General features: G+C 47.7%; 1 long non-coding RNA gene across 1 annotated transcript; it reads left to right on the forward strand.

The window, feature by feature from the left end:
• Positions 1–53868: 53868 nt before the first annotated feature.
• Positions 53869–59449, forward strand: LOC119443993 (uncharacterized). The gene is made up of 3 exons (XR_005190398.2): positions 53869–55176; positions 56327–56430; positions 58553–59449. It is a non-coding gene; the product is annotated as an uncharacterized LOC119443993 (long non-coding RNA).
• The last annotated feature ends 1839 nt before the right edge of the window (positions 59450–61288 follow it).

Consider the following 61288-nt stretch of genomic DNA (forward strand, 5'->3'; position numbering starts at 1 on the left):
AAAGTGAGATAGAAAGACGAACGTTGGAGGGAGAGAGAGACAGGAAAAGGCAACTACCGATTTCCCTCGGGTGGGTCAGTCCGGGGGTGCCGTTTATGTGAAGCCGAGGCCAAAGGGACGTGTTGCCTCCGCCGAGGGGCCGTGAAGGTCCACATACCCGGCATCGGCTCAACCCTCAGGATCCCCTTTTCCCCGGACACGGCTAAGCCACGCACTTTAAACGTGGGAGGGTCCAACCCTCGTGTGCTCGGGTCCGTGGTGTCGTAACACACCAAACGCCTGCTGACGCAGACACCCCTGCGGGGTCCAGTGGACAAGTCAGCCCACACAGACATCGGTAATCCCAACCCTACACTAGACGCCGATTTCAGCGTATCTGAAATACATGCTGCTCTTCGCAAGCTTAACCGTCGTTCTGCTCCAGGCCCAGACGGGGTCACTAACAAAACCCTTCGCAATCTCGATGACGAGTCCGTGTGCCATCTGACTGACTGCATCAACAAATGCTGGCGAAATGGCACCATCCCAGCTGCCTAGAAGACTGCCAACGTTCTCCTAATTCCAAAGCCTGGCAAACCATCTAGCCTCAACAACCTAAGGCCCATCTGTCTCACTTCATGCGTAGGCAAGCTGGTGGAACACGCCTTCATAGCACGCATCAACACACACCTCGAAGACAACTCTATCTTTCCCCACACCATCATTGAATTTCGCCCTCACCTTTCTACTCAAGACGCTATATTGCAGCTCAAACATCAAGTAATGAACGACCGTTCCCGTAACACGAAAGCCATCCCCGGACTCGACCTCACTCAAGCCTTTGATAGCATTTCCCATGCAGCTATCCTTGACCAGGTCTCCCACCTTCACCTGGGAGAGCGATCCTACAATTACATCCGTGACTTCCTTTGCAATCGCACGGCCACCCTCTCGGTCGGGGATTTACGATCAGACCAGCTTCCCCTTGGCAGCAAAGGCACCCCGCTAGGTTCAGCTATCTCTCCCATGCTTTTTAACTTAGGCATGATTGTCTTGCCCAGCAACTACGAGTCGGACAATATCAACCATATCATCTACGCCGACGACATCACCATCTGTGCGTACTGAGGCAGTGATGGGAAGTGGAGTCAGCCCTCCAAATGGCGATTGACACGGTTGAAGCCTATCTCTAAGAAACCAGACTGCACTGTTCGCCGGCTAAATTGGAGCTTCTCTGCAAGCCTATGCAGCGGGGACGCCCTCCCAAGCACCAATCTGATCATCGACCCTGTGCCGCTATCACCCTACGCCTTCAAGATGGCAGTCCTATACCACACGTCCCTAGTATCCGGGTCCTCGGTCTCGTCATCTCTACCAACGGCTCCAATGCCTTGGCTCTCAACAAGATCTGCGCCCAATCTCAAAACACCCTACGCCTTCTTAAACGTATATTCAACCGACGAGGGGGACTCAAAGAAGAAAGCCTTCTCCGCCTCCTGCAGTCCTTTGTCATATGCCACATTACCTACGTTGCTGCGTACCTCAACTGGTAACGGGCTGAGCAAAACAAGCTCGACACCCGCATACGAGGGGTCTACAAGTAAGCACTTGGTCTCCCGCATTAGACCACCACTGAAATCTTCAATCAACTAGGAGTTCACAACGTCTTTGCCGAACTCATTGAAGCACAACAACACTCTCAGCTTGAACGAATCACCCTTACTGAAACGGGACGCTTTATTCTGTCCATGCTTTGCTTCACTTAGCATCAGCAACAGCGCCCCAGACCATCGATCCCGACTGACATCCGTAGCTGGATCCACACAGACCCTATCCCTAGAAACACGCGCCCTGAATATAACAGGGCCCGGCGCCAAGCTCGAGCCGGAGCTATCATAAAAGCCCTTGCTCATGTACCTGGCGTCACATTTGTTGATGCACCCCAATATTCCCATGGCAGGCGATTTGTGGCCGTCGCCACACGCGATGGAGTCCTACACCACGCCTCCAGCGTCACTACCCCCTATGCCAGGACGGCTGAGGAATTGGCCATCGCGCTGGCCACTGTAAATCCCACCTGTCACACCATCGTGTGCGACTCTCGCTCAGCCGTTACTAACTTCAGCAAAGGCCGTATTTCTCCTCAAGCTTTCGGATCCTCCGCCAGGCGCCACACTCTAAAGACAGCATGATCTCCCTGACCTGGATCCCGGCCCATGTGGGCCCTGTCCCCCCACACCTCCCCAACCTCAACGAGGTCACCCACTCCATTGCGCGAGGCCTAGTCAACCGCGCCGGAGAAAGAGGAGACGAGTTGGACACCATCTGACCACTTATAACGATCTCGTTAAGGAATTTTACCTCAGTCGCCGAACCTTCCCTCCACCTCACCCCCAGTTCAGCCGCGCGCAGGCTACCACCCTGCGTCTGCTAAAATCAAATACGTATCCTTAACCCGCCCGCCTCCACCTTATATTTCCTGAAGTTTACAGTACCCCCAACTGCCAGTGCTGTGGCACTCACCCGGCTACGCTTCCGCATATGCTGTGGGAGTGCCCAGCACAGTACACACACATTAACACCACGACCCTCTCGTCGAGGTTGCGTGAGGCTCTGCGGAGCTCCGCCCTCGACGACCAAACCTGGGCGACCCAGCATGCCCGTGAGGCGGCAGGCGAGGCAAGCCCTCGACGTCCCCTCATGGGAGGGGACGTCGAGGGTACATCTGTAGCTGGATTCACACAGACCCTATCCCTAGAAACATGCACCCTGAATATAACAGGGCCCGGCGCCAAGCTCGGGACGGAGCTATCATAAACCTGAGCCAAACCTGGGTGACCCAGCACGCCCGTGAGGCGGCGGCGAGGCAAGCCCTCGACGTTCCCTCATGGGAGGCTTAGGCCCGCCCATCATATAGTGCTGGTTCTACAATAAAAGTTTATTCCTCCTCCTCCTCCTCCTAGACACGCTTGCTGCCCTGGAGAGGTATGTCCAGATATTTGGACTGATGCTCCATTTTGTCGTAGTGGATACGTACCCTGGATTATGCTGGAACTTATAATGCTTTGAAGACAGATGCAGTGACTTCATGACAAAGACTTGCCCACATACCACCACTGGCATATACATCCTGTCCCAGCTAATTTTAGCCAGAGTTTAAAAGTATGCTGATGCAGTCTAAGACGACGCAACAAAATGCATGTTGCTGACTATTGTATGTAGTAAGTCACACTATTTTTTGTATTCTGCTGAATTGCATTATTAATTAATAATAAATAACCAACTTCTCAAGCAACGAATAGGGCAAAAGATTCACTAGAAAATTGTAGAACGGTTTGAAAAACGTTTGATTAAACAGTTTCTAACTTACGATCTATTAAGGTATTATTTGTTTGTTTTTTTCACTTACTGCAGATGCCGGCGAAATAAAAAAAGATGCCGTGTGACATGCCCGCTTGCACGTCGTGACTACAGTGCTCCCAAACTTTCTGTGTACAAACGACCATAACATTTAGCCGGGTGTGCTACCGCTTAAAAGGCGACCGGGCAATCTTTATCGCAGCTCAAGCGCCAACGGTTTGGCGTAAATCGCACAGCCAATGCCTGCGTCGCCGCCCTGTCGGTCCTTTAAAACAGATGAGTGAAGGTGCCCCAATGTATATGCACGTGTTCTCCCGCACCTTCACCAGTGGCCGCTGCGTTGATGCCAGTGGACTGAATGAGAACGATCAGTTGGCACATTGCAAGGGAGCAAAAAGAATTTAAGCCAATATGTGCTTTAAGCATTATCCCGTTTTATGCCACCTGTCACATGCTGACTACCATTCAAGACACCACGCTAAGTTACCATGGATTAGTCCGATACTGCTGCAGATATTGGCACACTGTCGCTTTGAAATCACGTTTTCTGCCGAGAACTCCACGCAGGGACCAATCTATGCCACCAATCATGCATGAATCAGTTCCGCAATGCCATGGCAAAAATGTCTATGTAAAACATCCATATTGCATGGATTCTACGCAGCAAATATTAAGTACGTTTACCTTTAATCTTACTTAGTGCACCGACATGTTTAATAGAGGTTCCTCTATCTGACGTACGCTAGGAAAAGCTATTGCACGAGGAACAAGAACCGCGGTATGCCCTGTTTCGCGAAATGCAAGAATAGCGCCCAAATCGAAAAAAAAAACACGCGAAAACTTCTCAAACTCCGTGCGTACACATGGCACACGCACGAACTCGGCAGGCGACCAACTAAATGCTGCGAAGGCCGCGCAGCGTAGAGTCTTACACTAGTCAGAGAGAGAGAGACAGAGAGAGAGGAAAATTTGTTTACAGAAAGGCAGAGGGGTCGGCCTGAGCTGTAACTTGCTCTGATCGGCTACTCTACATATACCGGTCAGAAACTTCAAATAACCGTGGCTACTTTGAGTAACAGTGACTATCTTGAGTAAATATAGAAATCTGCGGTGTACAATCAACCTCTCTACATGGCTTTAATAGAATATAAAAAAAGAATTTCATGCAGTAGAGCCTACCAGCAGTCATAGACACATTGCGCAATCAAGGAGTACATGAGGCAGTATGCACTGAAAGATAAGCATGGTAATATCATCAGAAATTTCGATGACATAGTAAAAGCAGCAGAAGAATTCTTTACTGACCTGTACAGTAGCCAAAACAGCCAAGCTTCTTCCATTCGAAATAGTGATGAACCGGATACAGAAGCTCCTTCTATAACTAGCGATGAAGTTAGAAGGGCCTTGAAAGATATGACCAGGGGAAAAGCGCCTGGAGAAGATGGAATAACAGTAGATTTAATCAAAGATGGAGGAGATATCATGCTTGAAAAGCTTGCGGCCCTTTATACGCAATGCCTCACCACTTCAAGTGTACCAGAGAGCTGGAAGAACGCCAACATTATACTTATCCATAAGAAGGGAGACGTTAAAGAATTGAAGAATTACAGACCCATTAGCTTGCTTTCAGTATTGTATAAAATATTCACCAAGATAATTTCCAATAGAATCAGGACAACACTTGACTTTAGTCAACCAAGAGAACAGGCTGGCTTCAGGAAGGGGAATGTAATGAGCATACGTGACTATCTTGGCAAATATCTACAAGTATTGCACAGCAACCTTGGTTCTCCGCGAAAAAAGCAGAAAGATACCTATCAAGAAAGGGGTCAGGCGAGGAGACACAATCTCTTCAATGCTATTCACTACATGCTTAGAAGAAGTATTCAAGCTCTTAAACTGGGAAGACTTAGGAGTGAGGATCAACGGCGAATATCTTAGCAACCTTCGGTTTGCAGATGACATTTTCTTATGCAGCAACAATGGGGACGAATTACAGCAAATGACTGAAGACCTTAACCGAGAAAGTGTAAGAGTGGGGTTGAAGATTATTATGCAGAAGACAAAGATGATGTTAAACGGCCTAGCAAGGAAACAAGAATTCGGGATCAGCCAGTCAGCCTCTAGAGTCTGTAAAGGAGTACGTTTATCTAGGTCAATTACTCACAGGGGACCCGGATCATGAGAAAGAAATTTACAGAAGAATAAAATTGGGTTAGAGTGCATACGGTAGGCATCGCCAAATCATTACTGGGGCTTACCACTGTCGTTGAAAAGAAAAGTGTAAAATCATTGCATTGTATGAGTGCTAACATATGAGGCAGAAACTTGGAGGTTAACAAAACGGTTTAACAGGTTAACAAAAATGTTAGGCTTAACGTTAAGAGACAGCAAGAGAGCGGTGTGGATCAGAGAACATACGGGGATAGCCGATATTCTAGTTGACATTAAGGGGAAAAAATGGAGCTGGGCAGGCCATGTAATGCGTAGGATGGATAACCGGTGTACCATTAGAGTTACGGAATGGATACCAACCGAAGGAAAGCGCAGCCGAGGACGGCCGAAAACTAGGTGGGGTGATGAAGTTAAGAAATTTGCAGGCGCAATTTGGAATCAGCTAGCGCAAGACATGAGTAATTGGAGATGACGAGTAACAGCATATTTTACGCCAAGGGGATTCCACAATAACGTATGCTATATCCACTAGCGAGTTATGCAGCGAATATTCGGTATTCATTTGCCAACTAGAAATCTACATAAGAAAAAGAAGGCTACAAGCAGCGCAAACAATTGATACCATTCCGAGGAGCAAAAGAAAATCGAATTTTGGCTATCTCATATTGGACACAAAGTTGTTCTAAAGACCATGAAATACCAATCATGTGGAATAAAAGGTGCCAAAACACCGTGAACCTGGATCACAAGAAATAACAGCTTGGTGTGATGAACGCAGTATTCTATTGGTGCGCAGTAGCACAGGGCAAGGAAATGGAACGATTTAGAAGAACTTCTTGCTGGGCGAGTTGGTGCATAGCTTTATCGGGAAGCGTTGCGCGTACAAACGGACAAACACAGGAAAAAAGACTTGAACCGTTCACGTCTTTTTTCCTGTGTTTGTCCGATTGTACGCGCAACGCTTCCCGATACAGAAATGGAACGAGCACTTGGCGTCATCTCGGGCACCTCCCTACCCGTAATGAATTATTACCAAAGAGCCCGTTTGTCAGTTCTCTTTTCTGCAACATTCTTGCTAAACTGGGGACTGAAATACCACGATGTCGGCTGTCTAGAGGATATAGAGGCAAATGGCATATGGAGACCAATTCCCGCCTTTCATCGCATCCTACAAAACTTGCTAGTTTCACGCATGACAGCCGATCCCAATGCCAGGCACACAAACGCCACATTTCGTGAATCTGACTTCCATCCTAATACTGCTCTAAACTCCTTAATTGCAATGCCACTGAGAAGGCGCTTCACATAGTGACCTGAGAATGAGGTTGTAGAACATATTAATGCTCTCCACTCGGTGCTCTCCAATGAAAAACTCAGCTGTTCTCCAAAATAAAACCATACAAACAAATCGCTGCACACACAGTGCCAAGTAAGACAACAAATCACTGCAATACTTTCATGACAAAGGACAGTGCAACCGGAAACAGGCCGAAAGGCACAATAGTACAAAGCAAGCACAATTGCGGAACAATGCATAGCCCGGTTTCACGTGGCAGACACATGGCAGCCTGGCCACATACTTGATCATGGGACCAATGTGACGACGGTAATACCACCTTGCGTAAGGTTCGATCGTGTTGACCGAAGTGTTGCCAGGTCCGACGAGGTGGCGTAGACAAAAGCTAGAGAACTTGTAGCCCAAATGTAGCCAAACAGAAAAAAAAGTGCAAAATATTTCGTAGCCAAATATAGCCATTTTTATTTGCGATTTTATTTGTGTATACATTTTCACATTCGACTACGCCAATCCTTTTTTGCACAACCCGTTGTAACAAAATGTCCGTGCCGCCGTGACGGTCGGCACTTTACGTCAACAACAGCGACATCATGCTTGCACAGAACACTTTTTGGTTACCCCAGGAAGCTCTTAAGTTCCAGCGAATCACTGCAGAGAGCGAATCAGTGCTTTTATTTTATGAGCGATAGTACTAAGTTATTATTTTTAGTTATTTACAGTAATATTAACTACCAACTCTGCTTTTTAGCTGTCGTGGACACAAAATAATGTTCAGCGTCATCGATCTCTCACGTTATCTTTGCCTATGGCGTAGAAGTTCAGCTGTCCAGCGATCGGCAACGGCGACGTGTTCACGGCTTCTTTTTTGATGACCTAAAACAAGTCTTTCGCGCTATGATATCTCGCGTTATTTGTCTCATCGTCCTATCTTGTTTTCTGCTATTTTTCTGTTCTTGTTTTTCAATTAGCTTGGCCCGGATTAGCTGGGACACACACTACCTATATAGTGTCAATTTACATCAACCTGGCAGCCATCTTAGGTCTCTAGCACGCCAAGAACAATCGTTAAGAAAAGGGACAGGCAACAGATGCCACTCACTGTCTGAATCAGTGTAAGTGGAGCTTTAAAAGATTACTGCGCAAACCGGCGCACTAGTGCAAGAAGCGCGCAGTCGTTTTCGGCGATGAGCACGTCCCGAACTAACTCGCTCGAAATGGTAAAAGCCGCGACGGCTTTTAATTGATAGCAGTGGTAGTGCTGTGAAAACCGGTTACTGTCAAAAAGCAAACTATGTTGATGGCTAATAACGTTTTAAAATAGGGGCCCCTAAAATTTGGGGCCACAAAGAGCTTTGCAGGTGTTAGCGTTGGGGCATGCAGGAATGAAAAGTTTTGGAATAGGCGTTTTGCGTTTGCGGATAGCGTGTAGCGTTTGCAGCGTCACTATGGCGTCAAAGAAAAGCTGTAATAAATATGAAAATAAAATATACCAATCTATGATAATAAAAGTAATTTAGACTTTCGTATTCTCGCCTTTATTTACAATTTAGAACTTATTCTATAAGCAGCATGCAACTTATTGCGCTTAGTTTTGAGTAACCAACTTTACGCACCTTCACCCATCCAAGTCAATCCGTGATAGGCCTACGAGCCATGAAATCTACAATTGAATTCGGAATCATCGATGTATAATGAATAAATCTTCATTACACATGTTAGCTGAGAGAAAGCGATAACCGCAATCACTTCTAGCTTACGAACTTCACGCGTTACCACGAATCGAGCACAGTTTTGTTCTAGGTTGTAGCCGTCGCTTCGATGGGCGCCGCCATGTTTGTTGACGAAAGCTTTTGGGGTAGCTTTTGGGGCTCCCGCTAAATCGATGAAATAGCGTGCCCGATGCAAAACCCAAACACAGGTTTCTGTCGTGCGCATGCGCAGTGGCTTCTACGCCATTTCTTTGGGGCTCCAATACGTTTCAGGCCCCTGTTCTAAAACTCTAATAATTGCTGTGGTTTTAGATGCCAAAACCACGATATGATTGGGAGGCATGACGCGGTGGGGGGACTCCAGATTAATTCTGGCCCCCTCGGGTTCTTTAACGCACACCTAAATCTAAGTACACGGGTGTTCCTGCAATTCGCTTTGATCGAAATGCGGCCGCCGTGGTTAGGAATCAAACTCGCGTCATCGAGCCAGCAGCACGACACCTCACAAGCTAAGCTAACACCGTAGGTGAAGTTTATGTATCGTGGTGCAGCTGATGTCATCGTGGCAAACATGTTACAATATTGTCAAAATGAGTACCTGCATCCATGACGTTACGGGCAAACCATCTTGAAGTAAAAGCAACAAAGCCCACCTTTGGCTCGGGGTCTTGCTCCCATTCTTTTTTATACGTTCTCGCATACTTGGCCCACTTCCCCATGTTTCGATTCTTCTCTTGAGGAGGATCCAATCTTACGTCCAACCTATCGAAATGAATCTCGAATCTAAGCAGGAAGAAAAATTCATCTAGCAGGAAAAAGAAAATGGCAGTAAAGCTTCGCGCCAGAAACGTGGAGTAGGTCGAAAGCTGTGCCCGGCGCGATACTTCATCCGGAAGACATGGCCACGAACACACTGAAGCGTGTCATACACCCGTGCTTCCCTTCTTTCATGTCGGTGCCACGATCGCCCGACGGCCCCGACCCTATCTTATTGCTCTCCCTTCCTGAGCATAGCCAAGTTAGTACAATGTACTGTGAGAACTCACTACTCCCAGGTTCATCCCGATGTCCGGGGATTGGGTGCCTAACGCTCAAGGAGGGTGTAAGTTAAAGTGCATCAAAGATCAAAACCACCGGCTCAGACAACAGCGCAGAGAGGGAAGGAAAGGTGGGGGGAGGGGGTCATCTCGCGCACGCACACACCGACAGCCACGCACCCGGCTCAGCCAGCTAAAATACAGCCTTCGAGATTTGCTTCTACCCGATCAGAGCCACCTCTGGAGCGTGGATTAGGGCGCCACTTACAGCCCAAACACAGTGAAGTCGCACATTTTCAGTAGCCCAAATATAGCCACATAGCCAACTCGTCCAAGTTGACGCCAAAAACATTTTCCCATAGCCCAATTTGGCTATATATACCCAAACCTGGCAACACTGGTTGACCGGTTGTTCAAGCCGTTATTGAAGGGCCGCGGTGTGAGGACTTGGTGTGCGCGTCGTGCGTGTCGTGCGTGTTTCTATTAATCGATTGTTAATCATGTCCCGGCGAGCCAGATGCCGCCCTGTCTGTCGCTGTTCTTTCGCGAGCTGGCTCGCTTGGTCGATTTCACTCCGTCTTAAGTACAAGTGTTGAGATGGAAGTTGCCACTGTGCATTTCGCAGGCCTTTCATTTCCGTCGCTCATTCGGACGCGGCAAGTACCGTATCATTGTGATTACAGCGCATTAAGAGATGATCGGCGCTTCCGAGCGGTGCGATCACACCACGCTATGCACCCAAGCGTGGCGAGCCCATACCGTTGAGTTCCAGGAATATTAATGCGAATAGCTTCTGTGTCCGGCTGTTCTTATGGTTGATGAGATGTCATCGGAATGTCGTCGGACTGTTGATTTGCAAGGAAAACGTTCGTTCGCTGTCTAACTATATTTCCCTCGCATCTCTCGCGTTCTTTCGTTCACTCACTCGTTCGGGGCTATTCACATGTACTGGTAATCATCGACGATGGTTTCTGCACATTTTTTATTATACAATATGCTCACAGTAAAATTCGCCGCAACACTTTCTGTAGAGCGCCGTTTCTGGGAACGGCTGCACCGATGTATTCCTCCGGTGGCATCGAAAGTGATGTTAGCTCTTTCACTCGATACTGCGTAATTTTGAAAAAGCAGAATAAATACAGCGCATAAAGAATGCTTACAAAATGGAACAGGAGAACAGTTAAAATGTCATCGGTAAAATGCATAAAATGCAGGAACTGAAGATAAAACACGTAAAAAGTGATCACCAATGAATTAGGTGGGACAGCTGTGCGATGAGGCAGTGCGGTCAGTGTGTAGGAGCTGGTCGAATTTTGCTGCGTTTCCTTCATTACCGACACGCGATGGCAAGTGGTTCCGTTCGACAATAATGTGTGGTATAAATGAATTTTCGAAACGTTGAGAGGGATATATTGGTCGGTTAACTTTGCACTGGTGATCGCGGCGAGGAAAAATGACTGCAGGGGATCGTCAACGGAACTGGACGAAGTGCAGGAAGTAGTTGTGTGTGTACGCGAACTTCGCAAGCAGGCGGTAGCAATAAAAGAGCCGATTTCATGCGTTTGGTGCTGTTCTTCACGTCTGCATTACCAACGGGAAGGCCATCTCATAAACATGCATTCTGATCATGGTACATGATCTTTCCGGCGCCGAAATAAAAGTGTGCGATCGCTGCACCACGTAGAACCAGCGTTCGCGATCAGATGTGTTCTCTGTATGCGGTTCAATGCATACCGAATAACCGGTATGTGTCCATTTTTGTTGTTGCATACAGCCAATACTCTACAAGTGTTTGATGATACGATCATGATGATCATACGATCAGTAGCGATAAATTTCCGTGCCTTGTTATCGCTGTCATTCGTCGCTAGAACACAGGTCATGTGCAACGGTCGCAACGATCACTAGAGAAGCTGTATCAAACCGGCCATTGCTCGTTTGTTAAGGTCTGGTTCGCTTCAAATGTTCTCTCTCTCCGCAGTCGAACATTGACCTTTCGGTGAGAGGAAGCTAGGAAGCGATTGAAACGTTATATGGCGTGAACTGTGGACGCACCTGATCAATTTTAGGTCAATTTTGCCACCACTTAAAGTGAAAGTTCAGCAACTTGGTAAGGAGTCAAGGCACTGAAAGGCAGGAATGCCAGTACACACACAAGTAGATAAAAAGGACAGCCCAAACACTGTCACTTGTGAGGGTTATCAAATGCTCCTAAATCTTCTTGATGTCACCTGAAATATTCAAACCTTTGTATTCACAGTATACCAGCACTGAATGTGCATACAATACTTTGTGCACTAATCAGACGAATTGCACCACGCATCATTATGAGGCCTACACTCAGATGTAATCGTCATACATGAAGACTGCGTATTGTGCCGTGGGTTCTAAGGCTCATTTTCAGCTTGGCCCTTTTGATTGAGCCAGCAACCGAAATCCCCTCTTTCTAATGGTCGCTTTAGCAGATAGTGCTAACCACTGAACTGATAGCTACAACACTGATTCATGTGTGCTGTAGACCAATAAGAATGTGCACGGAATCTGCGTATGAATGCATCAGTTCAGCTACACCAATATGTAAAACATGTATGGCTGCTATGCGTATCCTCAGTGCTCCAACAAAGACAGAGGAAAACGTAGCACATTGCTGCCATCATTCTCCCTCGAACTGTAACTCACCAAAAAACATTACAATTAGCTATGTTACGTTCACTCAATCAAATTAAACTTTTTACTGGAATCTTCGCACCCTAAACTAATTCATTGCAGTTACACCGAGGCACTATAAAAGGTAGCGTACCACACAGTCACCACGTGAACGTACAAGCAGAACCTGTACCAAGTATATCTGCGAATACGTGTTTTTCATATATCTATATGAAACCAAACCACAGAGACGGGTTGCAAGCGCAGAATACAAGCTCTTGGATTGCGTCATTTCTGTTCCACTCGGCGGTTTCGCACTGAAAAACCTAATAAAGTGTCATACCAATGAGGCTCAATGTCAACCGTTTTTTTTGAAGACTTATTGAACGACAGACGGTTCTAATATTGTGACAACAAATGTGCACTCTCTTCATCTCAGAGGGATGGAGAGAAATGATTGTGCATAGGCGATAATGTTCTAACATGCGTGCTGGAATACAGAAGTTACTGGTAGCTAATACATGTAATACAGGGAACAAGTAGCGACTAAAGTTCCCGATATTAAGCTGACCAGTGGGTAGGATCTAGCACGACCTATCGAGTGAAAATCACATTTCAGATTAGTGGTGTAGCCAGGGGGGGGGGGGGATCGCAACGTACGCGTGCAGCCTCGAAATTTTGCTGTTAGTATTCGGCCTGTTCAGCGCTCCGTCCCCAGTCAATTGCGTATCCTCCCCACCCCTCCCCCCGTATGCACGAATGACCACAGCTGTGTTGTATCGGGTGACTATTCTCCTCCAAGAACACTGTAATAAGGTTTGTGCAATAGTTAGCAATACGAGCACGAATAGAACGATGTGTGGATTTGCTACGGTACATGTGACTCCATACCCAATCAACTCGTACATATTTTTTTCATGAAGTAATTATACTTTAAATCAGCACACAGGTTGACACGTTGTGGCTTTTTACCTGCAAACTTCTGTGTTCCCTTTCAGAATGCTTACGCGGCTATCCACATTTGTTTGACTACTTATGTAGAGACTAGATAATAATAGTAAACGCCCACTATGCAGATTTACACAGAACATTTTGCGCATTCGTCACAAAGCTCTATGCAAGGGACTACTTCTTAGTTTGTCGGAAAAATAAAGAATACCAACAAATATTGTAACGGTACATGCATGATGGTAATGAACCAATGTCTATAATGTAGGCATTGGGCCCTTTCAATAGAGGATAGTGCAAGTTGCCCAGATGGTACGAACATTCCTTGTTTGCCTTCGAGCTACTGCGGGTTCTAACAATTATGACAGCATGCATGGCTGAATGTACTGTCTTACTTGTGTCTTGGCCATATTAGCTTGGCCTTTATTATATTGTCATGTGGCCATTTAAAAATTACTAAATAAGAAAGGTGCGTCTTTGACACCTGAGATCAAATTACTAATTGCAAAGCGTAGTCATTTTACAATCTTCCTTTGTCATGAGTTCAAATACATGTACAGGCCACCTGTTTATTATTATATGCAACTTCACTTTTAAGAGTGTGGGCCTGTATTAGCTAGCCAGTGTCACGAATTTCAGTGCTCCACAAACCGACAGAGATACAATGGAAGTACGTTAAAGAACATTTATCTAAACAACATTGAAACCAAGACAAAGGAACAGCAAACTACCCTGCCACACCATAAACACTAAACACACACGGGACACTCCAAAAACTAGCTGTATACATAAAAACACGCACTCAACTACATATTGTTCCTCCGCTCGACTAACCATCGAGAAGTCACGAGCAAACGAGCGTTCTGACCGTCGCCAGTCGTATCGCACTTCGGCCCAGCGTGGCAAAGGACGTTGGCCTGCGTGGTTCCGACGCAGCGTGGGCGTCGACCTCTGTCGAGAGCGATGAGGTTGTGCTCTTCCTCAGAGACCTGCGTGGCGCAGGACGCGGTCTGGGACAGTCGGGCGTTGTGCCGCTGAGGTGGCCAGGCGATTGCCTTAGTGGTACGGGACAGCGACCGGTTTCAGCAGCGTGGGGCTCTACCGGGTCGCGGAGCACAGCCACGGCGACTCAGTCGGGGCTCAGGAGCTGGCGTTGTCACTGTCCAACTGACGAACGTCCCCTCTCCTGTCGGTGGTCCCCGAAGCTGCTTCCTCCCGCCTCGAGAGCACAGCTGGAGATGCCAATGTCTTGCTTCTTGTCCACGCCCACAATGCCAGCTGATATCCACCTGCGTCTCATTTTTCTTCATTTCTTCTTTTCTCTCGTGCTTCACGTGTTTCTCGCCTCGCGGATGCCTTCTCAGTTTCGTCGACTGGCGTCTTCGTTTTTTTTTTTCACATTATCACATCTGCCTTGCCGGTGACTCATCACAGCTAGGTTGTTACCGCATGAATTATATCAATCTCATGCCCACATTACTGAAGGAACTTGAATAGAGCTTGCTATAGCTTAGAAACGTCATGTTTTTTGCACAAGCTTATTTATATATAGCAAAAAATACAATAAGAAAACACATGCATGGATGATGCGGGAGACATCAAGTGATCTCAAGACGATTATCCTTGCTAGTCATCATTGCTGAAAGGAAGCACGCTTGTCGTGGCACAGTTAAGCAGTGAAAGGGCTGAGCTTGGCAACGCGGGCCTTTTTGCCTAGCCATTGCTACCTTGTATACAACTGTAAACCTCTGTCATCTCCTAAAACACGAATGAAATATACAATTGCTCTTTGTGGTGATATCTTTGGAACCATCAAGAAGTGTAAGTTTACGCGTTTTTTCTCCTATCAACGTATTATGTCAGCAATATGGCCTAATTTTTGCTTTCTTAGAAGCAGTCATCTCTCGAAAACATTTTATAAGCATGTCTGTATAAGGTGACAATGATGCAAAGATATTCCATTTATGTATCTCATAACGACTTGCATACTTGCGCTGGTTAGCCTTCACTTCCTTCCTGAATCAAGTCATGCGCGTGTACATAACATTGCTACGATACGGAAGAAGCGTAGGTGTATTACAGATGGCGTTTAATGACTCAACTATCATGCGTGGAAAAGCGATCCCAAAAATCTTACTCGTCGCCGTCAAGGCCACCATCCATGTCCTCTACTTCCATCAAACATAGAATATGGGTGCCCTATAGACCGGCTAGGAACCCTATAGGTGCGGCTGACTGGTTCCAGTAAGGTATGGTTTGATGCGACTTCATATATGACATGGGCACTGCAGCATAGGAGAGACTGTGGTAAGGGCCGTACTATCGTGGGAGGAGCTTATCCCAAAGAACAACACGCCGAGATGCGGCCAAACGAGAACAAGGGCACCTGGTTTGTAGTCCACGTCGGTATAGCGCTGGTCGTACAGGCATTTCTGGAGTGTCTGCGAAGCGGAGAGACGAAAGCGGACAATCTGGCGTGCTTGGGTCACTGTAGCTATCTTATCACGAGCGTACGCTCTAGGCAACTCGAGTGTGTGGCAAAGCAGACTCGAAAGGCAAGGACGGTCCGCGGACGAATTTTACATCAAGTAAAAACTTCCTCTATGACTGAGCAAACGCTTTATTTCTCCGTTTAAGTAAAGTTTTTGTTTACAATGTGTACAAATAGCAATCATAAAATTGTTAAAAGGCCTGTTTGATGTTGCGTATCCAGTGTGGCAGCTTTATTCGTGAAGGAAAAGGAACCAACATCCCATGCACCAAAGTACTTTCGGTAAATTTTTCAACTTGTTAAAGTCAGAAAGAAGAACTGCAAAATAAACGAAATCAACAAGGCGTACTCGAAGATTCGCCCGCGTTCTCAGTGATAAAGAGTAGTCACTTGTGGATCTACACAGCTGTATTCCGCGGCAACTAAACAATCTCGAATGTTCATCATCACGGTCGTTTTAGGGGCGAAGCTCCTTATAGCGGCACCCGTTCGTCCCCGTCGTCGTCGTCGTAGTAGTAGTGTGTAACCAGTCTGAGAAAAATGAGAAAAAAGAATTCCGAAGTTGTGTCCGTAGCGCGGAATCGAACCAGGGACCCCTTGCTTCAGAGCGCGCGGCGTTAGCCCACTACGCCACGAAGCGGACATGGTCACACGCACCACGATGGCAATAAATACCCAACATTAACGAATGGCCGCGTTTCTAGCGCGTTTCTAACGCGTTTGTGCTAGCGCGTTACGGCCCGTGTAAGAAGCTGGTGTAAGACGCTGTGGCCTCTCCGCCTTACCTTCAACGCGTTTCGAACGCGCTGCCCAAAGCGGTGGCAAGTCAAGTTCAAGTCGAGGAGCGTTTATGAATACGGGGGGTATACTCTCTCAGCAGTCATGTGATGGCGTCGGCAAACGCGGTGCACGTTCCGGCATGTGTAAATGGCTGCGTAAGACGCTGTGGACGCTCCCCCTTACTAGAGAGTACTGCACGTTTCTAACGCGTTTGTGCTAGCGTCCCCTTAAGCGGGAGATCCGATGATTCCCTCCGGAGCTTCGCCCACTCATCATCATTCACCCCGTGGATATGCTGTGATTTTTTTTTAGATAACGACGATGCGCTAGAGCGTGTCCGCGGCCCTACATTGTGCTTCTGCAGTATACTGCTGCGACGTTTTCACTGCGACAGGCACGCTTGTTCATTGGGATAAAAACGTGCACTTGTGCGTGTGTGCATGAATATGCAAGCGCGTTCTTGCTAGCTGTCGTTAACATAACTACAAAACATTGCCGCGTCGTGTGGAATTTAACCAAATACAGATGGCGATATATGTTGCGAGTCTTGTGACCCCATACTATAGTAATAAAAAATAAAAAATGGGCACAGGTTGTACGTGAAACGACTGAGCAGTGTTTCGAATGCGGATGACCGCGTCAATGCAACACATGCGGGCGCCGCCAGAACAGAATGCTGCAGTTTGTGCAAGAGTTGTGTTTTCGACGCGGAGCTTGAACCCACTTCGACAGAGCTAAGCCAATGTTGTCTGCTATTGGAAATAGTTGCTGACTTGGAACTTTTTTGCCGTTTAATGGTCGCCAGCTTTCAACAGACGTCGAGTCGTCCAATCGCAGAGTACAACCAATCCGACATTTGCAACGTGTTACATCTTTAGCATATTCGCCCCCGTCTGCCCGCGTGTGGAAGCTGAACGGAACAGAGTGCGGACTGAACGTAAGTTAGCCCTTATTTCTCTCAGGGGTTTTGTGCGCTACACATAGTATGAATTGCGGTAGTCACAGAAGATAGGACCGCGTTTATCCGCAGACTAGGGTAGCATTTCACGCACGTTTTCAAATAATCTAGGTCGTTCTAATGGTACTACCTAACTATACGTAGTGCACTTTACGTGGATTTCATGTATTGGAGCCTTCCCCTGGTAATACATCTCCCCAAGTCAGATATCGTCGGTTTAGAGGCCATTTATAGTGAATGAGACATGATCATAAGTTAAGATACGGCTGCGCAGCGAGCCGCACCTTCTGCAGTTCGGCGATCATAGAAATCTCACCAAGCATAGACGCAGCACGCAGTGGGTGTCGGGTACCCATCGTCATGCCACAGAAAGAGCATGTGGCATGTTTTGTTTTTTTTTTTGCTTTCATTTGCACCTGGCTAGCAGACATCAGCAGGCAGCGCTTGTAACGTGTGTTGGATAAGGGTAAGAAATGGGTGGGGTGCTGAAATGTCAATCACAGCTAGGCATGCTTCCGTACAGCTACTAGAAAAAAAATATTTATAATTATTCAGCATAGTCTGCATAAAAATTCCCCATATGCGCTTCAGACAGCTAAGGAGACTCATTTATTGTGCATATAACACAGCATTGTCGGACCGTTGGTGAAAGTTTAGCGCTTGAACCAGTTGAGGCAGGCGCCGTACGAGTGTTTCACGTAACTTGAGCAGAATTTTAAAACAGGATTCTAAAAAAGCGGTTAACCGCAGCTGTGCGAAATCAACTACATATTGTTTGCCATCATGTGGCACTCCTGAGAGTATTTTTTATAGTCGACTAATTAAATAAATGGCTAAGATGAAATGTGAAAAATATTTCTTATTTACGTGAGGGCAAGTGCATTGGTTGTGCTGTAGAGGAAGTTCAGAGAGAACCAGTCCCGTTCTTTGTCGCAACGTGTCTACTGCATGCAGTTTTTTTAACATTCACAGAATGACCCCGAAATATGCAGAAAAAAGCACGTGAATGCGTTAATTCGCTGTCGTATTGCAGCGCCCTCAACCGAGTTTCGAGCAACCGAAGCGAACGCTTCGAAGATGTCGTCTTCATCCCATATAGCCGTTTGTGAATTTTTAGTTGGAGCTCCGCGAGCTCTAACATGGTTCCAAAACCTGTTTGGTGCACCTTTGTCTCGTTTGTGAATGTTATGCCCCCAACGTTCACCTGTGCATTTAATTTTCTCTTGCACAAGCTCACTTCCCACCGTTCTGTTTTCTCGGTGTTTCTTCCATCTAAAGAGCACCTCTTGCTCATGTATTTCTAACTTTTTGGCTTTTTGATCATCCCTAGACGCCTGCTTACGCTCTTCTATAGCTTGCTGTACTTCTTTCTTCCACTGTTTAAGTGGTTTCCTTTTTCCAATCCAACATTTTTATTGCCGTATCTGTCTTATCTCCGGCTGTCAGTCTGCCAGCTCCTTATATTCCGAAACTGTTGTAGGAAACGGCTCCATTTTCTTCTCTGTGTTTTTTGCGATTTCTAGTATTTGCCCTTCATTCATTTTCAGAAATTCTGATGCTATTTTTCGCGTTTAGCATTAGTATTTCTCCGAAATGTTAAGGTTAACTAACGTATGATTGTACCCAGGCTAATTTTAATGTTCGTCTATTATCCATTGGTCTAGCTTTTCGTAGACCATTTATGAGACTAAGGCGTTGTCTATACATGACTGCCCATTTCCGCATTGCCACGCTACTTGTCCATGACACTTATTATCCCTGTTAACTACTAAAACGTTCTGTTCATCACACCGATGCCAGCACTAGAGAACCGATGCAATCAGTACATCCGTTCAAAATCATCCATGTGCACATTCATCACTGCTGGTAATACCACCTCGCCCCATTTATCGAAATGATTGTTATCGCTTGTAGTGCAATCAGTCCATTCTTTATTTCAATATCTGCTATCACTACCTGTCCATAGGTAAGCTACTCCAAACAACGTCTTCTTGCCTTCCCACGCGCCACTAATCCATAAGTGCTCCTTGCAAGTCTCTTTTACCCTTTGCCACTTCAAACCTCGCCTAATTAGCATGCCTAGCCTCCGCCTTTCCTTGACCCAGTCATTCTGTTGCACTCCTCCCATACAAAATTGTCACCAACAGGCGGCCTCTCCAAATCTCGTAGATGCGTTTCGGTCAAGACGTACACGCGAATAGCTTTGCAATTCAGCTGCCGTTTCAATTTCCAGCTATTTTCCTGCTCGCGACCACCCAGTATGTTTATGCAACAAATTTTATCGTCTCTACACTTATCCTCTTTGCGTCTTTTCTTGAATCTTCGTGGTCTAATTCTGCTCCTACATCCTGTGTCGCTACATTCAATACTTCATCTTCCTTGCTGATTGGTTAGGTTACGTTAGGTTGGGTTAGGTTATGTTAGGTTAGGTTCTGGAGGATCGGTTGAGATTGGGTACACACCCATTTAGCACATACTTAATCGATAAGTTAAAGAAAATTAAGTAAATTAATCAAACTGTTGAATGTAGCGCGCTATCCAATTAAGAGGTCGGTGTGCATTAGAGGCACCTATTAGCCAACATTATTTGTTAATAATTCAAGTAGGAGTTTATATTTTTATTAAAGGGGCCCTAAACAACGCTTTACCGAAGTGGAAAAGGGAATTTGAAGTGAAAATAGGCTAATTCAGAGATACTTTGCCACAAAAAGTACTTCAATGCGTCCAGCACCATTTAGTTATTGGAAATCAAACACGGCCTCCGCTGTGCTGCCGTTACTTCTTCAATGCCTTGCCCTGCGAAGTTGAGCCTGGCCACAACGCTCCGCCTTCGAAATGCCACCGTCAAGCGCAGTTCAAATTTTATTTTGGATATTAACGTAGACGCCACGACTTCCGATTTTGGTGCCCACGACGCGCTCAACGTGCGCCAAACGTGACTGTCTTCATGCGCCTAGGAGAGCACCATAATTTACTCAGCAGACCAGTAGGTTTGTCGCACTTCACCATGCATTGAGGGACTGGGGCTGTGTACCGGATTTAGATTGTTCATCTGTTTTGTGTACCTACGGCGGCCACTTGACCAAAAAAATGAGCGAGAAATACCACATAAACAAAATGTTCCACAATCTGTTTACTAAATTCTCCGCAACCTCCAGTAATAACAAATTTATTTGTGGCGACTAGTTTTAGGCACCTTATTTCTTGTCATATCTTTTGCCCGACCTACAGAGCTTTAATGCAATGAACGTTCCAATTTCCATAATTCCTGAGCGTAATTTTTCTTTTGTGTTCTTCACATGCTCTATTGCAAGAAGGACTCTTTTTAAATAAAATTGAATTTTTTAAAATGATTTTGTTTCATTTACGAATACAAATTCTCTGCATTGAGAGCCGGATAGACATTAGTGTACATACACTGATTCTAGATTAGAAATCAGTGATTGTTTCGAGAACTGAAAAGCCATCACCTTATTTATCCACAATATTTCGTGAGAACAACCATAAAAAAGTCTGATTGGTCCCCATGAAATAGATACTTAAATTTATTTTTATCATGATTGCTCACAATCGCAAGCTCCACGTGAGAAATTGAACACTGGCATAATAGGCATAGTACATACCAACTATGGCGACCGGCAGATGTAATAATAATTTTTTCACCCCCTGAACAATAGAATCGACTATACTCGCGGACAACATTCTGTGGCAATGAAGGGAAAGCTACGGAGGCAAAACGCGCACAAGTGAGAGCGCTTCTGAAAAGAGGCGCGCGTTTTAATCCACGTTGGTTTAGGCTGGGGAAGAGAAAACATAAACTGCTCATTAGCAACAGTTAAATAAGGCAGAACACACCACTGAGTGTAAAAGTTCACTTATTCTGCGGCTTTTCCCTTGCGCGTCTGGGCAAACGCGAAACCGTCGCACGTGGAAGCTGCGACGATTCAGCGTCTGTTCCGAGCAACCAAAAGCACTGTCAAAGGCTACCGGACTACTTGGCGCGGTAACACATGTGCAGCATCCACGCGCCCGTAACTTCCTCTTCATTGCCACAGAAAGTTGTCCGCGAGTATAGTTCGTTCTCTTTTTCTTCCAAAAATATTTGCTATGCGTAGTAGTGCGATGTCTATATAGGAGTCTTGGTTCATGCATGTGCCTATTTGCTTACATATTGTTACGGTTAATGTTGAACCGGCTTTATTTAAAGAACGAGGTTGATGGTGAAGTAAAGATGGCGTCCAGAGGCTGTGCGAGCTAACGTCTTCCTCCTCTTCTCCTTGCCCGCTTCATGCCATAGCCATCCCCGGATTAGACGAAGCCCGCTGGGCAACTGCAAATCACTCGGAAAGCGTATAGGGTGAAACCGCTTAAGACGAGCAACATGTACTAACTGGGTCCGGCCAGACCGACGACCAGCTGGCGTCAAGCGTGCCACCACGTTCGTCAAGGTACTCAAGCGATCTACAATGACGAATGGGCCCGTGTACCGGGGTAAAAACTTTTCGCATAAGCCACGTTTACGTTGCGAGATCCACAACCCCACAAAGTCTCCTTTAGCGTTTGAGACAGACTGGTGTCGGCTGTCATAGCGGTCTTTCTATCGGTGTTGCGATGCCAAAGTACGAAGACGAGCAATACGCCGGGCTACTTCGGCAAGACAAAGCGTCTTGGAATCGCCGACGAAAATACGAACACAGGCCCAAGAAACTCCTCAACTCCCGCACTGACTTCGGTACTTCGAAGGAGCTGACTGCCTCAATCTTCCGTAGATCTGGCATCACACCATCGACCAGATGCCCAAGTACTAACGGCTTGGAATTTAGGATCAAGCCGGATTTTTCTACACAATCCAGAACAAGACTGAGACGGCTGTTATGCTCACTCAATGTGCTGCCAAAAATCACCACATCATCGAGGTAGCACAAACAAATTTCCTATTTAAGTCCTCGGAGGATAGTGTCCAAGAATCGTTCGAATGTTTCTGGCGCGTTACAAAGACCGAACAGCATAACGTTAAATTCATAAAGACCGTCTGGTGTCACGAAGGCCATTTTCTCCTTATCGTCTGAGTGCCTGGGTATCTGCCAATATCCTGATCGCAAATCCAGTGATGAAAAGTAGGCAGCGGAATGTAGACAATCGATGGCATAATCAATTCTAGGAAGCGGATACACATACCTTTTGGTGACCGCGTTCAGTTTCCTGTAATCAACGCCAGAACCGCCACGATTCATCTTTCTTCTTCCCTAAGATTACTGGTGCCGCCCAGGGACTACATTACTCTTGAACGACACTTTTCCGTAGCGTGTCTTTCACCTGTACAGCGATAACTGTCCTCTCTGTTGAAGAAACGCGGTAAGGCTATTGCCGAAAAGGGTGCGCAGATCCGGTGTCAATTTTGTGGCGAGCACGAGAATGCGCGAGTGAAGCCTGCTTGCCACCTTGTGTGAAATCGAACACAGAAAGATGTGCCCACAAAACTTGTGCGAGAGCGTGGCGCTCGTTTGAGGGCAGCGCCTTGTTGATCATCCGTAGGATCTGGTCTTCGGAAGTGCTTCGGTGGGGATCACTAGTATGAGACTGCTCCTCCTCGCTTAGAACTGTAATGGAGCTGTACGTAATCTCGTCAAATTCAGCGATCTTCATATTACGCGGGAGAACAGAAGGGACGCAAGAACAATTGAAAGCCCACAAATTTAAGGCGTCATTCACTACTCTCACGAGAGAGCGTGGCACAAGTACATCTTTCTTTGCGCAGCTCGACGTAAGTGGCTGACTTGCGCGTCAAACGATGAAAGGTCGGCAGCCACGAAATTGACGGGGACACCTGACAGCGACCAAGGTGGTAGCAACAAATCGTTCGAAACAACACAATAGTTTTTCTCTGGTAAAGTAGCGTCGGCAAGGGTGGCAAGAAGCACGCTATTCAAGGTAATTTCTTTCGCCTGTGTCACAGTTAACGAAAGCACCACAATCCTGAAGAAAGGCAATCCCGAGAATCACATCATGAGTACACCATGGTAGTACGAGAAATTCTGTTTTAAGATCTCCTCCGAATAAAAAACTAGCAACGCAAATACCAAGGGGATTAAGGCACTCTCCACTGACAACACGAAACGAAACACCTTCATTCCATGGGGACATAACTTTTAGACCCAGCCTCTCTTTGAAAGTCACACTCATGACGGAAACGGTAGCACCAGTATCCACTAATGCTGTTGCAGGTATGCTATCAATTAAAACACGCACTTTGTTCTTCACCATCATAACAGGCAGACGAGTATTTCGCAGAGACGCAGACTGTCGGGAACCTTAGCTCCATCGGATGCGCCGGCTAGTTTCCCCACGGCGATGGTGACGTAGCACCTCGCCGTGGTGACGGTGAACGGCGTTGGCGACTGGTTGGGGGCGTCAGGCTGCGGTCTGAAGCTGGCGAGTAACTCCTTCTACTATATTGACGGAAGGTATTCCGGGGCGGCGCGCCTGTGGTGTTTGCAGTATCAGGGTCTGTCGGCCAGTGGTCGTCATAACTGTCACGTTCAAAATTAGGCCAAGCTTTTTTTAGGCGAGCTTTTTCTGTAAGTTCGTTCGAAATAGAATAAGTTGTTTTTGAATTGTGCAATTTTCAATCATTCTTTATAGCAATTGATGGCCTAAATGTAAATAACAACAATTTTTAATGTAACAAACATCATCAAATTCAGTAACGTGGTTGCCGAGAAAAACGATTTCACTATTCACATGCATAGGAGCTGCTGAGCTAGATCGTTTTCTTAGATATTCTGTGCGTCAGTGTGGTTTGTACTTCTCACTATAGCATATTGGGTCAGATCGCAAAATTTCCCTTATAACAAAATTCAAGCTTTTTAAGCTTCGTACAATCTATGGTGTACTTCTCTACGAGTACCACTATTTGCCGCATTTTTACAAGGAGTGCCAGTGTTCTTTTTACGCTTAAGCATAGGCCACAAGGCTGTGTTTTATAAGTTTAGTGTGGTTTTGAGGAGCTGACGCATAACATTGCAGTGCGCATATATTTGTGCACATTCATATGAATCTACTTTCAGCCTCTAGTATCCAACCATTTTATGTGCGCTGCTAGAACAGCAGGCCCTTCTGCTGTTTTAGTGCGAAGCTTTCTTGAATTAGTCAAGGCAGTTTTTGTCAGGTGTCAACATCAGCTGCCACTGTTTGTTTTCCCTCATGTTTCATGCGTTAGCACCACAGCTTTACCTGAGAAGCGGATTGGCTGCTACAGTTCGTGTGTTGCAAGTTCTAGTCAGAAGCATGTATGCAGACTGTTCTATAGTCTGAAGCGTCTATGTAACATGTATGAAGCAGGTATCTAAAGTACTGAAAGTTGGGCGAGTCTGAAGTACAATGAACATTTAAAACAGATCACTTTGTGCTTGTAGTGCCAGATTTTTTTTTCGCCACTGAATTTACTGTAATCCTTAATGCCTAGAGTACAGTTCTCTAGAACCTCGGTAAAGTACAAGCACTCTACACACATCAACATAGGTTTTATAGAGATTTGTCTTTTGGGTCTGTAAAACAACTGCACAGAAATGTTCTAAAGAAATTGATCTTTAGCATCTTTAAAATAGCTGCGTAAATACGTTCTATAGAAATTTGTCTTTACCATCTTAAAAGGAACTCCGCCGAGGTGTTCTATAGAAATTTGTCTTTACGATCTTAAAAGGAACTCCGTAGAGGTGTACTATAAAAATTTGTCTTTACGATTTTAAAAGGAATGCTGTAGAGTTGTTCTATAGAAATTTGTCTTTATGCTCATAAAAGGAACTCCGTAGGAATGTTCAATAGAATTGTGCGTTCAGAGTTCCTTTAAGAACGCGGTGGCCAAATAACTGTTATAACTCTTTAGGAAAATTCTATCAGCAGTAAAACACAATAGAATTCTATCGAAGAAGTTCAAAAGACTTTCTAAAAAACACAATAAATATTTTGTAGGGGGTTCACATGAAAATTCCAAGCATATCAATATTATAAATTCTAATGACGCGTTTGTCACAAACACAGAAGATATTATCAAGGAATTTCAAATATATTATGCAACGCTGTTCAGCTCAACTCACACGCCCAATCCTGATGTTCTCACACATTTCGTCTCCTTAGTTAACCCTCTCTCAGAGGAGGATGGTTCTGCTACTAGTGAACCATTTATCCACCAAGAAATATAACTTGCCATTGATCAGGTAACGCTTTCCAAAACACCAGGGACTGATGGAATCTCCGGAGAACTTTATAAATTCTTGAAATTTATATTAGGCCCTGTATTATTGAATATATTTACTGCTAGTGTTGATGAAGATTGCCTACCACGATCATTTACCGAAAGTCATATTATCTTAATCCCCAAGAATACTGACAAAGAAAAATTGCGGTCGATGGAATGCTTAGACCTATTACACGACGAATGTAGACTACAAAATTTATGCAAAAGTCCTATCTTATCCACTCCAGTATACAATGGCATTGCTTATTGGACCTCACCTGTGTAACATAGATTCCATGCGGAGAAGTGAATCGCGTGCGCATTTTATAATTTTATTCCGATAGCATCTTACCCACACTCCAAGCGCATTTATGCCACCGCCGCCGCTGTCGTCGCCATAGTCGTCTCCGTCAGGTTCCGTATAGGGTCCAAGGGCGATAAAATTGTCGCCGCACGCCTTATTCTATATGTGGGAGTGAAAGCATGAGATAGTGAGCCGGCGATATCGGCTTAATCTCGCGCACGCAAGAGAGCGAAGCAGGAAGGAAGCGCACGTCTTCCAGTCGTGCGCAATGCTCGGGAGGGAGGGTAGGGAGGAGGGGTGCGTTCTGCGGTGCGGGTGCGTGCCCGCGCGGCTGTATCTTGAAAGCCAACTGCTGCGTGGTCAGAATCCGCCCTCTTTCTGTTTTCGCGGCTAAGATCGCGTTCCTGTGAGTGCCGGCACGAAGCTCAATTCGCTCGTTGCTGCTGGCGCGCTTACTCACTCCAGCGTTTTTACATCGAGTCCCCGCGGTCATCGAGTGAGATGCGTTCCTGTTTGCTTGTGCGCGCGTGACACCATGCTTGTTAATTTTGTTAGCATGACTATGTTTTCAAGTTTATACAGCCCATAACACTACTATCCTTACGTCGTATAGCTGTTTGCTAATTTGCAATCGCAATAGGTGCTTCGCCTTTCGGGCCAAACTGCGACATTTCTTTTTTTTTTCAGATGGTTAGATCATTCGGCTGCTGCAATGCAAGACAGAGATTGAATCCCTCCATCGGCCACGCAATTATTTAGATCAACGTTGGCGGACTTTACGCACTTTGGCAGTATCCAATCGAAAGCTTGAGAAGCATTGAGCTTACGCGAGCACGCCACAGTGTGCTTGCGATCGGATTTTGAAAGAGAGGCAAGGTACAAAAACGTTACTTTGATAAATGAGAGTGCGCAAGGTCGCCCGCTGCCACCGCCAATTTAGAGAGCGGTAGAAAGTTAGGGGCTAGTTTCTAAAGCGACAGCTCTCTTGGCATTTTGCATCCGCATTTTGGTTTGCATGTTTGTAGCCGTTTCTAGCCAACTTGGGAACCCGCCGTGGTTGCTCAGTGGCTATGGTGTTGGGCTGCTGAGCACGAGGTCGCGGGATTGAATCCCGGCCACGGCGGCCGCATTTCGATGGGGGCGAAATGCGAAAACACCCGTGTACTTAGATTTAGGTGCACGTTAAAGAACCCCAGGTGGTCCGAATTTCCGGAGTCCCTCACTACGGCGTGCCTCATAATCAGAACTGGTTTTGGCACGTAAAACCCCATAATAAGCCAACTTGGGACACGAAGGGATTCAAGGTGCTGCCATCTAGGCGCTATACATATATACAGGGTATCCCAGCTATCACGCAGCACGTTACGCGAAGCCAACCTAATGCGTATTGCTTCCAGTACAGTGGAGTAGCCGCGAGTAATTTTGTCGTTATTGAGATTTAATTATTAAATTGTGAATAATTATCTAACTCGAGAAGCACTGTCCTAGCTAATTATCAAAGTGTCAATGAGAAAGTTGTAGAGCAACACGAAAAACTCCCGATATAGCTTTCTCTTGCTCAATACGTCCTACATAAATGTGTTTTTCCAAGTTTGAAAGAAGCCCGCAAATACACGCAGAATTGCCGCACGACTGGCCGCTGGAGGCACTTAGCGCGCATTCGCGGGCCTCTTTCATGCTCGGAAAAACACATTTATGTAGCGCGTATTGAGCAACAGAAAGCTGTATCGGGAGTTTTTCATGTTGCTGTACAACTTTCTCATTGACACTTTGATAATTAGGACAGTACTTCTCGAGTTAGATACCTAATAACAATTAATTAATGAAATCTCAGTAACGACCAAAAAATTACTCCATCTCCCGCTAAAGGGAACCATGTGTGGATGCGAAGCAGCGGGGAGACGGTTAGCTTGAGCGGGAGATGGTCTCCCGTCCCATGTCAAGGTATATGTACTCGCCACAGAGTCAACGAGAGTTCTGCCGCCGCCGTGGTGGCTAGAAGTTTTAGCGGCGGAACTGAACATGCACCTGAGTCTGCATAAAGCGGGAGATCTAAGACTGAGATGAAGATGTGCCTCAGCCAACAATCCGGGAACCCACATTCCTTTCCCACCTAATCCCCAACACTGGCCTAGAGCCGTCCCCTTCCTTAAAATAAAGACTTTTATTAATTATTCATCTCCCCGGTGACGTCACGGCCAAGCTGTGGCTTGTCGAAACCTGCCAAGCCGACGCCAGAGGTGCCTGCTGCATTCACGGACACCGCGAGCGTTCGGCGCGAACGCGGGGACAAGGAGAGAGAGAGAGAGAGAAATGAACTTTATTAAAGCACCGGCGGACGTAGCAGGGTGCCACGCAGGGCCCTCTTGCTACCCGACTATACATGTGCAGTCATCAAGTTGCGTCTCGACGCTTACGCCGGCGGACCCAACGTTCTCCACGAGGTGGTGGTGGTGGTAAAACTTTATCTCCCAAAGAAGGGGTCCTGAAGGACACTTGGCTAGGCGCCAGGTGTAGAGGGCACCTCCCACGTCGGCACAGAGAGCCCGAAGCTCTCCGCCGCCTCGCGGGCCTTCTGGACAGCCCGAAGTTGGTCGTGTAGTGAAGCACTTTTTAGCACTATGTCCCAATGTTCCTTGTTCTTGGCGTAATCGTCACTCGATGCACAACCACACAGCATATGGTTCAAGTCAACACGTTCACTGCAATGTTCACACACATGTTGTCCGTCGTAGTCTGGGTCGATGTGCTTCATGCGCCAGGGGTTGGGGTATGAGTTCGTTTGGAGCAAGCGTAGTGTGACTGATTGGCTGCGCGTTAATTTCTTATCCGGGAGGGGGAACTCTCGTCTGCTTAGATAAAAGTGTTTAGTGAGGTCGTTGTAAGTGAATAATTGATCCCTGTACTCGATATGCGGGGTAGCGGGGGAAACTGGAGGGACGCGGTCGATGAGTCCTCGCGCCGCCTCGTGTGCGATCTCGTTGAGATTCCGCAGGCCGCCCCCTAAGCTGCCCATGTGTGCCGGGTACCAAATGATGGAGTGATCGGTGATATTACTTCCGCCTAAGATTCGTAGCGTCGTCTTGTCTATCCCACCCTTGGCGAAAGCTCGAGTGGCTGCTCTAGAGTCGCTGTATACAGTTGTGAAGCTCGAGTCTTTGAGCGCTAGTGCTATCGCTGCTTGTTCGGCTACATCTGGCTTCTTAGTGTAAAGCGTGAGTGAGGTGCGCGTTCGCCCGTGTCCGTCGATTACTGCTACCGAGTAGGCGTGCTTTCCCGGTATGTACGCAGCATCGACGAAAGCTGTCTGGTCGGGAAACCTTGTCGCGTCTGCCGCGAGTGCTCTGGCGCGGGCGAGTCTTCTTCCTTGATTGTGGATCGGGTGTACTTTTCTTGGGAAGGGGAGCACTTTAATTGCTTCTCGCATGACTTTAGGTAACTGCAAGACGTTGTCCCTTTCCGCTATGGTGTTCAGGCTGAGCTTGACGAGAATCTCTCTGCCCGCTTTGGTGCCTGATAGGCGTGCGATCTGTGCCGTGTGCTGAGCCTCGATGATTTCGGCAAGGGTATTGTGCACTCCTAGCTGTAAGAGTAGATCAGTGGAGGCATTATCGGGGAGCCCCAACGCTGTCTTGAAAGCTCGTCGTATGTGTACTTCGAGCCTTTTCCGGTGTTCTTTTTTCCAGTTGAGCATCGCAGCCACGTATGTGATGTGACAGAGTACAAAAGCGTGGACCATTCTAATGGCGTTGTCCTCGCTCAGTCCCCTGTGCCTATTCATGATGCGCCGAAACATTCGGATCGCGTTCGCAATCTTGATCTTGATGCTGTCCAGCATCACCCAGTTGGAGCCGTTACTTTGGATGATTAGTCCTAGGATTCGTATTTTGTCAACCGTATGTATGCGATTTCCGTCCCTGTCGTGTAACTCAATGCATGGAGTGTGGTGTCTGCGCCAGTCGTTGGACGGGCGCCCTGGTCTTGGGGGATGGTAGATGAGTAGCTCGGATTTTCTGGAAGAGCAGCGAAGTCCCATTGGGGTGAGATGGGCTTCAGTAACCGAGATGGCTTCTTGCATGCGAGATTCTAATTCCGCATCACTGCCACCAGTGCTCCAGATGGTGACATCGTCTGCGTATATGGTGTGCTCCACGTCGGCAATTTCACCCAGTGCGCGAGAGAGCTTTGTCATCGCCAAGTTAAATAAGAATGGCGAAAGTACCGAGCCTTGCGGTGTTCCCTTATCGCCCAGTTCAAAGATCTCCGAGATGTGCTCGCCTATCCGGAGAGTGGCCGTTCGATCCTCCAGAAACGCCTTGACGTAGCGGTAGAAACGTGTTCCGAGATTGTGTTCAGATATGGCTTTGAGAATGGCTTGATGTTGGATGTTGTCAAAAGCTTGCTCCACGTCAAGTCCTAGTAGCGCCTTGGTGTATCGTGTGGGGCGATCCAGCAGAGTTTTCTTGATTCTTAGCATAGCGTCTTGCGTTGAGAGACCCGGCCTATAGCCGATCATATTGTAGGGGAAGTACTCCTTTTCCTCTACGTATTCCGATAGTCGGTTCAGGATGACGTGTTCGGCTAGCTTTCCAAGGCATGACGTTAGTGAGATCGGCCTCAGGTTTGGTAGCCCCAGCGGTTTGCCCGGTTTTGGGATGAGGACCGTGTTGGCATGCTTCCACTCTGCAGGTAGATGGCCGGTTTTCCAGGCTTCGTTGATTTGTTGCGTTAAGAACATGACCGATGTGTCGTCTAAATTTCGGAGAGTCCGATTTGTGATACCATCGGGGCCTGCTGCAGAGTTACTGTTCAGGTTGTGAATTGCGAAGCGTACTTCGCTTTCTGTGAAGTCCGCATCTAGCTCCGAGTTTGGGACACCGTCGTAGTTCTTCCTTTGTAAGCTACGAGATTGCCCCGATTTAAGCGGTAAGTACCGTTTGGCAAGGTCTTCTATAAGTGCTTCGGCAGTACTGCTTTGCTTCGCGTGGTGTACTAATTTGCTTAGCCTGATCCGTTGCATAGTTTTGGACTTTGTTCCGTTTTCGTCGAGGAGGTGTTTTATGAACCTCCACCCACTCCCTTTGCGTATTTGCCCGTTGAGGGAGTTACAGACTTCGTCCCATTGTTGTCGGGAGAGAACCACGCAGTATTCTTCAATGGTCTTGTTGAGTTCGGCGAGTTTCCTTCGTAGTCTTCTGTTGAAACGTTGACCCTTCCACCTGGCTAGTATGGATTGTTTGGCTTCGAGTAGATTCGCCAGCCGACTGTCCATTGTCTCTACCTTAGCGTCCGTCGTAATCGTTCGTTCCGAGGCTACGATGTCTGCTTTGAGCTGTTTGGTCCAACTAGTTATCGTATGCTTCGTGTTTGCTCCTGTTGAGTTGGATGGCTGCGTCCGTATTGCACGAAATTTGTCCCAATCGATTAGTTTGTACTCCCTTTGCTTCTTTCCCGGTAGCTCTGCATCAATTCGGAGAATATAGTGGTCACTGCCAAGGTCTATGCCCGAGTTGTGCCAGGCACATTTCTCTACGCCCCGGACGAAAGTGAGGTCCGGTGTTGTGTCTCGACATGTGGAAGTGCCACATCTAGTTTGGGTTTCTGGGTCTGTGATCAGCGTGAAGTCGAGATCGGAGGCTGTCGTGTGAAGACGATCTCCCTTGCTAGATGGATACGCGTAGCCCCACGCCTGGTGTGGGGCGTTAAAATCCCCACCTATAATCAGCGGACTATCTTTGGCGAGGCGCGCGATCTTGCCCAGTATGCCTCTGAATGCTTGCCTCGTGTCCTTAGGGCTGCTGTACAGATTAGTGAGAAAAATGCTTTCCTTGTTCCCTACGTGGTCATTTGGTATGATCTCGATCGTGAGGTGTTCTAGATAGCAGGCTGTGTTGCGGATTTCATGCCGAATGTACGGGATCTTCTTTCCAATCAGAATAGCGACGCCTCTGCCTTGCTCGTTTCTGTGGGCTTCGGCTTTATATCCCGTAAGGGCCAGTTCAGTTATGAGTGTTTCTTGTAGCAAGATAACGTGCGGCTTCTCGGTTTCTGATTTGACCATCTGCAGGAGGACCGCCTTTTTTGAGGCGATCCCCCTGCAGTTCCATTGCCAGATGCGGAGATTTCGTGTCTTATTTGTCATTGCCATGTTGGCTGTTGTAGCCCCCTTCACTTGCAGTGAAACCGTCATGTGGTGGGCCTTGCGCACCGACGTGTTGTGAACTCATCCTCTCCAGGGACGGTACTACAGTGTTGTTTAGATACATTTCCATTTTCTGAACTCGCGTGCTAAATATGTCCATTTTCTCGTTCATTCGCACCATGCTCTCGTGCATGAGCCTCATGTTCTCGCTCATGGCGTCCATGGCGTCCTTCACGTCTGATCGCACGGCCATTCGCGGTTGCGTTACAGCTCGCTTCTTAGGAGGCGGGCATTCTTCGCGTTGTTCTCCCTGTCTCGCAATCTCAACTGGCTGGGGAGTTTCGATGTCGGTTGGTGGTCCGGGAGTGCGCGTTGGCCTACTGATGTTCGCTTTACGTATTTCAGTTAATTCGAGTGTTAGCTTAGTATAAGCGGCTTTTAGCTCTCTTAGTTCCTGTTCTAACATAGCTATCCGCTCTTTATCTGGGTTGCGGGACTCACTTTCCTTTGGCGTGGTCGTCGTAGCTCCTCTGACTTTGTCTGCCCACGTGCCGTCGCCTCCGTTGTTCTTTCCACCGAAGCGCACCTGTGACCTTGAACGACTCCTGCTTGCCCTCGCAGGTGTGTGGCTCCTCGATCGAGAGCGTGAGCGGCTGCGTCTCGGCGTCTTCGACGTAGATCGGCCTCGTTCCGCGTGTTGCTTTTCTTCTTCGACTAGCTGTGCTTTCTCTTGTTGCTCCAGTCGCGCTCGTTGTCGTCGTGCGCGTACTACGTATGGAATGAGATAGCGGTTCTTAGACACCTTGTCCGCTGTCGCGTGCAAGCCCCCGCACAGCTTGCATTTCGGATCGCACACATGGGATGAGGTGGGGTTAGGAAGTCCACAGCCCCTGCATTCGGTGGAGTCCGGCTCGGGGCAAACGTCCGCACGATGTCCGAGTTTGCCGCATACGTAGCATATGTCCACTTGTTTGCGATATAAGGAGCAGGGTACCAGTGTTGGTCCATATCTTACGAAGTTTGGGACGCGAAGTCCATCAAACACAATGATCACTGATCCTGAGTTCTTTATTCTTTTCGCCGCTAGTGCCAAGGGGTTGCGGTCATTCACGATGTTTCTTTCAATCGTCCTGTGATCGTCGGCAGTGTCGATGTATCTGATTACCCCCTTGCAGGTGTCACTTGGGGCAGTTTCGTAAGCGCTGACTGCGTACTCTTTTCCGGCTATTCGGATAGCCCTTACGTCCGCATACTTGTCTGCATTTTCTCGAAAGGGCGTGCTCGCCACCATGATATTCTGCGTAATATTGGGACATATAATGTCCTCCGTGGTCTGCTCTGGATTAAGTTCTACTGCTGCCATGAGGGCTTTACTCACTGAGGTCGGTCCGATCTTTTGTATGTTCAAGCCGCCCTTTGGGCGAAGCACTATCTTGATGTTGTCTTGCGGTAGGGGTGGCATGCGTGAGGCTCTAATCACCCGGTTCATAATGTTAGGAGGCGTGCGAGAAGAGCTCACCTGCCCGCCGCTTGTATGTTGTGCTTGCTGTGGCGCAGTTGTTTCGGCGCGTTCCTTCTTCTTCGTTTTCCGGCTGATCACCACTTTCCAGCCAATCTTGTCCTCTTGCTCATTAGGTATTGCTGAAGTAGTCGGAGTTGCTGATAACTCCTCCGCAGAGCTATCCATTTCTTCGCTGGAAGTCGCCATTCTCTCCGTATCGCGCCCGGCGCGAAGGGCGGGTGGCGTCTCGCCGAGCTCTCGCGTTCCGACCGGCGCGCGGCGAACGCGTCGGCTGAGCCTAGCGTCTGGTGTGCACGCCTAGGGTCAGTTCGGTAGCGGCGTGGACGCGGTAGAAAAGTTCTCGTAGATTCGTCAAAATTGGTGCCCTACCTCCAAATCGGGTATCCACGGTTTCCTTGGAACTTCACGAAACTCTTGGTGCAAGAACTTCGGCGAAATTGGATAGAAATCGCTGCGGAATCATGTGAAGATGACGGAGCCGATAGGAGCACGTCCACAGACCTCGGCGACCGCAGCGCCCTCCTCTTCTCCACGAGGCTGTTGCCCCTGGGTCCCGTCGGGTGCGTCCCTGCGCGTTTGGCGAGCGAGAGCTGTCTCGATCCGCTGGACCGCCTGTAGTTGTTGCTCTGAGTCCTGAGCCGTTACGGCACTGGCAATGTCCGTTGGCAGTCTGCCTGGGTAGGCCGCTGCCTCTTCTGGGTTCAGTTTACAATCCCACAACACCTGAGTTAGCGTGGCGGTCGCACTGTTACACACACTACACTTTGCACTCTCGTAGACGTCGGGGCATATGAAGCGCGCGAGCGCAGGCGTGAGCACCGAGTTCGTTTGCAGCTGTCTGTAGAGTACCGCCTGTTCTCTGGTGAGCTGCGGGTGTGGGTCCGGCATGGAGCGACGTGCGCTCCGGTACCATTCCAGCACGTCCACGTAGCTCGTTACCAGTTCGGCTTCTTCGTCGTCTTCATTGTCGGTGGCTACTCCCTCCGCTAAGACGAGGGACGCTGGTGCCACCACGCGGCGAGTAAGACCTCGCGCAGCGGCGTTCGCCGTCTCATTGCGGTTTGGGGAGGTGCTGGCACACACATTATTTCTGCCGTAGTTCCGAACCGCTGTGCGCGAGTCGCTCAGGATCGTTGTACACTTGTTGTCGGCGAGGGCCAGCGCAATGGCGGCTTCTTCCGCCTGATGCGCTTGCTTCGCACGGACGCTGCAAGCACTGTAGATTTCGCCCGTTGTGGCGCGTATTGCTACGGCCATGTATGTGTCTTCTTTCTCTTTGTATTTAGCGGCGTCCAGGTATAAGGCGCCGTTATCGTTGGCATGTGCTTCAGTGAGGGCCTTGGCTCGTGCGTCTCGTCGGCCTTGGCTGTGCTCCGGGTGCATGTTCTTTGGTAGGGGCGCCACCACCAGTCGGCGGAGGGCCCTTTTCGGGAGGGCGTGATGTCTCTTCGCTTCGTTGTCAGTAGTGTTCGTGCCTTGGCCTAGTCTGGCCAGGATGCTTCGTCCCGTTCGTGTGGTTTGGAGTCTCTCGCGCTGAGATGTTCTTTGCGCTTCTGCGATTTCTTCGAGGGTGTTGTGCACCCCCAGCTCGACCAGCTTGGCTGTGCTCGTGGAGTTGAATAAGTCGAGCGCAGCCTTGTATGTCCTTCTGATGGCCGCATTTATCCGGTCGCGCTCCTGTACTTTCCAGTAGTGGAACGCGCCTACGTAGGCAGCGTGGCTGATGGCGAAGGACTGCACCAGACGTAGTAGGCTGGCCTCCTTCATCCCTCTGTGCCGGGTCGCAACTCGCTTGATGAGTCGTGTGGCGATACCCATCTTAGTGATGATCTTGTCGACGGTGACGCCGTTGCTCCTACTGGCTTCGAGCACCATGCCTAGGACACGGAGCTTAGAGACTTTCGGAATGACGATGCCGTCTCTGGTTCGGAGCACGATCTTCTCCGAGTCTTCAGTGGCTTTCTTCCTATATCGCCCGGGTGGTGGGACGATCAGGAGTTCGGACTTTTGTGGCGAGAGAGAGATAAAACTTTATTTTGTCCATGATGGGTCTGGGGGCGGCGGGGGTTGGGAGACTAACACCCAGGCCTCCCCTTCCTAAGACGGCGGCCAGCCCTTGTTTTCTGGCGGCGTCTTCGACCATCCGGACGGCCCAGAGCTGCTCTTCTGGATTCTTCTTTTGTGGCGAGCATCGGAGACCGTTGCCATCCAGCTGATCTTCTATTGTGTTCACTGCTTCTTGTAGCGTTTATTCGATGTACCCGTCGCTGCCGCCGGCAACCCATAGCGTGATGTCGTCCGCGTAGATCGTGTAACGGACGTGCGGGACTCACGCGTTTAGTCGCTCCGCAACTCCGATCATGACCAGGTTGAAGAGCAGCGGCGATATCACGGAGCCCTGCGGTGTGCCGACGCTTCCGAGGGTCTTTTCTTCTAGTTCTAGGTTACTCGCTTGTATTTTTACCGTTCGGTTGGACAGAAAGTCCCTTATGTAGTTGTAGGATCTTCGTCCAAGTCCTAGCCGCAAGGCCTGCGACAGGATTGCCGAGTGACGTACCTTGTCAAAAGCACTCTGCAGGTCTAGGCCGAGAACTGCTCTATTGTCGTGTGTGGGAGCTGATACTTCCAGGATTTCATGCTGGAGTTGTATCATGGCGCCTTGGGTACTGAGCTTCTCTCGAAAGCCGATCATTTCGTCCGGGTAGATGCCCTTGTCTTCGAGGTAGCGGTTCCACCTGTTACGCATGATGTGTTCCATCACTTTCCCGACGCAGGACGTCAGGGAGATGGGCCGTAGATTTTCAATGTTGGGTGGCTTGCCGGGCTTCGGTATGAGGACCGTGCGAGCCGTCTTCCATTGTTTCGGTAGTTTGCCTTCTCTCCAGCATTGGTTGAAGTATCTTGTGAGTGCTGCGATCGCCCCATCGTTGATGTTACGCAGCGCCCGGTTGTGAAGCCGGTCTGGTCCTGCCGCCGACTTGCAGTTGAGCTCTTGTAGTACCGCTCGGACTTCCCATTCTTCGATCTCTCGATCCAGTTCAGGGTTGTGCGGTCCATTGTGGTTGGGGTGGATCTCGGTGGCCGCTGTGTGGAGGTACTTGGCATTGATGCGCTTGCTGGCTTCCTCTTCGCCTAGTGTCTTGACGGCAGTGTAGATCGTTTGGGCAAGCCTGTGCTGCTGGTGGCCTTTCGTGGACTTATCGTCCAGGAGGTGTCGCAACAGCTTCCAAGTCTGTCCTTTATGTAGTTGTCCGTCCGCAGCACTGCACGTTGCGTGCCATTGCTGCGTGCATAGTTCTCTGCTGTATTTTTCAATGGCGCGACCCAGCTCGGCGACTCGTTTCCGTAGCCATCGATTGTGCCGTTGCTTTTTCCATCTTCTTTGCAGGGATTGGTGAGCCTCGATCATGTGAGCCAGCTTGCTGTCGATTTGCGGTACTTCCTCTTCTACGTCCAGCTCGGCGGTAACCGAGTCGGCTGCCTTGGTTACGCGTTCCGTCCACTTCTCGATGTCTTCAAAGTCGTTGTCGGCTTCATCGAGGGTTGCGCAGAAACGCGTCCAGTCTGTGAGCTTGTGCTTGAATTTCTTTTGGTCATTGTGTACCGTTGTGGGTATGTTCAGTTCTATAATGTAGTGGTCACTGCCCAGGTTGTGGCCAGTGTTGCGCCAGGTCGCCGTTCCTCTTGCTTTGCCGGAGAGTCGAGCGAAAGTGAGGTCCGGGTTTGTGTGCCTCGTAGTCAACGTTCCAATTCTTGTAGGGTTGCCCGGATCTGTGTAAAGCTCAAAGCCGGCGTTTGAGGCTTCTTCCAGCAGGTCTCGTCCTTTGGCCGAGGTGCGGTTGTATCCCAGCTTTTTGTGTGGCGCGTTGAAGTCGCCGCACACCACCACGGTGCCGTTGGGGCTTGTCTTTGTAGTCTTGTGTAGTAGTGCCTTGAATTTCTGCTGCCCATGTGTGGGATTGCTGTAGATATTCGCCAATAATATGGGTTCTTGCTTTCTTCTACCCAGCCCGATTTCGGTGACGCAGTGCTCGATGGAGCTGCGTCCCAGGAAGTTCTCGTGGTGTATAGAGATGAGTCCCTTCCGCAAAAAGGTAAACACACCCTGTGCGGCTCCCTTGCCGTGCTCTCGCGCGCTGGGCGGGCTCGAGTAGGCTCAGTACCCCGGCAGAGTCGGTGTGTCTTCCATGTGGGTTTCTTGTATCATTATAACGTCCGGTGGTTGCCCGACGCTTGCCACGTGCTGCTGCCGTACCGCCTTCCGACACCGGAACCCGTTGGCGTTCCAGTGCCAGATTCTTAGTCTTGTGCGGGTTGTGGGGTTTCGGTCCATGTTTGTGGGATGGGTGTCATGCTGCAGGTGTTGTTCTCTTCATTGGTGGTGTTGTTCTTGTTAAGAATTTGGTTCAGTAGTGCCTTCGTCTCCGCAAAGCCCGTGGTTACCCGGAGCTCGAGTGCGGTTAGGCGCTTCTCTAGTAGTTCGGTGCGTTTTTCATGTCTCTTCAGGCGTGCATTGGTGCTCTCACGTTCCCTGTTCATTGCTCTGTGATCTTTGAAAGAGGGGCGGGATATTTCCGCCGTATGCTCTTCCATGTCTTCTACCGTCTCGTGTTGTGGGGCCGTTGATGGAGGTTCCGTTGTGGGGGTCCTCTCTTCTATTAGTGGTGTAGCTGATCGTTGATCGGGTACCTGTTGTGGTGGCGGCGTAGGGGTGAGTGATCTCTGCGCTGCCTGTGCGATGTCCATTCTTGTGGTTCCTGCGAGCTGTTGTCCTGCACGCAGTAGTCGTAGGATTTCTGCTTGTCCTTGTTTCAGTTTCCTGACCTGGGCCTTGAGGTTTCGGTTCTCGGCTCGTAGGTTTGCGTTGTCTTGCTGTAGAGCTCGCATCGTGTCTTCGATTTGCGGTGTTCGGCTTTTGCTTCTGTGGTGGTTAGCTACCTTTTCGGACCACGTGGCGCGTTCTCGAGAGCGAGACTCGCGGCGCGCGGACTGAGCGGTGCGCCGTTTGCTCCTGCTCCTGCTTTCCGGCCCGTGCGACGTGGCCCGGCCGGAGTCGCCGCCTTGCACGCCGCGCAAGCAGCTGCGGCTCGCGCTGCGCTTGCGCTCCTCCAGTGGACGGTCGGCTTTCAGGGGCGGGAATTCTGCGGGGTTGTCGTTCACAGCTATGCTGACGTGTGTCGATGACGTGTGTCGTGCGTTCTCCCATCTTCGCTTCTTTACCAGATATGGCAACTTGAAACGGTTGCTGCAGCCCGGCGCCCCGGTTGGGTGGGGGCCGTTACAAAGCTTGCAACGTGGCTTGCATTCTTCGGCGTGCGTGTCTCTTGGGTTAGGCTTACCGCAGGCGAAGCAAACCTTCGTGTTTGGTTGCGGGCATACGTCTCACCGGTGGCCGATTTTGCCGCACGTCCGGCATACTTGGTGGTGTTGACAATAGAGGCTGCATCTGACGATAGTTACGCCGTACTTTACGGTAGAAGGTACTTTCTGTCCCTGAAACAGGACCAATACCGCTGTGGTTTCTCCAATGCGGTGTGCCTCGATGGCTTTGGGGTTCCCTGGATGTATAATGTTTTGTCTGATGTCTACGGTAGTTTCCGTCTTCGGTATCCCGTGGATTACTCCTTTCGAAGTATCGTGCGGGGCCGCGAAGTAGGCGTGGGTTTCGTGACCTTGTTCCCCGATGATTAGTGAACGTATCGTGGCGTAGCGCCTCGCTCTCTGCTCGTCCGGGGTACTCACAACGATAATATTGTGCGTCACATTGGCACACACTGTGTCCTGCATTGCTTCCGCTTTGGTGATACCCGCGGCCGTCCAAATGGCTGCCGTTAGGGTTGGGGTTTCGGTGCGCCCCGTGTTTAGGCCTCCTCTAGGTCTGATGATAATTTTGCACTCTTCTCTCGGGATGTTCGTTGGCATGCGCGCCATGCGTGTTAAATTTGGGGTAACCTTCTTGACGTACTGCGCTTGAGTGTACCGCGATTCATGCTTCTTGCCGGCGGGGGTAGACTCACCGTTGAAGCAGGCGTGCGATGTTGGCGTGTGCTGACGTGGCTATCGCGCGCCGGTCTCCCAACCCGCGATGTCGTCGTCCGGTAGAATTTCGCCTTGGACTGCTATCGCTGTGCGCCCGTCGATGTGGACGAGCCGTGGTTGTAGATCTTGCGCTTCTTGTTCTTGACGATCGGGCTCGAACTCCATTTCCATCGCCGAGGCCATATCGCCAGTAGCGGCTGCGCCGACGCGGCGGCGGGCGGCGCAGCGGGTTAGCGGCGCAGCGGGTTAGCGGCGCAGCGGCGGCGGGCGGGCGGCCTACGTGGCGCGCCGGCCAGAAGTCGAGCTAGGCCTGATTAGGCTTAGCTCCGGAGCTCCGCTTCAGAACTTTCCGGTCCCAAAAAACGGCGAAAATTAGAAATTTCTCACCCAATTTGTTGTTGGCGAGTTCCTTGCAACTTGCTGCACACTCTGGTAGTGTTGGTTCTTCGATATTGGGTGAATAACCGGCACTATCAATCATAATCGACGAAGCCGATGCGAGACGCGTCCGCTCACCTCGGCGACCGCAGCGCCTCCTCCGGGACACGGAGAAATGCGGGCGGCGTCGGCAGCAGCTCTGCGCGTTGCCTCGTTGGTGCTGCTGTAATTTCTTTCTCGCGATTCGTTGCGCAATCCGGAGAGGAGAGGAAGGTCGGAAAGGAGAGGAGGAATCCGAGAGGAGAGGAGATGAGACAACGAGAGGAGGGGGAGGAAGATGCTCCGGAGAGGAGATGAGCGTCTGAGAAGAGAGGGAGGAGGATGCGCATGCGCAGTAGGGGTGTGGACGCCGCGCGGCGGATGGATGGACTGAGGGAGTGACATAGCCCCTACCATAAGATGCTTCGCATCTAAAATACTGGCGGCTACTCCACTGCCCTGGAAACAATACGCTTCGCGTAACGCCGTTCCTCTTTTTTTAAATCGTGATGCGTGATCGTTGGGACACTCTATATATATATATATATATATATAAATGCCGCACAGAAGACCAATGCCGTACCCATTATACCACGAACACACGCTGAAAAGAGCATAAAACACCCTTAAGAATCTCCCTCGCGGAAGTCAGCGCTTCAGACGCTTGGGGCGTTAGACGCGCCGCATAGCACCAATTTATTTACAAAAAAAACTTAGGGGCAGCTTCACACTAAGCGGTGCGAAGACTGGGCAAACAGCGAAGCTGGTGGCCCTTCCCTAGCTTTAACTTTGCATTCCCGTGCTTAACTTGCTTCGGCTTCACTGGTTCTTAGCTTTAATTTTGCTTAGCATGGCTTGGCTGGTTCTTAGCTTTAACTTTGCTTGACTTGGTTTGGCTTGGCTGCTTCTTAGCCAAACTTAGCCGACCCTGCGTATCGAGACGATATTCGGGGTCGGCGTGCAGTCTTCAAAGGGCCACTTATGGACGCGCGAGCGCGCTCGGCGCGGGGACGCCACGCCAGCGAAAGCGCAGCACTCTATAGTCTGGCGGAGGCATTGGTCTGGCGCGAGGCGTGGCCGAGGTATCCGGCGTTAGTCGGCGTGCAACGGCTGCAGCCGGCGTCGAGATACGACATGCTGCATTACCTGCCGGCGTCGTCACCCACAAGGGAACGCATCCGAGTTTCGTCGAGTAAGATGGGCGGATGGATACGGGTGGCGGCCCTTGCATCGAGTTCGCAGTTTTGTATAATCCTGAAACTCCTAGTTTCGCATAAAATGCGCATGCGCCTAGGCGGTGCGGCGCAGCGGAAACGTTGGACTATAGATGGGTGGGTTTTCGCGCCTTGCATAATCACGGATATCCATCAGCCCACCTTGCTCGACGAGACGCCGATAAGGTCCATCCTGGGTAACGAGGGCGGCGCGAAATGCAGCATGTCCCATCTTAACGCTGGCTGCGGCCGGGGCACGACCACGAACGCCTCGCGCTGTGTAGAGGGTAACCTGAGAGAGTGTGGCAACTTCGTCAAGCGATGACGTCACGTGCTTCACCTTGCAGCGCCTCGCACCAGCTGTGCGAGGCTTCCTAGGCTTCCTAGGCCCACACCGTGGTTGTGCCGAGTAGTGCGGAGAACAACTGCTCCTGGCGATGACGTCACCATGCATTGCCTAGCAACCACCTCGCGGAGCGGCATGTGCTTCTCCGCATTAGTCTCATCTCCGTGCTGTGCACATGTTGCCTTGACATGGTACGTTAAGTTCAGTTCAGTTCTGTTGAAGTCGCCGAAAAGGAGAATGTGTGCATTTGAGTAAGTGGCAACAAGTTGCTTTAGGCAATTGTTCAGATGTCGACACTAGTCTGGATTAGTCTGGGGTGGTCTATAGCAGACGCCAAGAAGCACTGTTACGGGGGGAGTGTGACAGATCAGCCATAATGATTCAATGGCGGATGTGACGCATACAACAGAGCATGGTATACCTCGGTGAATTGCGAGAACACCGCCCCCCCCCCCCCCCCCGCGATCATCTTCGGTCGTTACGGTACACGTGGAATTCGGGTAAATCAGATATAATTTCAGCATCTGAAATGTTATCGTTCAGCCAAGTTTCAGTTAGTATCAGTATGTTGCTCCTGGACGATGAAGTTCTGTTCGATATGAGTTCACGCTTTGGAAGGACACTGCGGATGTACGTGAATATCACGGAAAACGAGAGAAGTTTGAGCATGATGACGTTTTGTTGGAGCATGATGACGGGGCGATTGCTATGCGATTTCTTTAAAGGTGTTGGATGAGGTATCAAAAACGTAACGTTTCGTGCCGATGTGCAGGGTTTTGAATCGCAAGAAAACTTTGCAGATCTACCTTTCGCAAAAGCTACTAGTTGTTTCCGCGCGTGTCGAACGGGGTGAGAGAAGTCCTCGCCAATGCCAAAGTGAGTATTTTTCAGTTTACGGCCATTTGATAGAATTGCGTCTTTGGTTTTCGAACGCGTGAATTTCACGATTATCGGACGTTTTTCACCGACTGAATGACGACCGAGGCGATGAGCTCTTTCTATTTGAGGTGGTTCCACAGTTATTCCGAGATTATTGCGGCAGAAGTCAGTGATCACTTTTTCAGATTCGGCCCAGGTTTCGCTGTTAGTAGGGTCAGATATACCATAGAAGATGAGGTTGTTTCGGCGTAATTTGTTTTCAGCATCGTCTAAGCGGTTTTCTAGTTCCTCAATCGTGCGAGACATGCTGGTCGTGTCTGCCCGTATCTTTTCAATGTCGTTTCGGAGGGGAAGGAGTGCTTGGTAGTGCATTTCTAGATCTGTCATTCGTTTGCATAAGTCGGTTATTGTTTTATCAGTAGTACCTAACTGGGATTTGAGGCCCTGTACTTCGGCAATTAACTTGGTTTGGCCTACGGCTATTTTCTGAAGCTCCGCCAGCACAGCATCATTTCCGTCAGGACCAGGGTTAGTTTCAATATCTCCCGATAACATGAGCAAAGAGTGAATAACACAAGTGCACTCAGCGGCAATGGCAACACAGCACCGTGGGCTCAGGAGCTGCACCAAAACGTTATTGCTTGATTTTTTTGGCAAACAGGGTATATGATTTACTAACCTGCATCGCAAAGATTAGCGGGTTAGATGGCTGCGTGGAGGTGCAGTCACAGAGCCCACGGGGTGATGCCAGTGGTGGGTGCGCTTTTATAGCCGATGACACTGTGGATGTCGATGGTGATGTGGCCGTCTGTGATGCCTTTGGTAAAGGAGAGAGAAGGAGCGCCTTTGGTTAAAGAGATGGAAGGAGTGCATGCGCGCGGCACGCGCTATGCTTGGGAGAAGGAAAATGAGAGCGATAGAGAAAGAAATTGTAGCAGTATTAACGAGGCAATGCGCAGAGCTGCTGCCGACGTCGTCCGCGTTTCCCCCTTTACCCGCGTTCGTGCCGAACGCGCGCGATGTCCGTTACTGCAGCAGGCGCCTCTGACGACGGCTCGGCAGGTTTCGACCAGCCACGCCCTGGCAAGTGTGGAAGCGCAGCTTGGCCAGGACGTCACCGGGGAGATAAAGCTCGGAGCCACCGCGACGGCACCAGAACTCCCGTTGATTCTGTGGCGAGTACAAGTAGCCTTGACATGGCACGACCAAAGAAGATCCGGACCCCCCAAGAAGAAGCCACTCATTTTGAAGCACGTCGCGCGACCAAGCCAGAACCTGCGCGTCGGCGGCGAGCCGATTCGGAATACCGTGCATAGCAGCATATAGCATTTCCTAGTGAAGCTTAGCCAAGCCTAGTAAAACCTCGAAGAAGCTAGGTCGATCACCAGCTCCACACTTTATTCCAGCCTTGCACAACTAGTGCAAGATGCCCACATTTTTTTGTTCGCACTACGCGGCCTAGCCAAGAGCTTAAACATCTCTGCTGTTAAAACCGAGCGTGTACTTGTTCCAGCTGACGATAAAGAAATAACAGAACACACTGGCCAAAATATCCCACACCCACAAACAATCTCAAATTTTTCGTCTGCGGGGTGTCACTTGATGCAAGCACCAGGCATACTCTCTTGCTCCGGTCAAGAGGACACGGAGAACCTACCGCGTGAGCTCTGCGAAAAGATCAGGATCTGCCCCCCACGAAACACATGGACCCCATGCACAACACAGAAAGACGTAAAGCCCGCGAAGAAGCCCTTAGGAGGGTGTGGGAAACCCAAGAAGACACATACTTGGGCGCGGTGTGGTCTCCGTCAGGGGTGTCATGACGGTGACGGTCGTCACCGTTATGACTCTCAAGGCAGAAATCTCCGCAATAGCGCCTCTATCAGAACAACCAACCCCATGCAGGCAGAAGAACTGGCGATAGCGTTAGCTGCAGTTACGAACCCCCAAAGAAACACCCTCACGGACTGACACCAGGCCATCCGGAACCTATGCGACGGCCACTGCTCCAGCATAAGCCTGGAAGGTCTACAGAAACGCTCATTAAGATCAATCCCGGTAATCGGGTTCCCCGGCCACATGAACATCACGGGTGGCCACGAAGCCGCCTACATGCTCGCTCACGATCTGATAAACCGAGCTTTTGCAGACACACGCCCTAGCGACCCAAGAAACAGATAGGAACCCAGAACACAATCGTAAATTCCAAAAGCCCTCCAGGCAGATTGATGATCTTCCCTTCACAACACATGAACCTTAGAAGACTAGAAGAGCACAAGCTCCGAAGGCTACAAACAAGCACATTTCCATCCCTCGCATAATTACACCTATGGTACATCTAGAATTACAGATCGCATTGCCCTTACTGCTTAGAGCTCGCGGACCAATACGACGAAGCATGGGCTTGCGAGTTGAACCCCGTGGTATATATATTCCAGCCCCAACCCCACTTACGAATAATGGAAAACCATACTTCCCAGCGATGACCTTGACTGGCTAGCGCAATTCATTTTCCAGGGCAGCTGGGCACTCCGACTGTGGCGCCGCCGCACGGGAGAACGTGAACCACAGCGGTGCCTCGGCTCTGTTTGAGCTAAACTAAGTTTGAGCCTCGGTGCCGGGCGCCGACGCGAAGCGGCGTTCGTTGGGGTGTTGCGGAGCGCAGCGTAGCAACACCTCAAATAAAGAATACAGCTCCAGTCAGGTAGACTGCTCCCTCCCTGATAGTGAGATTATATTTGGATCATCGAAACAGTGATGCGTTTATTTAGGAATAGCATCGATTCCTGAACAGCAGCCGCAGTTGTGCCAAAAAGTCTGCCAGGTGACAGTGGTCTGCCATTTCCCGTCCTTCGGCTATTCCAGTGTTGGGGTGTTGCTACGCTGCGGTCCGCAACACCCCAACGACCGGCGCTTCGCGTCGGCGCCCGACACCGCGGCCACCGGGGCACATACATACCCGAGGCGCCACCGTGGTTCACGTTCTCCAGTGCGGTGGCGCCACAGTCCGAGGGCCCAGCTTCCCTGGTAAATGAATTACGCGACCGGCTACAATGGCGCGCCGGTCGGGCCCTTCAAGCGGAAGAAACTAGAGGGCTGCCGGAACAGGTCGCCCTGCAATCTACTCATCGCATTTTCAATTGAATAAAAAAGCCTTAAAAATGGGGGCAGCTTCACACTAGTGGTGCGAAGAGCGAGCCCCGGCCCTTCCCTAGCTTTAACTTGGTTCTCTCTTAGCTTAAACTGGGCCATTTGATTAGCTTTAGTTTAGTTCTCTCTCGAGTGTCGTCTTCTTCCACAGCTGGCACGTTGGATAGGATACGCTATGAATAAACTTTATTTCTCCATCGGTTATTGCTGTTGGTGCCCGGGGCTAGGCTACCAGGGATCAATTGCTGGAGGAAAATCTTCCGAGATCCCCGTCAATGGCTCTGGCCCGCTGGACGGCCCACTCCTGTCTTCGGGTGCCTCGCTGAGGAGGGCGTCTTGTCATCTCTCAGCGAGGCGAGCCGCTTCAGAGGGTCCTGCTGTTGTCTTCCCCCTTCCTCTTGGTCTTTCTTTCCCATGGCGTTGGGATTCCGAAAGCAGATGGGCCATATCGGTCCATTCGTGCTCGCACTATGGGCATCCGGGCGACGGGTGCAGCGCGGGCCACAGGCGGTGCAGGTGGTAGGGGTTGGTGAAAGTGCCCGTCGGCAACCGCCTCAGGTCGACCGCCTGGGACCTGCCCAGCCGCCCGTGGGGTTGTGAATATTTCTTTCGTTCCTTCCTGTAGTGGCCAAGCCCCTCTCAGTACGTGGCCAGAAACTCCTCGACATCGCGGTTGGCGTCCCCGTGGTCCCCATCCCCGCCCGCTGCGATTTTGGTTGTGTTGGTAATGACAGCGGTGGTGCCGGACGCGGTGGCCGCCGCCATCGCTGCCACTCCTCCACTGGGGTCCTGCCCAACAACGGCGGCGGCTGGCCTCTGGGTCACCGCGTCGCGGCGGGTAAGCTGCCTCGCGACGAGGTGGTCGCGCGCGTTGTGGTTGTTGGTGTGTCTTCGACCGTTGGCATTGTTCTTGCCGTTGTTGTCGTGGCTGTTGCTGTTGTTACTGCCAAGCTCCTCGACGTGCGCAGGGAACCACTTCAGGGACTTGTTTGTAATCATGCTGGACCCGAAATACCCGGCCCTGGCGTTGAGCATGCGCGCCACATTCGCGGACACCCAACCTTTGGTGCAGTTCCGAATCGCTGATTTAGAGTCGCTAATAATCAGGCTATCATCCGCACCTCCGCGGAGTACCGCGAGGGCTATGGCCATCTCCTCCGCTCCTTCGGCCGACGGCAGCCTCGCTCATACCGTGACTGGGGTTTTTCCCTTCTTATCTACTGGAGAAGACGGGCGCCGCCGCCGTCGGCCGGCCTTGTCGTTGAAGTTGGCGCTGCTGCTGTTGCCGTTTTTGTCGTAGTAGTATAGTAGTGATGGTGGTGTTGGTAATTCTGGCTCGTCTCGCACATTCCCTTGTAGCGGTGGTGATGGTGGTCGTCCCCCGTCGTCATCACCGTTACCGGCGGGCCGCGGGTAAGTCGCACCATGGGCAGGCTGCATCGGCGATGAGGACGCCTTCTCGTCTTCCGTGCTGCTCGAGGATTGCTACCGCCCTGCGTTTATGTCTTTGCACGCCAAGCAACGGGTGCATGTTCTTTGGCATGTTTTCTGTCTGTGTGGCGTCCCTGACTTCCGGTAGCAGTGTTTCCTTCAGTCCCCGCGCCTCTTGATATCGAATCCCGAGTAGGTCGAGGATTCGTCTTCCCGTTCTGGTGCCCGACAGCTTCTCCAGCTGCGCGATTCTCTGCGCCTCGGCGATCTCCTCGAGCGTGTTGCGGACGCCCAGCTCGATGAGCCTGTAGGTGGGCGTGTACTGGGGTGGTCTTGAATTCACTGCGAATCGCCACGTTCAGCTTGTCGGTCTCGCTCCTGCTCCGGTCGGCGTACGCGGCGACGTACGCTATGTGGCTCAGCGCGTACACCTGTATCAGCCTCGTCACGTTGTGTTCCTTCATTCCTTTCCTCTTGTTCGCGACCCGCCGCACGAGGAGCGTGGCGGCGGGTGGCGCACGGTCAGCGTGGTGGCGGCTACTTCTGCAGTTGGGCAACCAGCTCGCGGTTGGCACCGTTCTCTCCCAGCCACAGGCTGAGCACTCGCAACTTGGACACCGTCGGTATTCCGGTCCCCTACCTCGTCGTTACGCGGACGCCCAAAAAATGGGTGTATAGCACGCCCAGCGCGAGGGGTCCTTTCTTGCGTGGTCTGTCGAGTAGGATCTCCTACTTGTCGGGTGATCAGACGAGTCCCGTGTCTTGGAGATGCCGCTCCACCTCCCGGGTGGCCCGCTGCAGCCGGTGTTGCATTTCGTCGACGCTCGTGCTCTCCGTGGTCCACACCGTCATGTCATCTGCGTAGATAGTGTGATTGATGCCCTCTATCGCGTCGAGACGCTCCGGCAGGCGATCATGACGAGAGTAAAAAGCATGGGAGCGGCGTTGACGCACCTCGGATTTGGTTTGGTTTGTTTGGGTGCCTATACATATAGCATAACCCACTACGGGGGATTGGCCATGAATCGGGCGGCAGTGTGTAGAAAAACAAAGGTTACCTTGTAACGCTCGTGAAAGAGAAGGAAGAAGCACAGATGGGAGAACAAGAGAAGAGGTAGAAGAGGCTGGCCGATTCATTATGTTTGATTAAACGTGTAATGTCTGCTTCCGGCACGGGAGTTATCTCTGTTCAAGATAAACGACTTGACTGGGATAAAACCGAAGAGAACATTTATTCCACTCTGTGCGAACGCCGCTCTTCCCGTGACCCTCTCTGACCCAGCCCAGTTGTCGCACCGGGAGTCTTTCGTAATGCGCGTAGGGGGCGCTGCTTGTAGGTTGGCTTTTCTGGTCTATGCTACGAAACGGAATGTTACATTTTGGCATAGTAACAGTTTCGAACCATGTGGTTGTCATTCACTATCGTCCGACATGAATATGGCCGTCTACTGGTGAGGAACTACCAAGAAGACAATGCCGTCGAGTTACCTGGAAAGGTCAGCACACTGGACTTCTTTGCCTTATTAGCAGATAGAGCCAATTCATCGCTTGAGAATCTCGAATCCATTGGCTAAGTCAGAGTGCATATGCATGTGACTGACTTCCAACGCTGGATTGACAGTTCGAGTAGACCAACCGTAGTTAAAAGTGAAACTCAAGCTGCCGACCATCTCATACAACACCTTTTGAAAAATCAGGAACAGCAAGTGCAGCGACAGCAAGAGATTCTGTCCATATTGCCATCAACACTCCGAACAAGACAGGCGGTGAAAGCACTTATCAAGCCATTCTGATGGTACATCGTTAAGCCCGTCAACGTGGCTTCACTTTTATGAGTATGCATGTTCGCAGAACAATTGGACCACGGACTGTGACCGCATCTATAATATGCACGACTTCCTTTTAGGAAATGCGAAAACGTGGTTCGAATTGCGCGTACCCATCAACACAGATGTACCATGGGTTGAATGGCGAGCTAGCTTTCTGCGAGACTTCACTTTGAATCCAATAGAATTCTGGGGAAAGGCCATTGCATACAAACAGCGAGAAGGATCGGTTATCGACTACATTTACGAGAAATGTTTACTTCTGAAACGCGCCAACCCCGACCTGCGGGAATCATCAATCATGCCACTGGTAATTCTGGGCATGAAAAAGGGTTATCAACGTCTAATCATGATGAGACAACCTGTCACATTGGATGAACTCCTACAGTCACTGAAAGACGCTCCCGACGACCTTTTACTAACCAATGACCAAGAGAGCAACATCACTAGCCGGAGCTCTACTATCGGATCCCCGGAAGACCAGGCGTCCTACGGCCAAAGCACTATAGTGAATTATGCTGAAATTGACTCAGCCAATGAGATGACTTCATACCCGAAACAAGTAAAAGAGCTGGTAAGCCCGGATTTTTCCTTCTCTTTGGAGACACTGAAAGAAAGCGTCTACTTGGCGAAGTCTGCGACAGGCCTACTGTAAGCACAGATGAGCGTCAATGGAAACATGATTTAAGTATTAATTGACACTGGAGCATCAGTTTTCATAGTTAATTCGCTACTGATTCCTCAAGATCAAATATTCAGTGGAAAAGTTGTCAAATTACACAAATACGATGGAAGTTCTCGAGTGCTAGACAAGTGGGCACGCATGTGTGTGGTGTTTAAAACAAGCAAAACAACTGTAGAAGCACTGCTTGTTCATGACGCCGCATTTAATTTTATACTGGCACACCCTGACATGAAGAAATTAAAGATAAACATCTCATGGCGCGATAAAGTCGTTGTGGACATTCCGGTTGAGACATCCCAGTTGAATGTGTGTGCTGACTCTGAAGCGCGTCTCAAATTGGTCAGAGAGAGTTCGGATGTACCGACACAGTTCGCGGAGCTGATATGCATCGGAGTTCACCTTCCTGCAGCAAAAGTAAGGGAAGTTTCATTCAAGCTCAGCGACACGACACCTGTTAAAAGAAAGCCCTATATTATTATTATTATTATTATTATTATTATTATTATTATTATTATTATTATTATTATTATTATTATTGATTAGATCGTTCTATGTAAAGCCGAATATTTCCCCTGTTTGTATGATGAGGTCATCTCTTCCATTGAAAGTGTAATATCCTCCCATAGTCAGCACAAAATAATTCTTCTTGGTGATTTTAATACACCAGGTATTGATTGGAACACTCTTAGATATTCTCATTACAATTATTACACAGAGAAGAAATGCAGCCTGTTGTTGGACTTTCTGTCTTTCTGTTCCCTTCAACAGCATAACTTAATCACCAATTCCTGTGGCAACGTCTTAGATCTTTGCATCTCGAATGCTCAGCTTTTAGATGTCTCTCGTTCCGAAATTTTCCTTGTGCGTACCGATAAGTTTCATCCGCCACTAAAGATAACTGCCTCTGTGTCAGCACTGAGGCAGAGCTCCTCCAGCGGCGTAAATGAATCCCCACGCTTTGCTTTCAACGTGGTGATTATCTTGGTTTATATAATTCCTTGTTCACCACCGACTGGTCGCGGGTTACAGACAAAAGCAATGTTAATGACCAAGTAGATCAGTTTACAGAGCTTGTTTTGAGCAGTATGCGCAAATACATTCCCCAGTACAGGCCTAGACGCTCTAGATATCCCCACTGGTTTTCGTCTGAACTCATAATTGCCCTAAAGCATAAAGATCGCGCACACCGAAAATCCAGAATTCCGTTGCCTAATGAGTACAATGAGTCCAGAATTCGGGCTCTCTGTAAACGTCTCTATAAGGGGGTTTAAGATTCATATATGGCATTCTTGGGAAAAAGCGCCTCTGACCGGCCGGCGGAATTTTGGAAATATATCCGTAAGCGCTCCAATAAACATGGAGAGGGTTTTCGCTTACTTGACTCTAGAGGGGCAGAAGTCCAAGCAGTCGCGGATTGTTTTGCAGCCCATTTCTCTTCCTTTTATAAAAATGCAGGTTTTAACGCTGGTGTCAGTCAGCAGCACACGAGGTTCCTACATCTAGTGCAGTGTTGTTTGATGAAAAGCTTGTCCACGAATGCCTTAATTAAGCGCTTGAAGCCTTCCCTATCCTGCGGCCCTGATGGCATCCCCTCCGCATTTTTAAAAGCTTACGGCAGTATATTTGCTCCAGTATTGACATCTATATTTAATAACTCTTTTACTACTTCCACTTTCCCTCACATGTGGAAAACTGCTCGGGTTTTTTCCTGTATTTAAGTCTGGATGTAAATCAGATGTCTCGAATTATCGCCGAATTTCTCTTCTCTGTGCTACGTCCAAGATTTTTGAGCTTGCTCTTCACAACATATTGTCTTTTACTGTGAAGAACTCGCTCATTCCGAATCAGCATGGATTTCTCACCGGCCGCTCCACTATCACAAATCTCGCAAGTTTCATGACACAGATCTCCACGCCGGTACGTCAAAGGGGGCAAGTTGACACCATTTACTGTGATCCCAGCAAGGCTTTTGATGTAGTCAGCCACGTGCTGCTTCTGATCAAGCTTACGCACTTTGATGTTGACTCGTCAGTTGTGAATCTCTGGCGCAGTTATCTTCTTGGTAGATCCTGTTATGTTAACGTCAATGGCCAAACGTCTTCTTCTTACATGGGAACTAGCGGCGTCGCTCAAGGATCAGTATTAGGACCACTCCTTTTTTTAATTTGCATTAATGACGTTCTTTCTGTTATTCGGAACTCTACTTTCCTTCTATCCCTTACAAAAAAATTGTTGAAAAGTTGTTGAAAAGTCATTGGTCAATGTCAACAAATAGCACTGAAAGCACATTGAGGCTTTGTTGAAACATTACTGAGGAAATTGTTGACAGGTGTTGAAAATTGGCCCGCGACATTTTGTTGAAACATCATTGGGTCGTTTCAATTTGAGAAGTCATTGATGGATTGTTGAAACCATGTTGAATTCCAATATTGAAAGCCCATTGAAGAACTGTTGACGATGTGTTGAATGTCAATATTGAAAATCTGTTGAGACATTGTTGAAATATGTTGAATGCCAATATTGAAACCTTATTGACATAATGTTGGAACTGTGTTGAATGTCAATATTGAAACCCAATTGAAATATTATTGAAACAGTATTAAATATCAATATTGAAACCCCATTCAGATATTATTGAAGCATTGTTGAACATCAATATTGAAACCATATTGAAGTATTATTGGATGAGCATTAAACGTCAATATCGCTTGATGGAGGCAAAAGTTGCTACATATCAGAAACAGGACACAAGAGGAAGAACACAGACAACACACACGTTAAGCACCAAACATGTGTGTTGTCTGTGTTCTTCCTCTTGTGTCCTGTTTCTGATGCACTACGCCTTTTGCCTCCATTATATTATACCAACAAGCCCAACGTGCAATGTTAGTCAATAATGCAACACCATTTAAATATTATTGGAGCAGTGTTGAACGTCACTATTGAAATCACTTGAGAGCCCACTGAAATATGCAGTTTGGTGAATAGTGTTGAAAACTGCATTAGACTTTTCTTTAAATACCGCTGAGCTACGTTGAGTCTCATGGCATTACCACTGATGCCATCCATATTGATGTGGTCCTTGCATATTGGAGGACAGGGGCAAACTTAAATTCAGGCACTTCTGTATTGAAGGCCTGGGTCACCTAGGGATCAAAACCACTTTTAGATATGGCCTGTTATAAAACATTTATAGAGCTGCTAGCAGAACCATTAAGCCAGTTTTTGAATTAGCTTAACACACCAAATCAATACTCCTTCACGAAATCAACAGCTCAAAATTGATGTGGACAAAAAACATTTTTTTCTAGATGAATTGTTTATTGAAGCCAAACAATTGTTAACTGTACAGCCATGTGTGCCTTGAGATCAAAAAATTCCTAACACAATCTACAAACTGCCAGCAGCTTGATACAATAACGAAATTGAATACTGAGAGCTGTAAAGTTTACGTGGCCCTAAAGTAAAACAATCCCTATGAACCACGAACCTCTCTTCCACGTCTATAATTGATCCAAACGTCAACGTCTTGAGGTGACGTACATATTACGGCTCGAGTACGTACTTTTTTTATTAGGAAATGCATGGATGTCTATAAGATGTACTATCTACATGAATGTTAGACTACCAGATAACGTACTATGGATGTACATAGGATATCATTCAGGCACCATAAAATAATTGGTACACATAGCACTTGAACCATACCTCCTACGTTTCGAAGGCGTGCAGGATGTATGTATGAATGTATGTATGTATGCACTTACGTGGTGTGTAGTGTTATTGTTATTATTGGGTTATTATTATTATTATTATTATTATTATTATTATTATTATTATTATTATTATTATTATTTAACTCACCCGAAGTTAGGGATATGACATTACCGATAGATTTACCCCGACATTAGGAAGTGCTATGAATGCCTGAGATGTTTGAGTAATTAAGAACTACATTGAAATCTCGGGCAGCAAAAAAAATATGGAGGTCGCTTAAGCTTCGCCGTTAAGAGTGGAACGCGATAGAGTTATCGGGCCCCGTTAGCATCGCATTTTTCTTTATGACTAGGCTTCACTGCAACACAGAATGTTGGAAATCCAGCTTAAAAGACCAAACTTACACCAATCCCCTTAAAGTGGGCTTCACTTTTAAACAGAAATGGATTGCTGGGAAGACGTTCTTACAGGGGCAATATAAGTCGTCTTATATTAAAATGTGAAGGCCTGGGACCTTTTTAATTATTTTATTAATTATTTGCTGTTGCCCCGACGCGCGCAAGTGTCCAAAACGCATTAGGCAGGCTAAGTCCCAATTTGACCTTGTCGAGGATGCGAGCGACATCTGGATAGAATTTTCGCAAGTAAACTACCCGAGCGCACCACTGTTGGTATGGTAGAAATGCTGGAAAAGGGGTTTGTGTTTGCGTTTCCTCGTAACAGAATTGTTTTCTCGTACATTCAAATTACAATCCGATGCCACCATGGCTGTAGGCTGTGGTTTTTCTGACGGATTTTACTGTGAGAAATGCAATTTTTTGTTCACTAACACCTTGCGCCACACGGAGGGCCTGCGCGGTCGGGGTGGTTCGGGATCATTTTCTCCGCCACGGACGCCGACGCCAACGCCGCATTTTCTGCGACACGGGGCCCTTAACGCTGTCGTGTTAATAAATATCATTGACCTTCAAGGCTTATCTGCAATCCACTCCACAATGTAAGTATATTCCCCGCGCAGCCTCGTAATATTGCACACGACATTGTCTAAATCTCAATTATATAATTGCTGTGCTATTTTATTTTATTATTTTAATATCTCATGCACTATTTTAATATGATTGTGTTGTTTATTTTGTTGCTTTTGTATTGTTTAAATAATCTCAAGAAGTGACAGTTCCCTGAAATATAAACAATATTACATAATTGCAATCTTTTTGTTTCGACGCGCTATAAATCATTGCGTCCAAAGTTCGCCTTTATCTCTTGCCTACCCCAATTCGATAATTTTTGGTTGGTGCACATGTAGGTATAGCAATCGGTATTAGTATTGTGTTAATTGCTTGTTTCTAAGAAATAACTTTTTCTAGCAAATGAACGTAAAATTTCAAATTTCGCGCCTCAATCCTGAAAATTGTCCTTAACAAAATGGCGCCTACAGTTATCAACGGCCTTTTGTTTATACTTTAAAGATAAAACCTTGTGAACGTTGCGTTTTTGTATAATTATTGTTACATATTATAGCATTTAATATTATAAAATAATAACGTAAATATAGTAGCAATTTTAAAGAAGAATTGGCAAGAAGCAGTCTGGCGCAACGTCTCGGGTTTTCATTCTGCCTGCTTTGGCGGCGTATTCATTGCGTTGCGATTGCATCATTCTTCTCGGAGCCGGAGTGAGCTTGAAGTCGCGTGTTTGCATTAGTTTTTTGAAGTGCTGTTGGGGTTGGGGCTGCGTGATCGTCACTGGCGTCCTCCAGAGTGCCCACCGATCAGAAAGTCGTACGAACCGCAAGCTTTGAACGTCTGTTTATCGCACCATCGAAAGCGGCGGCACAGAAGGCGCGATGTGAGCTCCGGTGGGAACAGCAGCCCTTTGTCTCGTAACGGTAAGTAAACTTTTGTTAGCGTAGCCAGCATGCTTATGTGTATTGATTATGAACACTATGTTGAGAGATGTTAAGAGCAGAGCACGCCGCGAGGTTGCCGAATTGTTTGAAGCGCTTGGCCAGCCTGTCGAGGCAGGCGACAGCCTTGCACACCGGCAGCTCAGTAAGCGTTCGCGACGGGCTAGCAGTAGCGTGCCCAAAAGTGAACCGCAAGTGAGCTACTCCTAAAGCGAGTGTCCTAGCTTCAATGCAGTAAGCGCAACGCCTGTTAGCAGTAGCGCGGCTACAGGCCATTGTTCAGGGCTGGTATTTTGTAGCGATGCCTTTCCGATGCTAATGCCTCTTCGCGCTTTTCGCGCTTGGTCAGTGGTCAGAGCGACGGTCCGCTCACGTTATCAACGGTATCAGCCGTCGTGAGTGGTGGATGATAAGACCAGTAAATAAAGCATAAGGCATCGCTACAAAATACCGGCCCAGACTGGACAGTAAGCAGTTCAGATTGTTCAGATCGTAATGCGGAGGTTTTCGGTGACTCGTGTCTATCCGAAGCCGGTGAGGATTCAGAAGAACGATTTTCCGATGTATTTAACGCTGACGTGCAGGAAACCACAGAACGGGCAGGAAGCCAAAGCACTAGCATCTAAAATTTCGCAGCTTCGCTTGCAAAGTGGGCTCTACAATGTAACATTACCCACAGGTCCCTAGAGCACAGGGGTGTTTCCGGAATCTTCCAAAAGATGCTAAAACATTTCTGAAGACCCCCCGTGGGGCTGTCGAGGTATGTGTATGTGTAGCCTTAAACTAGCTTAAATTTCATTGATAAATTTAAAGGAAATTAGAGCACGCTTCCACTTCAAATTTACCTGCTACGTGTTTTGCATCTGCTGTTTGATAATGACAAGAGCATATGTAGGTGGAACGTGGTTGGAGTGGCAGCATGCGTATTTTGCACATTGTATACATCAGAGCATTTGGAGCACCGCCAAAATTTTTTGTGATCTTTTTGTTGGCTGAGTTGTTGAGGTGATAAAATAGTTTTGCTGTGAGGAAGTTCGAGATGTAGTAATTTGCTTACTGTGTCAATAAATAAATATGTTTGATTTGGAATGCTTTTTTTTTCATATAATGAAAAAATCTTTATTTAACATAGGTGCCGTCCAGACTGGCCATGAGACCAGCGAGTTTGCTGTAGAAACAGCCATTTGGGAGTGGCTGCGTCACGCTTCTGCCAGGCACAGAACTGCCATTGCCAAGGTAATGTGTCTTTATATGTTTCGCAATGGTTTAAACATATTTCAAATTTGAAACCAGCTATGAAAAGCACTCCTAGGATACGAAAGCAGATTGGAAAAAAACGAGCCTTTCTGCATGTTCACTGCAGCAGCAGTGGGGTATTTTTTTCTAACTGAGCAACATAGCATGAGTGAGGCTCACACTCGAGCTCTCCTGTATTGAAGAGGAAGCAACTGTCATACAATTAGGTAGGCAGGTAGGTAGTAAACTTCATTGATACAATTGGGTAACAGTAATTTTTTCTAGTTATAACAAAATAACTGTGTGAGCTTCTTAGCAAAACGTACACTTATTATCATTTACACTAGGCACTGTCGAGTGTAGCCGTGCATTTGAAGCACCTATTTACTATATTCTTTCACCGTAAACTTGAAGCGTAGGGAAAAATTTAAAGGGGGCTAAGTATCGTGCAGTAAGCTGGGGAATGGACAAGTTTAGTGTAATGACATAGAAAGATCGCTTCACTATATATTCCAAGGTACGTTATATTTCAGTTTGGCAAGATGACTATAGAAGATTACGTGAAGTGATAAGTTGAAATATTAGCAAGCTGTACGGTGTGGATTCATTTAGAGCAACAATGATGCTAATAATCATTAGGATATATATTTGTCTAGCAGTGAACTGAGAGGTACGAGATTTCTGGCTTTGTATTTTCTGCTTTAGATGGAGGTTGTGGACATTTAAACCCTAAAAAAAGAACTCGTAAGCATCGTGGTGTCCTAAATAATATACTGCATAGGTTTTGTGTCAACCAGCCTCCCAAAAACCAAGACTGGTTCTAGATAACCTGTATAGTGCATTATTCAGGGTGGTCTGTGGTCCAAGTCACCAAGTGCTCCAGTACTGTGTTAGGTGCTCCGCCGCTGTGCCGAGTGCTCTCCGTTTCTGCAGTATACCAAGTGCCCCTTTGCGTCTCCATTTTACCAAGTGCTCCAATATTGTCAAATGCTTGACCACGTCTGCAATGTGCCATATTAATTTTCAAAGTGTCCTACGAAATGCATGGGCATTCTAGTTAACTTTGCTTCAATGCATAAAACAGCATTTTCCTTTAAAAGTTCACTGGAACGCCCATGCATTTCGTAGGACACTTTGAAAATTAATATCTCAAGACTGGTTCAGTCCTGAGAATTCGTTCCAAGTGCATACGCCTTGCGAACTCAGCGGCTGTAATTCGTAGATTGAAAGATGTGCTGTAAAACAAATAAAAGGTTTATTAGAATAATTATGTTAACTATTCAATTAGGCGTATTTCTTGCGAAAGTAATGGCCGCCTCATCGAGTAGGTTAGATCAAGGATTATAATTGTGCTATGTGCCACAGGCAATTTTTAAAAAATTTGTGCAGCTAAATTGAAACACTCGGTATATGTAAGTACTGATACGATACCACTGACTTGATACCGGATTTTGAACAAAAAAAAACTACTCTGGCAAGCCACAGACCACCCTGAATAATGCAGTATATATGTTTTCTAGAACCAGTTTTGGTTTTTGGGAGGCTGGTTGATACAAAAGCTATGCAGTATATTATTTAGAACACTATGATACTTACGAGTTCTTCTTTTAGGGTTATGTCTGCAACCTCCATTTAAAGCAAAAAATATAAAGCCAGAAATCTCGTACCTGTAAGTTCACTGCTAGACAAATATTTATCCTAATGATCTTTAGCATCATTGTTGCTCTAAATGAATTCACACGTACACCTTGATAATATTTAAACTTATCACTTCACGTAATCTTCAGCAGTCCTCTTGGCAAACTGAAATATAACGTACCTTGGCATATACACTGAAGCGATCTTTCTATGCCATCACACTAAACTCCTCTATTCCACAGCTTACTGCACGATCCTTAGCCCCCTTTAAATTTTTCCCTACGCTTCAAGTTTACGTGCAAAGAATATAGTAGAAAATTTATTGAGTGCAAATCTTAGCCTAAAGTATCGATATTTTTTAACACATACGTAATATCTAAAAATGGTATATGATTTTTTTCTCACCAAAGCCTGTGTTAAAAGTTATTAGCTCTCGGCATTTTATGTTAAACTCTTTGACCTTGCGTGACCATGCTTTCTGCAGGACTGTGCCACTGAACAGCCCGGATATGTGTGACATGGTTCCCTCGGCCTGTTGTACCTTTACCTATCACCCGCGGCATCTAGCTGCCAGTGTGACCTTGCTTTCTTCAGCGCTGTGCCACTGAATAGCCCGGACACGTCTGACATGGTCTCCTAGGCCTGCTGTACTTTCACCCATCACCCGTGGCGTCTAGATCCAGTGTGCCGAGTTGTCCAAAACTGCCAAGTGCTTTATGATGTCACCAATGTGCCAAATGCTCTAGTACTGTTATGTGCTCCGCCACTCTGCCATGCGCTCTCCACTTCTCCAGTATATAAAGTGTCCCATGGCGTCTCCATTTGCGAAGTGCATTACCAAGTCTCCAAGTGCTCCAGTACTGTGTTATGTGCTCCGCTGCTGTGCCGAGTGCTCTCCGTTTATGCAGTATACCAAGTGCCCATTGCGTCTCCGCATTTTACCAAGTGCTCCAATATTGTCAACTGCTTGACCACGTCTGGAATGTGCCATGTGCTCCACTGCTGTGCCAAGTGTATACTTTGTAAATGATATACATGTCTTAAGTTCAACCAATACCTCTATTGCATAACTTATCCATACAGTGGGTCTTCACATAGACTTCTAAGTCAGTATGTACACATATTGTAGAGTTGTGTTACTGTTTCTGTAGAGTAGATGTGGGTCAACATGTTTTTTTTCTTCATAGAAGGCTACAGCGCGGAACCAACAAAGACAAGGAACACAGACACAGTGCTGACTTTCAACAAGAATCAGCTTTCTGAAAGTCAGTGCTGTGTCTGTTCTTTGTGTGCCTCTCCTGTCTTCGTCGGTTTCGTGCCATGGCCTTCTACGATGTTCAACCAACAAGCCCAAGTGGTTACTCTGCTCAATGTTTTTTCTACCACACTTTGCACCTTTGTGCTGTTTCCTATATCAAGTGCCCAGCTTGCTGCTGCCATTGATGTCATCATTGCCAAAACAGCTTTCATAAATAACAGCATAAATTTGGACAGCACAATATTATTTTTAAATTTTCATTTCATTCTAATATATAAAGAAGATTGTACTTATTTGTTTATTTCTACTCACATTCTGCAGATATCACAAGGACCATGCATTGCGTTTAATGTTTTACTCCCAGAAGATGTGTGCATCACTCCTGGAAGTTTGTAGTTTGTGTATTTCTAGTCAGGTTTTGTGGATTTTGCTTCGACCAACTTTCTAGTCACATTTCGCAGATTTTACTTGCACATCTATTGATTTTATTGTTTTACTTGCACATGAATTGTCTGCATTTTGACAAGGTCACAAATATATCTGAGAAAATATTGAGCTTTATGCTGCCAGATGTAAGAGTTGCGTGTTCAAAGGAACTCTTGTTAAAGTTCATGCTATTCATCGCTTCGACATTTCAGGTCTTTCTGTTCATCTTAGTATTTTTTTATGCAATATTGTCTTAGCTGCGTTTTGTGTATGGTATAACAAGGATTCCTCAGCGAGAGCTTGTGGTATACTTTGCAAGGGCATGATTTAGGGATTTATTGCTCTGGTTTAGTTCTATATTTTCTAAGCAACAATATCCTAAGATTCTGTATGATATAGGTCTCATTTTTGCTGTTCAACATAGCTTTCATTTTGTTAAACATATCCTGAATAAAAGCTTGAGATACTCTTTGAGGATATACACGTGAGTTTATTTTAGTTGTATTTTTCTATGAAAGATTACTTTATTATGTGTAATGTTTGTTCTAAAATAAAGTTTTGCTGTGGAACCAATGTTTGAAGGCTGGTATCATTTTTCTATCAGGTGAAAAAGACACTACACGATTGCCGCACATGCTGGGGAATGTATAAAATTACATCTTGGGCACGTATTTATAACGTATTTCGGCTCAAAACTAATATCCAAACAATGTAACAAATGTCCAGCAATTACATCCATATAACATCTTTTCGACGTAAAAAAGAGGACTTTTGACAGTACCACCTACGTAGATTTTACGTAAACTAGATCTATTTGAACCTCTAATAGAGGTATTGAATGTCCAACTGAAATATCTAATGGACATCCAGGCGATGTTTATGGTTTGTAGGGATTCTCAAAATTGAAATATATAGAAAATAAATATTATACAAGCATTATAGTAAATACCATTTAAAACGTACTTGATTTCTCTATTTGGTAGCCAGTAACTTAATAATCATGGCACAATTTGCATGAGCCCACTGAGACTCTTATTTATTGGTTAAATGGTGTGCCCATTTTACTAAATCTTATCTACCTCTGAAACGACATGGTAATTACAATAACTTGTGCCATGGCAGCACTTTCTTGTGCTGCATTGCTTGTTGCACGATCCAGTTCGTTTTCTGCCATGATTACTAGGTTCCTGGGCAGGTCATTACATACCAAGCGATCTATTCACTTTGACTACTTAAGATTTTTATCTGATACACAGTGGCCATTAGTTACCTGCTGGAAGACTTAAATGGAACTGGCATGAGGAAATTTTTTTTAAATTTTTGGGTGCCGCAAAACAAGTTAGAATGAAAGAATTTGCAAGAAATCAGGTTCATGCGTACATGAAAGAAAGCACATCGCTGCCTTGCCCGAGAACTGTTGTTGCACTCTGAATTTAAGCAAACTTTTACCACTTAGTTCTTACTGTTTTGAAATAGCAAAATAAACCATTACTACAAACATATGTTAATATGTAGTTTTTCTTAAACAGAACCACT

This window comes from Dermacentor silvarum, chromosome 3 (assembly GCF_013339745.2).
Source record: "Dermacentor silvarum isolate Dsil-2018 chromosome 3, BIME_Dsil_1.4, whole genome shotgun sequence".
Classification (NCBI taxonomy): Eukaryota; Metazoa; Arthropoda; class Arachnida; order Ixodida; family Ixodidae; genus Dermacentor; species Dermacentor silvarum.